The sequence below is a fragment of the Rhipicephalus sanguineus genome, chromosome 3 (genome assembly GCF_013339695.2).
Source record: "Rhipicephalus sanguineus isolate Rsan-2018 chromosome 3, BIME_Rsan_1.4, whole genome shotgun sequence".
Taxonomy (NCBI): Eukaryota; Metazoa; Arthropoda; class Arachnida; order Ixodida; family Ixodidae; genus Rhipicephalus; species Rhipicephalus sanguineus.
In genome coordinates, this window is record NC_051178.1 from 230,229,207 (window position 1) to 230,301,295 (window position 72,089).

General features: G+C 45.9%; 1 protein-coding gene and 1 pseudogene across 2 annotated transcripts in view; both read right to left on the minus strand.

The window, feature by feature from the left end:
- Window positions 1–15,828, minus strand: part of LOC119388368 (uncharacterized) — a 19,867-nt gene extending 4,039 nt beyond the window's left edge. The window contains exon 1 of one of the 2 annotated variants that reach the window (XM_037656072.2): window positions 14,991–15,828. In XM_037656072.2, coding sequence (XP_037512000.1) covers window positions 14,991–15,009 — 19 coding nt within the window. In that variant the 5' untranslated portion in view covers window positions 15,010–15,828. Of the gene's footprint in view, window positions 1–1,516; window positions 2,218–14,990 lie in introns of those variants that run through there. The other variant, XM_037656071.2, reaches the window with a different exon arrangement.
- A 10,379-nt stretch (window positions 15,829–26,207) lies between these two features.
- LOC119386366 (5'-nucleotidase-like) lies at window positions 26,208–58,696 on the minus strand (annotated as a pseudogene).
- Between the last annotated feature and the right edge of the window lie 13,393 nt (window positions 58,697–72,089).

Genomic DNA, 72,089 nt, shown 5'->3' on the forward strand with positions numbered 1-72,089 from the left:
AAACGACTGCTTGAATGTGCAAAGATAACACTGAACTAATATCGGCACACTCAAAGATACTGTCTGTGCATGTCCCACATGATTGGAAATGTTCGAGAACATGTAGCGTTTTACACAATTCGATAACGTCGGTGAAACATGCAAAACCATCCCGAGATGCGCAGTATCACTACATAAACGAGAGCCAATTTGAAGTTTAAACGAACCGCTTGTTCTTCTTGGGATAGCCTGACGTCTATTGCATTTATATAAATAGGTGTCTCAGAGTTACGCAGGATTGACAGTTCAGAATGGCCTTATATTCTAATGTCCAAAATCTGCGTTCTGTGATCGATATTAGGGTTGGATATAGCTGTACTGAATATGGAGTGGTTCTCGTAGTGGGTTATTATATAATAATTTGTGAGCAAATGAATTCATAGATTATGAAATCGACGCTGTGCGGGCATAGGTGCATTTATGGTGAATTTTCGTGCACATGCTTAGGTGGCCACATACTGTACGCGCAAAATTATATACCTGCCCAACCGCGCAGCCAGTTGAGACAATATTTGGTCCAGCGCAAAGGCAATGCATATGTATTTAAATGACAGTCAGAATGAGGTTGGCCAGGAACATTAGCAAAGAAGAAGAAAAGAAGCGCGTGCGTTTGAGAATAAAAGAAAATTAATTTAAACAAGCGCTTTTCATAAAGAGCGATTAAAATGAAGGTGGGTATAACAAATGACGAACTAGTGCTGATCACGTGCCCCCCTCCCCTCTGTCTGCAGTACGTCCGGCGTTACCGTACTCAAAGAACTGAGTGCACGGAAAAACACATATACCGATTAAGATGATTTTCGTATTTGTAAGCGCAGTACCTCAATGTAAGAGGAACTCCCGAAAGCATCCCTTGCAACGTTTTGTTGCTGTTTTGTGTAATAACGGCGAAAGTGAAGTGAAAGTCTTCCAAGTGGGCTGGGACGAGTTCAGCGTATCGCTGGCATTTATCGAGTGTGCCGTAAGACCTCAAGCCACTAGGTCACACTGTTCCGAAGAAGACTCGAAACGTCCTTGGGCTTCAGGTATACCTGTTGCCGCCGGCTCTGACGCAGAATTATGGAATAACATGCATGGTGACAAAACGCTCGTGTTTCTGCATTCGTTTCGTATTAAGAGCTAGCTTGATGCACCTAATCAGGAAGAGAAGATGAAAGGGTAAGAACGTGTTATTGTGCAGAAAATGTCAATGTAGCCCGACGTGCTACAAGTTTGGCAGCATGAATTTAACTTCATGTTTCTCCCTCTGTCTTTTTTTTTTTTTTTACTTTGGGTCCATATTTTCGAAACGCTGGGGCAGGGCAAGCCTTAAAGTTCGCCTTAAACCAAAATTGACGCCTTTGCATTTATACGTCGCTAACATTATTAGTACGCGACTCCTGCTCAATAATTCGTAGTAAACGTGATAGGATGAAATTTTGCTTTTACGAAAGGGCGGACGCGCAAAAGAAACCGTATGGACATATCGGCCACTCACCTTCCGAAATCCATTTTCTCTGCATTACTTCCTCCTAGACTGAGCATACACACACACAAACACGGAACTCTAATGGACGTACGAGCGCCGACACGGCGACAGCGATTCGGGTACCGGTGCGAGCACCACACCGACACACTGCGATATTCAAATATAACCGTCGCCTCGACACCGTGGTGCGTGCGATGACGGCTGGCAACCATGCGTCTCCTCGGAATCGTGTAGTACACGCAGCCTCACACGACGGAGCAACACCTTGTCTGGGCGCACTCGACGGCGCTCGCGCAACCGACCTGCCGCCGTATATTCACGCTATCAGCACGGGCCTCCGCTGCCACTTCACTGCTCCTCGCATGCTGTGCTTGCCTTTTTTTCGTCCGCAATGCGAGATAATGCCGCGACTTGCTCCTCTTTTTGTGGGTCTCGTTTCTTTTGTTCTTTTTCTCGCCTTCCCGAGCCTTTCGTGTTTTTTTTTTTCCACAGTGGACGTTGGTTCCCAGAGTAGGAGTACGTGCGCACTCGGTTACACACAACGCAACCTACTGCACGAGATTCAACGATGTGTATAAATCGCGCTCCAGGACGCCTCTGCTTTGACGCCGCCGCCAAGTCCAAGAAGGCGGAGTGGGATATGTTTCCGCTGTCTTGTGCAACGCCGTTATATGTCGACTCAACCTCAGCTTTCCGCTTGCATCTCGTTCCGCTATACTTTGCCGCCAGTTTCTTCTACTTTTTATTGCCTTAGTCTTCGTTTTTTTGGGCGGAACTGACGCGCCCGAGGTGTTTAGTCGGGCTTCGGAACGATCCAGGTGCGGTATGTGTACACGCGGTGGGGGCGAGGAACGCTTCTTTACCTTTCCCTTCTCGCCTCGCTTTGTCAGCGGCCCTGCCTGTAAACGCCCGTTCGTTCCCATGGCAGTGAAGGATAAGGTTCGACAGACCGAAGTTTCGCCATTTTTCCGGACGAACGCTCGCACGCCTCGCGAGGCTTGCCGTTCACACAGAAGAGAGAGCACGGACTGCCGGCGTGAATCGGAAACGCGGTCGCAGTCTCGGTTTCACAAAGAAGTACCGCTTTTGCAGTGAGTCTATATCAGAGTCGATCGCGTTAGTCGTCTCCCCATGCTCCGTTCTGGAATGCACTCTGGATTCGCGGATACGGAGTTAAATATGGGGCCAGCAATTTTGCTGCACGGTCTAGGCTGCTAGTATGAAGCACAGATATTTGAGCCGCTCTAATAAATAATTAGCTACAGTGCAAGTGATTCGATTCCGAAGGAGAACGAAGTAAAATTATATACGAATGACAACTTTTCCCACATTTTTGATGAGGTTCATTTCGAATTCTACCAGAGTCGTACAATAGTGATGTAGGCGAGTGCTGGAAAAGGCCGGATTGTAGTGATGGCTAACGCCACAGCGTATTATCTTATCATATCAGCTCGTGTCTACTTTTATTACCAACTTTACTGCTGTGAAAATGCCTTCGACATAGATAATCCACGTTTCGAAAATCTTGTCGACAAAACAGCCTAATCAGTGGCTCGTGTCATATCCCGGCTCAGCGGTGTCTTTCCAGTATATGCATGGTCATGTACTATCCGCGTCAAATGAAACCCGAACAGCGGCAAGCCTTCGCATGGTATATGCGCGCCGTCCTGTCATATCACCATTGACAGGCGCGCGCATCCGGCTTGACCGCACTGCGCATATGCGCGCCCGTCCATGGTGATAACTGGACGTCGCGCACTATACCACTGCGAAGGCTTGCCGGTGTTCGGGTTTCATTTGACGCGGACAGTACACTGCCATCTTGTTTACAGAATGACCGCTTCACTGCACCGCGAGACTGTAGACTTCAGCAACTCCTGCTTTCCTGAAGTTAAAAAGTTAGTCTTTGGAGGTTTTGTCATTACGCTTTAGGAGGAGGAGGAAAATAAAAATGAAAGGACAGGGAGGGTAGGCAGTTCTCAGTCCGGTTAGCTACCCTGGGCTGGGGAGAGGGGTAAGGGGAATAAAAGATGATAGAGAAGAGATGCTAAAAAGAAGGAGAGAGAGAGAGAGAAAAAAAAAGAACTGTAATGCGATAAACGATACTACTTAAAGTCTGTCTCTCAACATTACGCTTTAGCTGTAGCTTACGATAGCTGGCCAGATGCTGATTGGTAATGCTCACCGGCATGCGGAGTACGAGCGCCACGTAGACAATCACACAACATTAACAAAAGGCATTCAAATGAGCATTCAAATGAGGCCCCGAAAAAATCCCAAATTCAGCACGCACGTGCGCGTCCTTCAGGGAGGCAGGAGCGTGGCACTTTAATAGTAGCCCGCTAGGTCACCGCACGCGTACGCCGAGTGGCCTCGCATACTTTCGCGAGCTTAAACAAGCGTGAATTGGTAGGGATGCTCGTCAGAAATTCAAAAGACGCACCCTTATAGCGGGCTCGCAGCGCTTTCGTTTCAGAGTCAAGGGTAAGGTAAAACGACGCTTGCGAGCCCGCTATAGTGGCGTAGCCGCAGCCTAATCACCGCAGGTCTCCTACACATCTTCCTCGTGGGCGTTCAGAGGCGGCTGAACCTCGCAGAAACCTTGGAAGAGATTCACGAACCAGTGATAACTGCGTACACGTTTCCCACGCAGGTGCTTGTGAATCCGTTGAATTCGGAGTCATATATACACGGTGGGCTGTTCTAGGAAAACCCTAGTTGTTCAGCGCAGCGTGCGATGCCAGAGAAAATATAGGCGGGAAACACGCGCAGACACATTGGCTTGCCTTGCGAAACAATGTAGGTACAGCGCCTGACAAATTGTAGCGGAGCGTTACGAGCCATACTCTATATATCCAGTATGCGTGCATGGACTTTGGTGCAACGTTGTGCCTTCGAAGCTCGAGAGGAGGCTTGGATGGAGCTATCTGAAGTGCAGCGATTTGCATGGTTATTGAGAAATGTTCTCAGATTCGCGTTTTTATGAACGAGCATAAATGAACCTAGCATATAGAACCTAGTAACTGCTGTGGCAAATATAACTTTCGAAAGAAGCAGGTATGCTTTAGTAAAACTTGCTGTTGGGCTAGTTGGTGCATGTTTACAAGAAAATTCGACGACGCAAACTACCGAGAAGAAAAGGCGAAAGGAAAGAGCGTCATTCATGAAGCAGGTATGAGCCCGCCTCTGTCCTGAGAGTAAAACTGAACCGCATCGAGCGGCGGAAATTCAAAGGCTTTACTCTAACCTTATATATATTTTTATTATGCGCGGAACCAGTTACACAAGACACTGCATTCCGCTAGTTTCTGCGCGAAAACATTAGACCGACGACCATTAAAAAAATTAAAACAAAATTCTTCGTTTTACATTGGTGAGAATCAAGTGAATGAAGCCCCAAGAGCGAAGCCTCAGCGAATTCCGTTGGTTCTGCGCATGCGCGAGTGAACAAGGTACACACTCAGGACACCCGAAAGGAATACTAAGCCGAATAACCACAGAAAGGTTCCATTGGCTCGAAATTTTAGCTCCCGCGTGCCCGTGCTTAAGCTGCAAGAGTCTCGATTACCTGACAGTCCCATATTAATTGCACACCCTGTGGAAATGATGTTTATTTAGGACGAGGTGGAATGTTACCTGCTACAGGCGGATTTAGCATTATTCTCTCTTTCCTCCTTGCATTCTCTAACCTTTTTCTCCCATTACCCCTCCCACTCGTAAGGTAGCAAACCGGGTACAACATGCTTGACCTCGCTATCTTTCCTTTTCCTTTGTCTCTTTCCCTCTCTCTCTCTTTACTGTACGCGCAACGTTCGATATTGGTTCTGAGGAAGACATAGACATGTAGAGTGGTCGACTACGATCTTCAAAGGCCTATAGCTGACGCATGAAACACGACGACTATTGAAAACGACTGTAGAACAAATGAGCATACGACAGCTGTCGAACGCAAGCAGGACCTGGACAAAAGAAGGAGCGATATGCCAGCCAAGTGAGCGCTTGTAGTTTCGGCCCTGGACACGCTCCAAAGCAAGGTCTTTGGTCTTGCACAGCGATAACTTATTAAATGAAGCGAATAATAGAAGGCGGAGCGGAAGGCGAATAAATGTTGGCAGCTACAATGCAAGCTGCAAGACTCGGGGCTGAGATTGCCAATGATACGGCATACGGGAGTGACAGTTGGCACAGTAGCTGCTGCAATTACGTACTGAACTGGTCGAAAAGTAAAATCAGCGATTGACGATGGAAAAACCCCGCGGCTTTTATGCAATGGAAGCGTGACGATCTCTAAGAAGAAAGGCGCCATTTTTGCTGTGTGTGCTACAGGGACGAGGTGAAGTGGCTGAATATTGCCAACTCCTGAAAACAGATCCTCCCGCTTCTGCTTAACCAAAGTATGTTACCCTGGCGTGCTTTATAAAGAGATGCAACTTAGGATGCTTATAGCGTTCTCACATCTAGGTGAGTGTTGCGGGTGTTCTTTGGCCTGGCGATAGTGGTACGATGCCAAGGCTGCTAACGCCTTCTTCCTAGTGAAGACAAAGAAAGGATCACGCATTTATAAATGTTGCACAGCACTTATGTTTCTCACCGCTAATTCGCTTGTTATGACCTGTCACAGCATAGAAGGGGTTTAAGTTTCGTGACCTGGTGCCACAGAAGTAAAAAAACAGCTCAGGGCTGCGGGAGTTGCGGAACTAAACTTTTCCCACGTCTCACACCATGTATACGGGCAACCTTCTTTGACGAGCCAGCAACTTCGCGAATAGCGGATATTTGGCGTTGGTTGGAACGACCGCACTTATAGCAGTGTCCACGCAACTAGAGAATTACGAATAGCTTTTTTTAGCGCAAAACCGGAGAGACAAAAATCACAAACAGAAGCCCGTCATGGGCGGAAACATAGCGTTGTCATCGCAAAAGCGTATGACTGTTGTAGCCTATGTAACACTGCCATAAATTAAGCTCACTAATGTGCCGTCTAAAACGAAGACCAAGTGGAAGGATTAGAACACAGAAGCTGACAAACTTGAGCCCATAACAGCTAATACGCGACGTTATGTGAAGCTATATAGGCTAGTTTCCAGAAATATACGTGCACCGTAAAAGAACGAAGTCAGGGCCGTCGTCACATAACACCCACTACGTGTCCTGTTGCTTTGCTTTTTTTTTCGTATTTTAGAAGCTTCGCTTGGACGATAGCTTGTCCAAAGGTTAGAGTTTTACAGCTGCTCATGCCAGAGGACGACAAAACGTAAAAATGACCACATCAACCAGAAACATTTTGTTGATGTATTATTGCTAGTCCTAATGCCCATGTACAATAGCAATGACTCACTTTTCTGTGGTACTTTACGGGAGCTCATATTTGCATGCATGGCAACATGTAAAGAGTTAAAACGAATAGATAAAAGGTGGAGATGCAGAAACTGTGTTGTTTTGGTTGCGAAACAAGCTTGGCACGACTTCGGGCTCTTCTGCCTCGTTAGTAAAATGACGGCCTTGTCCCTTTCGCGCTCGCAGCTCAAGTGCCGCTTTGTCAATGTGATTTCTTGTTTTTCTTTTTTTAACTCGTTTACGAAACAGAACAATGCAAGGTCATCATAGCTTTTACTCGCGAGGAAGACGCACCCGCAGCGACGCTTTTTCACGCGTGAACAGAAATGCGAGAAAAAGCATGGAGTGACTCATCGAAGACGGACAAGCGTTTCGGAAAGCAGCAGCGAAACAAGAAAGCACAGTGCGTGAACGGAGGTATGTCTGTTCGTTTGCCGCTGGATCTCTTTTAAGGGTATTATTATAACAAATCCTCGCAGAAAGCTCACAGAAGCAGGTTACTAGGCCGTTGGGCAATTAAAAGCGTCTAGCGGGAAACGAGAAACACTATAGGTGCCATTTACCCAAATCTGTTTACTGGGAAACCGACGCACGGCGCGGTGCCATTTGAGATGAATCTAAAAAAAAAAAAAGGATTTGAAAGGAATCCAGCGCTTCAGTAAAGAAGAAAAAGAAAGAGCAGCTGCTTGTCCTGTGGCAAGCATCTGCTCACTTCAGATTGTTCACCCCCTAAAAAAAAAAAAGGAAACTATGGCCACGTGCACAACTAAACGTTCATCGAATCGGCCGCTAAACCATTTACCGTCGTTCTTGTTTTTCTTTGCCTTTTCCGAGAACAAACGTAAAGCGGACGAAACCATTGCAAAAGCTGCGCACTGTATGGCAGTGCGAGAGTGAGCGAGTGGATCGCATCCACCGAAAAAGACTTGTCTTCCGCGTCGCCGCATTGCGGAAACAAAAAGTCGTTCACCGCGCGTCACGAGTATATAAGCGGGGAAGAACAGCCCGCCCATATGCCGCCCCGTGCGCCGCGATAAAGACGTCGGCTACAGGTTGCGGCGGCCATCGCAAAAGAGCTGCGACCCCATTCCCCGCGAGCATTACGGGAGCCGCCGCCGTGAACGGACGGGCTAACGGACAGACTGAGGGCAACGGGCCACGGCGTTTCCAGCCGACGTCAATGGACCGAACGTCACTCGCTATATAGCGGCCTCGGCATGCACACTTTTCATCTTTTTTTTTTGCTTTTCGGCACGTGGTCTGACCCGTCGAGCAGAACGACTTGCGGGAATGTGACATATCCGGCTTTAGGAGGAGGTTGCGCAAAAGAGTCCCCGTTGTCCGCAACTGGGACTGCGACCAAACTCGAGCGCGCATCGGGCGCGGACGTCCATCAACTGCGGCAGCTGGTGGGAAGGAAAAGAACAGCCGTCGCCGCGGACGGCTGGCGAGGAAGGAACAATGATATTGAAGGTTGTAATCCACGGAAAGAGACCGCCTGCGGTTTCTCTCTCGTAGTTGAACTCGCATCGCAAGGACTTGCCTGGGCTGGAGAACGTCTCTGGGTGCGCAGTATAGGGCGCGGCAGATCGCAGCAGTGCGTGATCTTACAGGGATCGCTTCGTAAGACATACGCTTTGTAAAAGCTGAACATTTCCCAGCAACGTGCAAGAACGACGGCCTAATTACACAAGAGTATGGATAATAACGTAACTATAAATAAACAAAGAGAACATAAAATAGTATTGTAAGGTTATAAGCGAGGTCTAATGAACGAACATCTTATCTATCTATCTATCTATCTATCTATCTATCTATCTATCTATCTATCTATCTATCTATCTATCTATCTATCTATCTATCTATCTATCTATCTATCTATCTATCTATCTATCTATCTATCTATCTATCTATCTATCTATCTATCTATCTATCTATCTATCTATCTATCTATCTATCTATATATATATATATATATATCGCCTTAAAACATATTGTTATATTCATCTTTTCATCGAAGGCTCCCTGGGTGCCATCATAATCCCCTCAGGGCTGTGGTAAATATGCGTGATCCCCTAAAAATGCACTGCCGAGGCAGCGACGTCGTTAAAGTTTGTACTCACGTGCCACAATCTAGAAAGGAGGTGTCCCCCCCTTCTCAGTTGAAGAGGTCTTTACCCCTCCCCCCCATCAAACCCCCCTCATACACACGCGTTATGCAATGTCATTGTGAGGGTAAACGAAGCCACCTAATGAGCGTGCGGCACGTGAGGACACCGCACGGCTCAAACGCCATTGAGAAGGCGAGCTGGCGTCTTCACCTTCGAACACATTTTGCTGGCACGTGCTCCACGAGCGTGAGACGATTAAACGAACATTCGACGTCGGTAATGTTTTTAGTAGCTTTGTTTCTTTTGGCAGAGGTTGTTTTGACATGCCGTGTGAGCACTATCTCGGAGAAAAAAAAAAAGAAAAACGAATGATTCAGGGATCGCACTGTCGTTACAAAAGAGGTGCGTGTTGAGGACGCTGACAGATATGGCCCTTTGTTTGGGGACAACAAGCAAGTTAGAAAACGGGTCATGCAGTCACCTGAAACACGAAGACAGCGCGAGGCAACTTGCACTAAAGAATGGAAGCCGACTCATTAGCATGCCAGACAGAGCGGCACGGCCGCGTCTGGCACTTAACCGCGGGTGGCCGGCCCGATATCCGTAGGAACAAAAAAAAAAAAAAAGGACAGAGGGATGCAAGATTCAATTGCACCGGACGTCTCATTAAATGGGCCGTGGCAAATTGAAAATCGTCGGGCGTAAAGCAGCACAGGCAGCCAGACGTAACGCTTCGCGTTAACAGGACGACACTTCGGTTTCTGCGGATGCCCGCTGCGACACGCCGTCGCGCATTTGCGAACTACTAGAACAAAGGCACCGATCGCGGTGCCAACCGACGCCGGAAGCCCGATGAGACGACATAGGAGACGAACGACGCTTATGGAGCTCCTAGGAAACGCTCCAGACGCCCAGCCTCTCTGCAGCTGGTTTTCCTTTCGCTTCGGCGGCGCGCGTACCAAGGCCACCAAGAGCGGCGGGAGCGCGTGCGTTGAGTGAAACCTGTTGCACAACAACAGTCGACGGAGCAAGGGCTATCGAACCGTAGGAAGGACAAAGCCGAAACGACGCCGATGCAGTCGTGGGTGACTGCAGCCCCGAGAAGAACATAATCGCTCACTCGTCGTTCGTGCACGGGTTGTCGGCGAACGGGCGACACGCAAGCGCGGCGGCTCGGGCATTAGCATCGTAACGATTACGTCGTAATGCATAAGTCTACCGGAACGAGGTTGTTTCGGCGAGAAGCGCGGGGCGGGAGCGTGAGACTGAAGGGGTTCGCATGATGTGCAAACATCTTCGCAGGGCATCTCGAAACACGCCCCTGTGTGGCTTGACGCAACAGGCGTTGCCGGGGCGACCGAATATCGGGGCCTTTACCAGGACTCACGAACCGTCGTAGCGCTTTTTGTATACAGACGTCGGTAGTACAAACAACTGCGTAAAAAAAAGATGCAAGAAAGTGCGAGAAGCAAGAAAGTGGTCCATCGCATCGTTGGCATTATGCAGGTAAAAAGCTTCAAGGCCTGGAACTATAGCTTTTAAAAGTATAATATTCTACCACACGTTTCTTAGCATTCCCAGTAACCGTTTGTGAAGCGAGCAGTAACACGTGTGCCCTCGCGAAATGTATGCCTACGCTCCGTGTTATACAAATACATGAAGCTTATTACACGGACACACATGCACTTTGGAGAAAATCGATTTGCATGTTTGTAGGGACAGGAAAAAGGGAAGTAGGCAAGATATAGTCTTAGTCGTATAGGACACGTCACAGCTATTCGTATTCTCATATGTCGTGCTATTGGAAGCAGACTCTTTCGATCAAGTCGCAACAAGAGATTGCGCGCATAAAGCAGTAGTTTTGCTGATAGACATGGAAGCCCTGCGTAACGTGCCGCCTTATGGTATTCGTATACGTATAATGGGCACAAATGCTAGAAATTAAATATTTTTCATTTCTAATGCAGATTTTCCATCAACTGCAAACGATTCACGAAAAAAAAACACATACAAAAAAAACGAAGGGAAGAAACTCTTCGAAACATTTGCATTAATGTACGGAATAAGTTGTATTCCTATCAAAAAATAATGCATCATGGTTTATGTTTCTGAAGCTCACGACCATGTAGTTGAGTCAGCAAATAACCAACGTTAAAGGACGCGAATCAGACACTTCGCTGATGATGACACTTCGCTCAGCACGGATGTATTTTTTTTCCCTGCTGTTATGCCCGAAGGCACATAATATCGTGATAAACGCTCGACTTGCGTTGAATATTCTATCTGCGGACGCCCAACAATACAGTATTGTAAAAGCGGTTCTTTAATGAAGTAAAGGACTTGGACACACTTCTTTTCACAGCCGGCTGACACAAGCGTTCTGGCACGAGATGAACAACTGCAGTTTGAGTTGCTCGACCATCGGAAGCACGTATGACAGCTTTCTTTAGATGTCAATGGCTTTCTTTTGAGCCATATGTTGCTCATAGAATGAACCTAATTATATTTAGGCCATCCGAAGAGAGAAAGCAACACATGAGCGCACTACTGGAGGCGCTCACTGGGAAATCGCCGGCAGAGTTTTCGTTGCATACTATGACATTTGTTGGCACTTAACGGCCTTTAACTTTCACAGTGATGCATTCCTTCTCTCGTTTGTCCTCTGAGCGTAATTTGGCGCTCAAGCGGAGCTCATCCGCAGTCGAAGCGGCACTCATGTAATGTCAGCGCCCGCAGCATCGAGCGGCCGCTGCTGCGGGTTTGTCAAGCGGCTGATCGCAAGACAAAGCTTGCTGAACCATGACACCGGGCTGCGCATTTGTTGGTGTGGAGCTGCTGATTTGTGATTATGTCACGTACAAGTATTTTTAGCAAATTATATCCGAGTTTCAGCCGATAACGAACGACGCGGCCGCTAGGCTGGCATGGTCACATTTGACGCACTATAACTTGTTAGTAACCAAAATAATGCATCGTTTTTTTCTGCACAATGGTAGATGACGTCCTTGACTTCAATCAGAGGGATTTCAAAAAAAAAAAAAAATAAAAATGGCCTTTTTGAGAAAATCATTTTCAAAGTTCGGCGTTTTTGGTAAATCACTTACGTTTCAGCCCAATTATCAAGTAAACTGGAGCGCGATAAAACCATGCAAATTATTTTAAAAGAGAGCGAAAGTATCAAACTTAATATGTACCGATTTTTATTATCCTCACTTTAACTTGCTTGCAGCAATAAATTCCTGAAATAGAGGTATTTTGTGCGATTTGCCAAGTTTGTGATTTTTTTCTTCAAACGTGCTTCGACAAGCAAGGGAAATAATAGACTCATAAGATTCTATTTCACTTGTTCTTTAAGGGGAATAAATATTGTGACGAAGAAGTGCACTGTTTTTTCCCTAGGTGCGCTCAAAATTCAGAAATCGCGAAATTGGCGGAAAAGCGTTTTTTTTTTGCGGCCAAAATTTATATATTTTTTTTTCAGGCGAACAAATTTTTTTTTCGCAAAACTAACTGCGAAACCGTTGTTCTGGGTGTAATGCCTAGACCTACAGTAAATTTCATCACAATCGGGAATGGTGACCGGGACCTCGTGTTCGATCTTATCTGGACACACCCACCTTCAGTTATACAATACTCCTAACGGCACCATGCACTGCCAATGCCAACTGTGTATTTTTCACGACGTGCTTTTGACAACAGCTCAACCTTTCATGTGACCGAAAATCTTTGCCGCAAAACTGAGCGCGCCTTTATTCTCGATTTTAAGCTGCAGCGGTTCGGTTATAAAAATGGTCCTAAGACACTCTTATGGAAATAAAGAGAACACCTGCCATTAAATTAAAGAAAGAAAGAAAGAAAGAAGGAAAGAAAGAAAGAAAGAAAGAAAGAAAGAAAGAAAGAAAGAAAGAAAGAAAGAAAGAAAGAAAGAAAGAAAGAAGGCGTTTCGGTACGACGGCTTCATGACACATCAAGTTAAGACGAGTTGCCGACAACTATTTTTTGCCAGCTTTGAAATAAAGGAAGCGGTTTTTCCTTGTCTGTAGATAGAGAGAGAGAGAGAAAGAGCGAGACTCGCAGATTTCGTACCTTACTCTGTACGTGTGCGACGTTGTTAAGTACACACGTAATTGATGGACACCTACCGTATGCAAATTGAGGGCCCTAACTTCCAGTTTGCGCAAGTTGAACAGTCTACAGTTTCGTGCTTTATGCCTCTTCATTGCTCTTTCTCTTAACTGGAGCAGGTTTTTAGAGCTAAAAAAAGAAATTATTTATACGTTGTCAACTCCCTTCGAAAGCGTCGCTTGCATGCAAATCAGCTGAGAATGAACAGAATAACAACGAACTTTCACGAAGGTCGCCATTGTTACTTTTATACCCGTTAGCCTCTTTGCAGTAAGGAGGCTTTGACTGCACATCGTGTGTACGACTGGGGCGATGCTACATTGTCTTGATCATGTGGCACATGTGTCTAATATAAACGAGTGGATTATTTAAAACGGCTGACTGATCTCAACAGATATCAGTACCGGATAAGCTTACAGCAAATATATTTGGAATTAATCTTGATATTTGTGATTAGCTACGACTTTTGAGTACAGGCTACATAAAAGAAGAAAAAAAAAAGAAAGCATAAACGCTAGCGTTTCTTTCGTTTTAGTATGTTGATGTCATGGAATTTTTTTGTAGGTACACAAGAGGGGTTCTGTTGTATCAACTGAATTTTCATTAACGATAGATGCATAAGTATGTGGAATTCATTTTTCGATTTTATGATCTCTTTATCTCCTGCCCGTGCGATCACCGTCAAATCTGTTTGAGTCAACGACTCATCGCGTGTCCTCGGGTCGCAAGGCGAGGCCACTTGAGACGATGGGCGTTTGCACATAATTGACAGTGATGAAGATTCATGATCCGCTAGCCCGGTGGAAGGAGACTCCATCTAGCAATGTGCCGTTGTTTTTCTAGGAAATCGCTCCCGCAAGAAAATAAAAAGATGGAAAAATAAAAGGAAAAGAAGAATATATATTTTTAGAAACTACAAAGTCACTGTTAAACAAGTGATATCCAATTACGCACTTCTCCCACGCAATAAGCAGTGTGCGTGCCCAAGTACATCTACAGCCACAGATACGCGAAAAAATTCAACATATATTGTCCGTTCGTATCTGTTTTTTTTTTTTTTTAATTGATGTCATTTAGGAGATGTTGACGCATTTACATAGCGCCGGCTACTTGTTTTCACAGATAATAATGCGATAAAATACTTGAGTATGTTGGTGTTCGCCTAATACTCCGCAAGACAAAAGACTGGCCGATATAGTACTGCGCGTAAAGATTTGATGCATTCTTGTGTCGCGTTCGCTATGACGTATACATTTAGTAAACACTATGACCTTTTTTTTTCTCAAATTGAATTCACTGAAAAAATACAGCTTTTTCCAAGAACACGGAGAAAGATGAATGAACTATTATCTAATAAACGGAAGCTGGCTGCAGGTCTTCAAGAAATGCCAAAAAAATTACTCTGTCGCATTTTCATAGGTTTACAGCCTCTACAGACAAGCGTAAATGTTTCAAGTGGACGTCTTAAAGGTTCTACGAGGATACCAGCTTCACAGGGTTTTAGAAACGTTCGGCAAAGAGCAAAATGCATAAAATTATCCCGTTAAACGACAGAACGCTTAGCAGGTTAGTAGGGATTCATCACGGAGGAAGCTAAGACGTGCAAACACTGATACAAGAGAAGGGCTACAAAAAATAGAAGCGCCGCTGTATGTGTTTTCTGGTACTCCTGAAACATGGTGTCCGTGTTTTCACGCCTTACTTTCTTTCGTGATTTGTCACCACGAAAGGCATATATGCGCGATCTATGCTGACGGCTAGCGCCCGAAGCTCAAGCTTCGTGTTCTTTTTCCAGACACGACCACGTGACTTCTCGAGAACCTGGAATCGTTTCGCGCGTTACTGTGAGTAAACTTACAGCGAGAATCGCGCGGCATTCATTCACTGTAACGATGATCGACAACACTCACCCGTCGCCGTGAGGATCATATCCGAGCCGCGCAGGATACTCTTCGCAACATGCGCGAGCCGTCGTCTTGAGGTCTCGCAGCACCGACACACTATTCGCGTTACCAGAGGCCCGACTGCGGCGGCCGTTATGCCAGAGTCGTCATTGTGCGGTCCTCCTGTCTCACGACTTCAACGAGCGCTTTCGCCGTTGCCAGCCAGCCAACGGAGCCTCTAGGTCCGCTGTGGCTAGGCGCGGGACGACGTCGACGTGCGCTGCGAGGGTAGAATGGCGCCGCCGCTCTACGGGAGGAGGTCAGTCCTGATAGCCGGAAACACAGCTGCCGCCGCCGCTCGGAGCCGCACCACCAAGAATCGTGACGACCGTTTCTTTCTGTACACGGCGCAGTGTGTGTAGTACGGCTCGCAGCCACGGCCACTCCTCTCTCCGCCGTGCGTCCCCTTTGTGAAGAACGGGCTGCGCGCCTCTATTTCGTCAGTGCGTGCTGCGCGGCAGACCGCGAGCGAGAGAGCCAAGAAAAATTAAAACGCGCGGCGAGGAGGTATACGATGCAGGTGCGCTGTGTGGCGCGTGCGTGCGTGCATCGGCGGTGACGACGACGAGATGTATAACGGAGAACGAAGGAAACGACGCCGCGTCACGTGTCTGGAAGGACAAAAAGAGTAGGCGGAAACGAAGAAAGAAAGAAAAAAAAGCGTCGTCCTCGGATGATTCGTAACCCTTAGTGACTCGTGACGGGATGAAACAACACAACGTGGCGTGCCGTGGACAATACGGAGACTGTACACACACAAGATGCTCGGGGAGGCGAAAGCAATAATAATAATATTATCCAGGGTTTTACGTGCCAAGACCACGATATGATTATGAGGCGCGCCGCAGTGGAGGGCTCCGGCAATTTCGACCATCTGGTGTTCTTTAACGTGCACTGACATCGCGCAGTACACGGGCATCTTAACATTTCGCCTCTATCGAAATGCGACCTCCGCGGCCGGGATCGAACCCTCGTGTTTCGGGTCAGCAGCGGAGCAGCGTAAAGGCTCACCGAGGCGGGCAGATAAAAGATGGTGCAAGTTGATGGGCTGTAGTTGGTTCGCGACTGGGAAACAGAGCTGAAAAGAAGGCAGATGAAAAAAAAATAGAACAGGACAAATTGTTGTTTTTGTCCTGACGCATTTTGTGTCTCTGCAGTTTCTTGCGCGGCTCGATCCTATGCCTACAGTGTTCCAGAAGCCTATATATCCGATTGGATAACGGAACAGTCCAGAGTTTACGGGCTCGCGCGGCCTTACATATTTCTGCAAGGTCGCTATGTAGGCTGGGTGTGTCGAACTCGTGGTGGAAGTCGGCATTTTATCTGGATATTCAGTGGAACTACACTACGTTCATTGAAAGTGCCATTTACTGCGGCACGTGCACGCTTCGCACTTGTCTGCAGCGCCTCAGCCGCCTTTTCTCGCAAAAAAAAAAAAAAATAAAAAAAATGCGCAGACTTACGCCGTGATCACGCCAAATAGTCGCAGCGCATGCTAGGTCCTTGTGAAAATTCAAGCGTGGACGGTAGCTTGTAGCTAACGCAAGGTAGCAGCTGTGGACGGCGCCAGCGTCCACGGCCACGCGCTAGACTGCTCTGGACAAATGTCATTCAGACTGTACACCTGTGACTATACATTCGACCGTGACGAGCACCCCGCTCCGACGAATGTTACGCCCCTTTCGTTTGCAAACATGTCAACTTCATTTGCTTGGCCAGAAGCCGTGCTACGCATGAAGGCAAATGAAGGCTTGGCAGTTTTATCAGTAGTACTCTACAGACAAAAAAAAAAAAAAAGAAACAAAAAAGATGATAGTTTGCCTGCCTACTCGACATAAGATGTTCATTAAAAACTATGCCAACTTTTATGGTAGTAATAAAGCAAGGTAGAGATACTTTTAGATGAACAGACAGGTTTACTTCATGATCACTTGACTGGAGTTCAACGCGCCGGCGCGAAACGCGATAGTGAAAACAAGCGCGCTTGCGCTAACGAGAGCACGATGAAACGAGAAAATACTTTCGTGTTTTTCTTATGGCTTGCTATAACCATCTTGTTATGCGCAAGGAAAAAAGAAAGAAAAGATCGCTGCAACCCACGAAGTTTACTCATGCTTTACCGTTTGGTTGTAAAGGATGTTATCATGTGATGTGGTTGTCAGTAGGTTGTAAAGCGAGCATAGTTGAACCGCAGCTGTCGACGTTTGTGAGTGATAGTAATACTAGTCGAGTTTACGCTCAGACATGCTTACAGAACAAATGAACATACCAGATTCAATAGCCTTATGGAACACTAATGAATAATGAAGTTGAGCTCTATTAGCAATTACTTCTTTCACGAAACCATTCTTTCAGCATGGAGGTTCTATAAGCCACAAAACGCGCCAGAATGAAGGATATATATATATATATATATATATATATATATATATATATATATATATATATATATATATATATATATATTATATATATATATATATATATATATATTATATATATATATATATATATATATATATATATATATATATATATTGTGGCGCCGCCACCTTGAATTCCTCGCACTATAATCATGCCGCGACGCGCTCGTCCTAAATCGTTCCACATCTGTGAAGATGACCTGAAATGATCGCCTAGTGAAACAAAGATGGAACTTTGCAAAGTGTGAGACCGCGGGTTGGTAAGCTGGTAACCCAGCGCTTGTCTTCGTTCACCTGGTTTTAATTTGTCCGCCGGCGTCTGCTGCGCAGTTTTTTTTCAAAATTATCTTTGCGGGTTTCGTTAAAGTTCGCTGCGTCACAGCGACCAATGTACAAGAAAATTACTTGAAATGTGTGACAGGCTGGCGTACAGGCGCTGCCGTTTTGGCTCAAAGAGAGCGAAAGAAACCAAATAAAAATTCGGCTTTCATTTTTATTCCCGGTAAGCCACTTTGTACCGAGAATTAGTGAAAATGCACCTACACTACCGTTACTGTCAGAATGGGAATGCCTTTATTAATAACAATAATGCTCACAGACCCCATTTATTCCTCTGTTCTTTAACTTTGTGTTTGAGAAAGAGACTTCGTAGTAACATTTATATAGGCGGCAACACTACAGCACCAGTGAACATGGAGCGTGGGCTTAGACACGGGCTGTTCATTGTCTCAGCGAAATGCTGGAAGCTAAAGCACAGAACTTTAAAAACCCAGTAATACTTAAGTATGCTAGTGTTATTGATACTTGGAAAATGCGTGCGCTTCATGTTGTTTTTGACGAAAGACGAATTTTGAGGGCGTGCGCAGAGATATGCACCTATGTACTCTTTTTATCTTACAGTTCTTCAATAAATTTCAGCTGTGAGTTCGCGCCTGCCCCGTCTACTGCTATTCGATCGTCTTTCGTCAAAAACATCATGAAGCGCGCACATTTCCAAGCACGAATACCTACCAACTCGCTGAAGTTTCTATTCTAACGCTACGTTAAGGAGAACTAACAGACAATCAATGCAAGCAAAGTATAGGGGATGGAAAATATAGGGGAGTATAGGCATCACCAAAGTGATTGCGTGTCATGTTTCGGCCGCGCTGGTACTACATTTGTTAAAAGGATATATGACACTGCAGGTGCTCGAAAAATTTTTCGTGCTGATCGGGCGTGAGTAAACGCACCAGGCGACGTTGCTCGGGTTTTTCGAGAGTAAGCATAGAAATAAAATCCTATACCACTGAATTAATGAGAACTAACAGACAATAACGCCAAGGAAAGTACAGGGGGTGTTATCTGTAGTATTTAGAATATAAATGTGAAGAATGTAAAGTGGACGAAAAGATGACTTGCCGCCGGCAGGGACCGAGCCTGCGACCTTCGAATAACGCGTCCGATGCTCTACCACTGAGCTACGGCGGCGGTCATCCTCCCGTCCACTTTCTGGGGTATATATGTTGATTTAAACCTAGGAGTGTTAGTCAGCGCCAACCGCAGCCATGGCTGCGGTTGGCGCTGACTAACACTCCTAGGTTTAAATGGCTGCGGTTGGCGCTGACTAACACTCCTAGGTTTAAATCAACATATATACCCCAGAAAGTGGACGGGAGGATGACCGCCGCCGTAGCTCAGTGGTAGAGCATCGGACGCGTTATTCGAAGGTCGCAGGCTCGGTCCCTGCCGGCGGCAAGTCATCTTTTCGTCCACTTTACATTCTTCACATTTATATTCTAAATACTACAGATAACACCCCCTGTACTTTCTTTGGCGTTATTGTCTGTTAGTTCTCATTAATATTGTGTCTAACAAAGATAAACGAGCCCTTGAAAAATCATCTACTTTCCTTTATACCACTGAATATCTTTTTAGTTTTTCCTGTTTTTCGGTTGTTGCGTTTCCCGGCTGTTACGTTTATTTCTTACGGTTCCTTAAAAAACGTATCAGCGGAGTTCTACAGTACCACATTCAATTTATTAAGTGTCCCTATTTAGCGCCCTTCAATATGCTGGGGCTTCTCACTACGCGCCCGCGCAGTACGCGGAACCGTCTATGTGTTGTGTGTATACACTTCCGCGGCTTACTCACCGGATCTCATGAGGCCCTCGCGGCGGCGTCGGACTCCTGCGGGCTCGTGATGACGGATCTCGCGCGCGAGCGGTACGCAGCGTCGGTGCTCTTGCGAAGCCGGACGCGCCTCGCAGATCATGAATCAAGGAGGAGCCGCGCGCCGGTTCACACAGGTTGAGGGAAACACGCACTGTGCCCTCGTCGAGGCGTGATTGTGTGCCCTCGTTCGGGACGATATACGCAACGGGATGCGGGCTCGTCACCCGAGAGTTATAGGGGGAAGGAAATCAGATTTAGCCAGTCTGGTACGTCGCATGTATGTCGCCACGGACATTGCGTCAGCTGGCGAAGGCTTGTTCGATTGCTCGAATGACTCGCTTCGTGGAACAAACGAGATAGATAGATATAGATGGACCCATACATTGCACCAAGGAGGCGAGAGGAAGGCAGTGAAGAAGCAGAGAATGTGCATGTGTCCTTTTTTTATTTCGAAAGCCTGCCCTTATGCATAGTACTACGCGGCGTCATAAATACACATACAAATTTGCTTTATGTAGGAAGTCTAACAGTGAGCGGTGGAACGGTCCGTGATTCCATGCGATCAAGGTCGGGTGCTCCGCCAGGCCTGAGGCCTGTTGCACGGAGGTGACGAAGACAGCTTAAATGCATCATATAACATATGCAGCGAAGCAGTAACGATGCACATCATGTCCGTCTTCTCAACAGTCAATGCGGGGTCAATAAGTGCTAGCTCCGTAGCTGCTGTAATTGTACGTCAGAGTTATAACGTGTCTTGTTGACGCTAACTGTGGCGTCCGCGATCGTTAGTTGGCGCTAACCTAGAAGTGGTACCTTATATTTGAATACACACAAAGAAAAAGAGGTGGAGTAATACAGAAAGAGCGCACAATTAGTTCGGATACTTACATATTTGGTGCAGCGTTGTGGACTTCGTCAGTAAATATTGTACTGCGGCAGTCATTATATGCAGATTTCCACTGCCTAAATTTAGTAGTTTTATGCTAGAGGTGATCTTTGCTTGCATTAACTAAGAAATTGAAAGCTAAAGATAACGTTATTGAACGCAGTTGTATGTTACTACGTATATTACAAATCAGAAAGGAAATAAGAAATCTTAGAGCAAGTGGAGAAAAAGCTTGCTTGATGGGACACGGCTGCGTTTTTTGAGCCAACCTTAGCCACATCAGCCTTTGCCTGTTAACCAGATTACGTAAATAACATTTAATAATAAGTGTTAGGGTTTAACGTCCCAAAAACCGCGATATGATCATGAGAGACGCCGTAGGGGACGGCTCCGGAAATTGCGACCACCTGGTGTTCTTTAACGTGCACCTAATCTAAGTACTCGGGCCTCAAGCATTTTCGCCTCCATCGAAAATGCGGCCGCCGCGGTCGATAAATAATTGTTGATTATTAGATAGGACTGCGACAAGATGAATATTTCTTTCATAAATTTGAAAATGCAAGCTTTTTATGATTATACAGAAACTGATGTCATCCTAAGTGTTCATTCTAAGTGCGAAATCACCGGTTATACTTATGTGCGCCGCACAGGCCATATGAACAGATTTTATTCAATCAGTGTGGTTTTGCTAGGTCACGTATTATTGCTATCTTGTGCAAATAATGTCAGCCTCCTTGAGTAAACCATTTCAACGTTTACAGTTGTGCCATCGACCACAGCGAATTTTTAATATAATGATCTCTGGGGTTGTATGTGCCAGGAGAAGTTATGATTGTGAGGTGCACCGCATACAGTGGGGGACTGGGGTATAATTTTGACCATCGGAATTCTTTACCGTGGCCTGAAAGCCATGTACACGGGTGTTCTTGCTTAACCCCCCCCCCCCTCCACACACACACACACCTCCCTCCATCGAAATGCAGTCTCCATGGCCTGGAATTGCACCCGCGCCATCGAGCTGAGTATCTTTACCAATCCTTTAATAGTCTTTAGTAATTTTGCATCAAATAAAAACAGCAAAATAACACTGTATATAAGAACATGAGCGTGTTCGTATTTCTACTTTACGGAAATGCAGCCGAAGCAACTGGTGATCGAACGCACGACTTTTTAATCTGCTGCGCTGCGTCATTGCTAGTACGCAAACAGCACGAACTAACCAGCACCTTAACATGGCCTGACCAGCCTTTTCCTTGCTTTGATCGTGACTTACACAAACACTTGTGCGTCTCCGGGTAGTCACGATACAATGCGGCATTACAGAAAGAAGTTACGCAAGAATTTCTCACAAGAAACTCTCGCTATAACTGGCACAAGTCCCGCATACGTGGATATGAGAAAAAAAAACAAATACAAGCACTACGCACCTTGTCGAGGTCTCGAAGCCGAGACATTGGCCTTGGCTCACTTAGAGAAGCATGAAAGCTCGCGCCTTCCGTTTGCACGCACTTTCCGGCATCAGTGTACACGAGAACCTCACGCACTGACTTTTTTTTTTGTTTTGCTGTTTGAGGATTCGCTACGTAACCTTGCGCCACGCGTGACGTTGATCTTGCCCAAAAATGTTCTCTGATTGCTTACCTTACCTACTGTACAAGCCTGTGTTGTTGGTTTAGCGTGTTCAGCCTGTTTATCGCTTTGCACAGCATTCGTGCGTTGGCGCCATCGACTTTTACCTCGTCGTGACACCGACTGTTCGTGTTAAGGTGGTGTTATGCATGAACGACAAAGCTGTGAATGATACATTCAGATTAACAGGCAAGCAGGATGCGTCTTATGGCTATGTATAGTCTCCACAGAGCTGCGATGTTGTCTAATATCCCTTAGAACAAACCGAAATAGAGAACATTAAATGAATCACCAGCGCGATCTTCAACAGATTAAGGTTTCCTGACAGATAAAAAAAAAGGAGGAGGAGTTCCCAGGTCACTCTTGCGCCTGTGTTTGGGAAGAACCTGTCTTAAATGATTTAACGATTTGACTAATGGAGGCGCAATATGTGCGTTACGGCGCACGCAGTCTAGAGGACCATTTGAATTCATTAGTGTCACGAATTATGGCGGTCGACTGGATGAGATTAATGGAATGGAGTAGGCCTAGCTACTTGCTTGATACCATGGCGGAGGTGTTTGATACATCAGTATACCGTCGCGTAGTGTAGTGCAGTCAAATAAAATTAAGGCCTTACTTACATTTAACGATATGGATCAGAGCTTAATTCATTCTTCAGCCCAGTCGACACCGTTCTAATGAATGTGAGCGTGAGTGCTGCGAGAAGTGGGCGCGGTGGCGGGGGGGGGGGGGGCGCAGAAGTGAATGCGATAAGTACACGCCGTAGCATTACATGAACGAGAGCTAGCAGCTAACTCTTTTTGCTCCGATCTCACTTAACTCTACAAAACGCTGGTGTATGGCAGTACGGCCACTCCCGGGAGAGAAGCGGTTTTCGGTCAGTTTGTCGTATCAATGGTCCGAGCGCGAAGCAGTGAAATCACAGCGCTCACTGCACGTAGAAGTATACGAGCCGTTCGCTAGGGGATGTCTGCCGAAATAGCACGCGTGCCAGCGCTCTCGACGGCGCCCTTATAATCAAAGTTCACAGATGCTGCTCCAGTTACGCAGTCCCTCTCCCCAGACACCCCTTCCTGCTCCTTCGCCCAGCAAATGACGGGCGGGGCGTTTCCTTCTGCTTGAGGAGCAATCGACGGCAGGCCTCGCACGCGGGTTGATGTTATTCCGTGACGGAGATGGCCAGCTTGTTTCATCTCTGGTTTAGACATGTTCCATGCCAACGCTCGCGAGCTTTTACTCGCGGGTAGAACATACAATGCGCGGATCGATGTTATCGATTTAGAGTTTATACGGAACATGACGGCGACGGTGAAAACCGGTCCTGATTGTCTATGCAATTGCTAACGCAATAAAAAAAATATACAAAAAACCGCCGAAGCGGGCTTTCCTTTTTCTTGGAAAGCTGCATCGTCTCCGCTGTAAAGAGCGCGTCCGTTGGAAGAATCATCCGGCGCCTTTTCCATTGGTTTCGTTCTCGCCTTCAATACCCTTCAATTATTTCTTCATAAAGCACGCGTACAATGTCAGCACTAAGTGTTGAACCTATCATGATTTCGCGCTTGTCGGCTGCAGTCTGTCGGCTGCATTCTCTGCATGCGCGGTCGCAAGCGCACAAAATGGAGAGAAGTCAGTTAATCGCGCACGATAGTCGTGCGAGAAAAGCAAGAGCGGGTGGGCGGCTACATAGCAAAGCAGTATGGGAGACAATTCACAACTGTTATTTCTCGTATATGGACCAGTCGAGAGTATGTACCCTGATGATGTCACGTGAATCAGTGTTCTGGCATCACGAAGTGCACCAAAAACAAGAAACGCCACGAGAGAATAACGCGCTCGTTGTTTTAATTTTTGTTGTATTTTCAGAGGCTGTTAGGGGCCCTTTATAAAAACAGGGCGTGCAAACACGGACACAGGAGAGTAGTCAAGAGACCAGAAACGCCGCTAACAACTGAAAAATCACACAGCGGCGGAACCGAAGGTAGACACAAATATTTTCCCACGTAAGAGGCCATACCTATCAATCAAGTGCGAGTAGTGGTCTACGTGAGAGATAGCTGCTCACTATCTCGACTTTTCTCTTATGTCCATATTTCCACGTCATGTCTTTTTAACACGAATACCTATACCAACCAGCTCAGCTAATTATAAGTTTGCCATTCTCTTTACTTCTGTATTTATTTACCAATTTACTCGAGTAAGAATGAAAGGAAAAAGTGTACCAACGCACTGAGATTTATATATATTACTTATCTATTTTATTTATTTGCGCACAGTGTACTAGGTCCAAGACTCCAAGAATATGCTATCCAGCGAGTTGGGTCGTCGCCCTTTAAGGCTGGAGGACGCGGCAGCGTTAAAGTCGTCTGAACATCCTGGTTCCTTGCAGGCTTCGACTGGTAGACACAAGTTCGCGGTGGTTTAAGGTCAGGCAATACTCGTGATATTGCTGGAAAAGACAAAAGATACTACAACTTCTGTCGAGCTATTCTTCATTAGTTCATCCAAAGGAGATGTCCACAGTCCATTTCGGCAGAGCGCATTCAGTGATTCGAAAAAGCGGTGAGCCGTGATGTCAGCTCGCTCTTGACCACGTCGTCGCACCGAACCCGCAAACGCATTCCTATCGTAAGAAGAGAGTGGACGAACTGCACAGAAACAGAAACTTTTAAAGTCTGAATTTGCATATGAATGTGTCCCAGATGATTGAGAACGATGCAGGGAATGCGTACCGACCTTACAGCTGCGTTAGATGAGCGGCCGCATTAAACCTAAATCGATGGCTAACACGATCAAAAGACATGTGCACCGAAAATCGGATCTCTGAGGGCTGCGTTCGTTGCATTGAAATGCATTCCGTCCCTATCATTTGTGTCGAGAGTGTTTGAAAGCTTCGCGATGTCGTGATTGGGCTGCACAAGAAGAAGCGGAAACAGGGGGCACGCTTCTCACCGAGCTCCCGCTATTCAGCGGCCGCTTAAATGGACAGTTCATTACATGGACAGATCGATACGAGCTCCTTCGGCGAAGTGCTGTATTTTATTTCCAGATTCCCTATGCGAATTAAAAGAAAAGACTAACGGCGGCGCGCCGCAATTATTGCGCGGCGGCGGCGGCGCCGTGACCTCTCTTGGGACTTCGGCGGCGGCGCGAGCGGCGTGACCAAAAACAGGCGGCGGCGGCGGCGGCGCGGCGCGGCGGCGCACACCTCTACCTCGAAGACATGATGAGGAAGAGAAACTTCCGGTATACTGAATGCCGGCGTAGCGCCGCCTGGAGAACCATTACGATCGAGACCGCGTAAAGAAATTTAGAAACTTTTTTAATTTCTCGAAAGCGCTTACAAACTGAATGATAAAGAGCGATCGCCGTGCATGCAGTCGACGACGTGGTACCGAGCGCCCAAAATTGCCAAGTGCCTTTTATACGCAAAAATATTAACACACACACACACACACACACACACACACACACACACACACACACACACACACACACACACACACACACACACACACACACACACACACACACACACACACACACACACACACACACACACACACACACACACACACACACACACACACACACACACACACACACACACACACACACACACACACACACACACACACACACACACACACACACACACACACACACACACACACACACACACACACACACACACACACACACACACACACACACACACACACAGGACTAATATTTCCTATTTTGTCTAGACAGAAGACAGCGAACGTCGAACACAGTTTCGATCACAATGTTACACTTTTGCTTCAAGCCACTGAATGTAGCACTAAGAATCCTTAATGTAATCGATTATTTCGGCTTATTTAGCAACTTTGAAAGTTATATTACACTACAGCTGGGCACTTAATTGTTTCCTATAGAGGGCACTTCTCACCTCAGGCAGACGTAACCGAACCAGCGTTCATTTGCATGGCAGCGGGAGAAAGCAACCAAAGAGAGGACGCTGCAAAAATTTCGAAGGTTGCTTTCAATGTCGTTTTATTTAACCATGTCTCTACAACATCTTTTAGCGTCAGAGTGACAGTACGATAAAAGGCTGCTTCATTTTCGAGAACGCAGTTTATTAGGTCATAGTGCAAACACCTTTAATGCACGTTTGGTTGTCGCGGATCATTCTGGTATAGTTTTCTACAGCTTCTCTGTCCGTCTCGTTCCATGTGATCTTAATTCGCCCTTCGTTTGGTGTCCACATGGGCGACATTTTGACTATGTACTTTTCCAGCGCTTCGTATTCTATAGGACCTGTATCAGCAGAACAAATAGTAATGAGATACACTGGCGGTACTGACTTCCTAGCGTTGCTAATATATCGAGTGTCCTAATGTATAACTCACCGACGTCGCTGACGATCACAGAATTTGCAAACTTGTAGCCGTCACCACCTTTTGCAATAAAGTCAGCAGTAACAATTTTGTAGGTCTTATCACAACCAACGTGTTCGTATATCGGCACGCTGCAGTTTGCACAAAGCACTTCTATAGACTTGACTTGGTTGTTCAGGGTCGTCAAGTCGTACTCAACGCGAAAACCTGCAAAGAGAAAAGTACTTCCTGATTATACTTGCAAGTGTCGAAGATTTGGACCGCAAGAAGAAATGCAAACGAGCCAGGTAAATAAAAATAATAATTCACGGCCGGAATATACAGGTAAGGAGAGTTCACGATAGCAAATAACGTTTTTTTTTTTAAATAATACGTTGTGAAAAACATGGCAATGTTCGAAAAGACTTCACGCCTTTAGATAGCCAAAGAATGTTGGGGGAGAAATATAGTCACGGATAGTCAAGGAAAAAAAAAACGCCTTTTGTTCATATTCAATTGGTGTCCTTTGCCCAAAGTTTTACACGTTCAATAATCAATGAAATTGCACATGGCCTTTTTTAAAAGAACTGAGATGCTTCGGGCCGATAGTTGGCGTCAGAGCCGTATATCCCTTCGGAGGGATATGTGGCCCTCGTTGGCGCCATCATGTGGGTTGTCCTGGAACGCTATAGCTCAGGCCGACCTCTCTGCTTTTCCGTAAATAAATTATCTCTCTCTTGTTTTAAAACAATGATTCATGTGCGGTTAATTACATTGAAAAATATATTGCAAAAGAATAGACATTTTACTAAAAACTGCTGCTTGAGCGAGTTGGTTCATGATTAAGATAGATTTACCAGCGCAAATTTAAAAGACGAAACACTTAAGAAGGAACACACACACAGAGCGCTGTGTGTGTGTCAGCGCTGTGTGTGTGTGTGTGTTCCTTAAGTCTTTCGTCTTTTTGCGCTGGTAAATCTGTCTTAACAGACATTTTGTTTGATTTGAACTGGTTCATAACCTGATAACTTCAGCAAAAAAATTCACCAATGATTACGATACTGCCTAATGTAAATTCCGAGCGCAGCTTCGTGTTGGGGCAAAGCCAAACTGTGTTTGAAGTTTTGGCTATCCGCAGTTGTAGCAATGTAACATTCGTTGCATATTGCTACAGAAACTTCCCGCGCTCGAGTGCTACGCACACCTCTCTGTGCATTGCAGGCGTCGCGAACCAAGCGAAACGCCGGAGGCCCCGTTACGACAAGCGAAGCCAGCCGCAGTTCACTTGCCAGCCCTGCGTGCGCACGAGCTTCGACCGAGGGGCCAGCGCGCATAACAGAGGAAGAAAGCGAGGTAAGACGCCAGTGGCTCGTGATATCGACAGACGCCGCGTTCGCTCTCTTTCGTCCTCGTTCGCTCTATCGGTTACGCCGACGTCAACGGCGACGCTGCTCAACGCAGGAACGGGCGCTTAAGAGCTGCGCTCTAAAAATAACGATACGGAAGATGGCATAGGGAAGCGTTCCGGGTTTATTTTGGTGATTTTCGTTAGTTAACTAAGGCATGGGCGCTTTTGCATACTGTCCCCATGGGAACTCGCCTGCTGCTAACAGAATTGTGAACCCAGACTTTATTTATATGTGGCAAGACGAAGCCATAGCCTCTAAACCACTGTGGCTGCTGCAAGACAAATCGGGTGGCTGTGTTTTAGTTTCGTATTCTCAACAATGCTTACCCGATACTTGAAGAAAGCGTCCTTTTGACTTGTCTTTGGTTGTGTTGTACTTTGTAACAGAATTCTCAAACATCCTCCATATGTCAGTTCCGGTAAGTGTAAGAGTTACTAGAGAATTTCCGTATGGCAATGTAGTTACCACATCACCCCAAGTGACATTATCTGGTCAAGAAAGAGCGAGAAGATAAAATAAAAACATTGTTTACAGCTATTCGATACTTACGCATTGAGTGCATGCAAGTGTTGCTATAGTCGCAAATCATGAATACTTGATATGATCAGTTATGGATAGAAAAGAAGAAGGGTGTCAATTTGACATTAATGACTACCTCATCTTTTACTATTAATTCTTGTTATAAATTTCGTAAAAATGATATCTGTCGCATACTTACAGAAGCTAGGGAGCGCCGTTCTGATGCTTCCTGCATTAACGACAGCGCCGTTTATGTCCGACCACGCGGGGGGTTCTGTCACGTTTAGGTTAAGGTAATACTCAAAATACGCATCCGCTATCAGATTGCCGAGATTACATTCCTGCATGCGGCATATGTCGTCCTTGTGCTCCATGAGGACCCTGGTGCTGCCTACCACTTCCTTCATTCGCAATGTGAGGTTTTCCTTGAAAGGCTTCAAGACTTCAGTTATGTTTTCGTCTGTAAGAAAGTGAACAAATAATTTATATAGCAATTTGCATATCAAAGTCCTGCGCGTGCACGGTGTCCACAAGCACGAGTGAAATTAATTTTTGTTACTCTTGTGAAATTTAAGATACCTTGCTACAAGCGTAACATCAACGTACAAATCAATACCTGTAAAAAAAGTGGTTACCTTACTTTTAGGTCTGGCGGTCCCATGCCCTACATTTTGAAAAAGGTGGGTGTCGTGTAAATCGCCTTAATCCCCCTTTTTTCATTTTGCTCTGCTGTTTTGGTGGGAAGTGATTCGAGACAACCGGGCTCGCCAGAACAAAAGCCTCCGAGGTCGAAAGGAGTGCGGAGACCGTATACCACAGCGTTTCGCGAAATTCCCACCAAGGGAAGAGCGCATGCTCCGTGGCACCGTGAGAAAGGCGGATTCTCCCTGCCGAACACCAGGACGGGCGCGCGCTTATTCCCATTTTGCCTTTAGGCACTTGGCAGAAGGGCTAATATACGTCCCACAACAGTGCCTGAGGCTCAAATATTTCCCTACTGCTTTGGTAGAATATGCGGCACCAAGTGGTCTTTTTATCTTTATATATGCGTTCTTTTCGCGATGGGAACCCCTTGTTTAGTTCCGAGTGCCGGGCGGGGAACCTATATATTAAAGCAAACTGTAGGTTTCCTGCGGCACCATAAGTTGAGTCCGGTAGATCAACCATTTCACCAGCACAGTGGTCAGTGTCAGAAATTCCCATTTTTCTCACTAACTGTTCATTGTTTGGCTACTTCGATGCAGTCGAGTCAGCATCCGTGAATGCTTCTTCGGGAATATCTCAGGGGTTGATACTGGGTTCACTAATGTTTCACAGCGTAAGCTGTTTATGAGCTCACAACAGCCGGTTTTAGTGGCGATATTGTCGCCGCCGGTGTCCTTCGCAGCTGTCGCTCACAATGAGAAAACTCAATTCGAGTTTTTCATTCGAGTTTCTCAAAGCCCCGCAATCTGCATGGCAGCTGAGTATTCTACCACAGAGCCTTGCCAGTTTTTTTTCTTTTTTTAATGCATGTAAATATTACCAGTAAGTTCTGTCAACTGTGCGCGACATAACTCATCACAATAGAATTACCCTAACATTCAAAGTACACACATTACTTCAAACAGAAGAAGGCATTTCAAAAGTCGGGCAAACAAACACAGGCGTCCAGAAGTGCAAGCCACTCCGGAACGGGGTCAACCTCAACCACGCACTTTTTCTACGTCGCCTCTGAGATCCGCTTCGGTATGGTGAGATGAAACGCGAAGATAACTAGGGCACACGAATACACCAGAGCACACGAACGCCGAGGTGCGAGTGCCACTACCAGGCACTTAAGTCAAGGATTAGGGTCGCCTTCAATTTTATTTCTTTCTTTTTCCGAGCGCAGCTGCTGCCGGTACGCGCGCTGCATGCGTGCTCAGAGGAGGACGCCGTTTTGAAATCCCGGTTGACAGAATCAAGTTGTTTGTGGCCAAAATGCATGCTTTGAGCGATGCTGTCCGACCTGAATGGTTACCTAAGGATGGGAAACGTAGCCGAAGACGGCAGCGAGATAGATGGAGTGGTGAAGTTGAAAAGTTCGCCCAAATAAAATGGAATCATCTTGCACAAAATATGTGGTAAATTGGAGATTATTGGGAGTGACTAACAACTTTATCTATCGAAGGGATAAGGCATAAGGGAGGCTAGGCTTCGTAGGCTGCCAGGCTGTGCTTCTAGATGACGTCTTCAGCTCGTTCCAGGTCATAGGGAGAGGCCTTGGTACTGTAGCGGACATAAACAAAAATCTTAGGGTGTCCTTAGCTGAGCTTAAAGGAGTGGTGACAGAAAATTTGTGAACCTCTGTTTTTTGCTCTTAATCAATGGCTACTGACTCGTTAATCGCGGCTATGAAACTCATTTGCCCCAGCTCGAGACGAAAGTTTAATTATATGCTGGTATGTTACGACCGGAGGCAGTTTCGATTTCGAAGAGCACTCGGTGGCTCCCGTGTCGTAGTCGGCCTATATTTTTTCTGTGGTTTTTTAAAAAAATTATAGTCTATTTCACTCAGTGGTGAATCTAGGGTACTACGGAAGGAATGAAGGAAGGAAGGAAGGACAGACGGACGGACGGACGGACGGACGGACGGACGGACGGACGGACGGACGGACGGAAGGAAGGAAGGAAGGAAGGAAGGAAGGAAGGAAGGAAGGAAGGAAGGAAGGAAGGAAGGAAGGAAGGAAGGAAGGTAGGAAATACGAAAGGGAGAAGGCAGGGAGGGTTAACCAGACAGCAGTCCGGTTGGCTACCCTACGCCGGGGGAAAGCGAAGGGGAGTGGAAGGATGGGAGAGGAAGAGAGAGAGGGGGGAGCGAAAAAAAAGGAAATGATCAATAAATGCACTGACACGTATGTGGCGGTGGCACTGTAAAAATAGTCACAATCGCTCACAAGCGTTCACATAGGCCCATAGTCCTTAAAAAGCACAAAAGTGCTTTAACTGCCTTGTGGGCCGACGAGCGATGGGGACGGTGCTCCAGAAGCATCTAGGAACTTAATGTCGCTAGGGGCTAGCGCCATTATAGGCTGATAATGATAATGACCACAGGCAACGGTAATCTCGTAATTATTGCATACATGTTTAAAAGAGAGAAGCTAAAAGATCTCTGTAGACATTGGCTTGAATGCACGTTAATTTATGTTGCATAACATTCTCATTACTACTGTTAGCGTGTTAACCGCTCCGGTACTGCTCATAATGAAAATGAGCATTCCATGCTTAATCTTACAGAAATTCACATGCTTCGGTAGGCGTAAGAGCTTGCTCGTTTTGTTGCCACCGACTTGCTCTTCTCAACGTGCATTTGCAACGTACTTCGATGCTAGCATGTTCTGCAGTGGCAAATATGTGTTTGCGTGTACGTCAGTCTCACCTTCCGGAATTGAAGCATTCAGAAATATAGGGTTTCCTCCCCACCCAATGATGTGGCCGGTGCTGTTGAATGTCGCATCCAATCTGCCGAGGAATTTTCCGAAGCAGAAGTCCTGCACCACGAGGGCTCTGCTTCCGTCTGTTCTATTCACGACGTACGGGTAAGGGCCTTCGCGGTCGCGCTTATTCTCCTTCGGATAGTCGTCTCCTGTGTACATAAAAAGTAGAATTATTCACTATTGCCATACACATTGCTGCGTGGTTCTTTAGTTTACTTACCTGTATAAAGAAATGTATTGGTGTGTCCGCCAACCAGTATATCAATTTCTTTAACGCTTTCGACAATTTTTTTTTTCGCGGTCGAAGCCGCTGTGCGTAATTGCGACAATTATGTTCACACTATCGTTGACGAGTTTAGGAATTTCCTTATTAAAACTCGTTATTTCATCTTCAAATACCACATTTGGTCCTGCAAATAGGGAAAAATTGAAATTTGCTGAAACCATTGATGAAATTGAAGGTGGGTGCCCCAACAATAACATACATACATACATACATACATACGTACATACATACATACATGCATACATACATACATACATACATACATACATACATACATGCATGCATGCATGCATGCATGCATACATACATACATACATACATACATACATACATACATACATACATACATACATACATACATACATGCATACATACATACATACATACATACATACATACATACATACATACATACATACATACATACATACATACATACATACATACTGCTCGATTTCTGTTAATGAAGATCCTCATGAAGCTAACAGACAATGAGAACCAAGGAGCGCATAGGATAAATTACATAGCTTTTTTTCTCTTGCTCAAATTTACATTAAGTGAGCAAATGATAAACGAAGAACATGAAACAAAAGAAAAAGAATTGGCCGCCAGTGGAACACAAACCCACATTATCGCATTTCGCTTGCCGAGTTCTTCGCATTGAGCTGCCGTGGCGCCGAGTTGTTAATAAACAAATAAATAAATAAATAAATAAATAAATAAATAAATAAATAAATAAATAAATATAGATGGTCCCAGGACATGCTGTTTTCTTTCCCCGTAGGTAACGTACCGCGTCTAAGGAGAAGCGTATGATTGAAAATAAGGATATTTGCACTAAGAATTCACCAGATTTCAAATATGTTCAAACACTTAAGTATTTAATTAAATTCTGTATGTTTACCTTTCAAAATCTAAGTGTTATTATGAGAGAAATCATAGGGGTGAACTCCGGCTCTTCGTGAATGTCTTTACATGTTCAATGTACAAGCGCTTACATGTATGCAAGCAAAGAGCCTTGATAGTGTGCCTAGGCTTACCATAATATACACCGACTGCAGGAACCATGGCAGAAAGCAATTTTCTTTATGTTACACCACTTATTCACAATCAGTTTGTTTGTTTTCATGTGTGCTTTGTTGCGAGAGTGCAGGATTACGTGCTTCTCGCACCGCTCCTAAGGTGCGCTTCTTGCTCCAGCCGAATTATCAAAAGCATTCTTTTTCTATTGTAACAATCACCGTAATAAAGTTGAAGTCCTTTTTTTGAAGTATTAAATTGTTTTTTACTCATTATTTTCATTCATTAATTAATTTCCTTTAGAGCGTGTGGTCCACATCTTATTGACCTCTCCGGGGAGACCTCCTCCCCCTCTTCCCCCGTCTTCACCATACTAAGTGCTTGTGCATTTGAATACGCTGTCGACGATTATTTTAGTATAGTTTTAGCCGGTAAAATAGTTAAATTGATGTATTATTTTGCTTTCAAGTAGCATTCACTTTTGCAACGACCTCGGGCATGGAATGTCTTGAAATAAATCTTTACGGACTGTATATATACCTATACCTTAGCACTTGATGTTTTGAATATGTTACCAACCTGGACTTGAGCCATACTGTGTGCTAGGAATAACAGCGCCGAGGATTCCAATCTTCGTGCCCTTAATTTCTTTTATTGCTGACTTGACGAGGCTGCAATTTGCGAGCAGTGGCTCTTTGGAAAAATCTGTATTTGTTCCAATAAATGTTACGTTAGACTGGTTCATTTTCTCCAGGAAAGGAGCCAGATTAGCTGGACCGTCGTCGAATTCATGGTTTCCGAGACACTGAAATGAAATGAGGGTGAGTTGGTGTAGATTTTTCAGTCTTTTGGGAGTTTCTAAAGACACGCATAATGTTACGAGTACGCGTTTGCTTTCTTTCATCCTTCCCTGCTCCAACAGATCGTTCTCTCGGTTACGTCTACGACGCGAAATGCTCTCAAAGGCAGAAACCGAATTACGTATAGAATAAATGAAGTCCATGTATTTCTTGATCATCCTGTAAAGGAACGTTCCTAGAGTATGAGGTATTCACGCAGTTTATGAAGCAGCAACATTTTTTGAGCAGGCCGCGGCTCAAACAGCAACTTCTCGACGACGCCACAACACACACTTTTGTTCACATCTAATGTTCCCTTTTCAGACTAATATTAACAGAAAGAGTTGCTGAAAGTGCAAAAAAAAAAAAGAGTAGAATTCAGATAACCTAGGGACATCGCTAATGAACTTTTGATAATGGCTGCTGAAGTAATGTGCGAGATAAAATTATAGAGGGAACATTACTCCTTTCAGTTATCGAAAAAAAAAAATCGATGGAAACTTCAAACACAAATGAATATTTCTTCTGCGTAAAACGTTTCAAGAGATTTCCTAGTTCTTGATTCTTTCTTTGCGTAAAAAATTCAAGTACGCTTATGTTGTATACATTCTCGCGTTTTAGCGACGTTGAGTTTCTTATAGCGTAACACAAGAACTACGGAGAAAAAGTTTGCACTTTTTACACTAGAACGAAAATAAACGTGCACGCAAGCTCAATAGGCTAGCTAGCTTGGCAGTTATTATCTACTGATGATAATTGATTTGATTGACAATAGCCAAATATTTTAAGCTTTCGACGGCGGCTTCTCCGCAACTTTAGATTATCTAATGAATCGAAAGAAAAGACACAAAGTGAATAAATAAAAACATACATGGCACTTCGGCGGTTTCTTGTTTTCTTGATTCTTATTTTGTTTTTGCTCCGTCTCCTGCATCTATAGTGTGAATACACTCCAGGCTTAAGAAATGTTTTAATTTTTCCCTATCTCAACTTTCCATCTTCTATGTCTTGTGTGCTCTTTTAGCTATGTATTATCTTGCCTATTCTTAAAGAATTGAACGGTGAAACCTAAGAACGTCAGAAAAATAAAGCGTCAAAACGAATACTACATGGTTCATATCAACTCACCGCATAGTCGTAACCCATCACTGACATGACTGCGCTTATGACGCTTTGCTTGAAGAGGGTGTAGTAAGGCGTGCCTTGAAAGAAGTCCCCAGCGTTCACAAAAAGCGCATCAGGAGTTTCATTCCGAATTTCTTTCACCTGTGAGGCGGATAAGATATGTTGTCTGAACAGTAGTCTTTCATAGGGAACCCAAGTTCAAGTTTACGGCGCGACGACAGCGCCGCGCTGCGGCTCTGGAGAGAAGCTCTGGCGCAACTGCAGGGGCAGGCGCAGCCGACTCAGCATGTTTGTCGGCAGCGGGAACACGCGCGCGCGAGTGTTGCTCAGTCGGTGCGGCGAACTGGGGCGCCATGCCGACAGCTTGGCACGCTGAACCGGGAGGCTTGCTGTGTGAAGCTGCATTTCCACGTTGGCAAAAGCGACCCCGCGGAAGCGCAAGCGAGGTTCGAAGTATTGCTGTGTCGTGGCCTGCCACAACAGTGCAGACAACACCAAGGCACGCGATTCACGTGTGAAACTGCATGTATCGGTTCCCGGGCATGTCGCACGAGAAATAAAGGCGGCAAGCGTGGATAGCTGACAGTGCTGTCTCGCCTTCTATTTTGGCTGTCTGAGTTCGTCGCTGTCGTTCGTTTAGACTACCTGAATCAGTACGTAACTCGGCGCATGCACGCGGCGACTACAGAAATGATTACTCGTTGTCTTCTCGCATTGTGAAAGTCCAGTTACGGTTGTAGGTGAAACAACTTTGTGTTTTGATTCCCCGTGTTCGTGAGACCTACCCGTCGTTGTTGAACGCTCACACTCGCGTTACACCGTTAGCGTTGCGCGGTTGGTTGAATTCAACTGAACTCGGCACATTGCAAGAAGTTCGGCGCCTGCAATTCAAGCGTCGGGAAGGCTGCTTTATCACGCCGGAACGGACGTCTGTGCATTTTCAGCAAGCTTTGACATCGTTCTGCAGGTTTGCTTTGTTTTTGTCACTTTATTAGGATGATATATATTTAAGCCCCTAAATATAACTGGCACTGCCACTTAATACATGCTTTGCAATTGCAACCTTGAAGTAACCACCTTCTGACTTTGTGCGATTTTCTAGCCGCGTTCGCGCAGCAGGTTTTATACGCCTGTCAAGTCGATATCATAAAAAGAGACTGCAAGCATGACACGAGAGCCGAAAAAACGAGGCGAACAGTTCATCTTGCTTCACAGTGGTTAAAGCTCAGCTAGCTGCCTCGCGTCTTAATCGGCGGGTGATTCTCCAGCGGCACGAAGGACTTGACTCTAACCTTCTCAGGAAACAGTGCCATGGCCGTATAATTTCTTTTTTTTTCGCACGCCGCAAACGTTTGTTCACGAAAGTACACGGCTGCTCTTGCAAGCATGCCATATAAAAACAACAATCATATGATTCGCAGTCCACAACGCAGAACATCGATAGCGTGCACGGCTTCATTTCGGAGTGCATGTGGACCATTACGCATTTTTAACATGACAGAATGACACTTACCTCGAGGTATAGGGAACCCAAGCTCAAGTTTGCGGCGCGACGACAGCGCCGCGCCAGCCGCGCTGCGGCCAAGGCTGCGGCTCTGTCGGAAAACTCTGAACCTTCGCGCGGCCGACTCAGCCCCTTTCACGGTAGCGGTAGCGCACGTGCGCTCGCGTTCTTCACTCGGTGCGGGTAACTGTGGGGCCGTCAGCTGGGTACGTTGAATCGAGAGGCTTGCTGTGCGAAGCTGCGCATTTCCGTGATGGCAGAAGCCACCCTGCGGAAGCGCAAGCGTGGTCCGAAGTATTGCGGTTTAGCGGCCAGCCACAACAGTGCAGACAACACCAAGGCACGCGATTTACGTGTGAAACTGTATTGTTTCGTGTCGCACGAGAAATACAGGCGGCAAGCGTGGATAGCTGACAGCGCTGTCTCGCCTTCTATTTTGGTTGTCTGAGTTCATCGCTTTCGTTCGTTTCGACTACCTGAATCGGTAAGTAACGCGGAGCATGCACGCAGCGACTACAGTAATGATTACACGCTGTCTTCTCGCATTGTGAAAGTCGAGTTACGGTTGTAGGTGAAACAACTTTGTGTTTTGATTCCCCGTGTTCGTGAGACCTACCCGTCGTTGTTGAACGTTCACACTCGCGTTATACCGTTAGCGTTGCGCGGTTGGTTGAATTCAACTGAACTCGGCACATTGTCAGAAGTTCGGCGCCTGCAATTCACGCGTCGAGAAGGCTGCTTTATCACGCCGGAACGGACGTCCGTGCATTTTCAGCAAGCTTTGACATCGTTCTGCAGGTTTGCTTTGTTTTTGTCACTTTATTAGTGTGATATATATTTAAGCCGCTAAATACAACTTGCACTTAATACATGCTTTGCAATTGCAACCTTGAAGTGACCTTCTGTCACCTTCTGACTTCGTGCGATTTTGTAGCTGCGTTCGCGCAGCAGGTTTTATACGCCTGCCAAGTCGATATCATAAAAAGAGACTGCAAGCATGACACGAGAGCCGAAAAAACGAGGCGAGCAGTTCATCTTGCTTCACAGTGGTTAAAGCTCAGCTAGCTGCCTCGCGTCTTAATCGGCGGGTGATTCTCCAGCGGCACGGAGGACTTGACTCTAACCTTCTCAGGAAACAGGGCCATGGCCGTGTAATTTCTTTTTTTCGCACGCCGCAAACGTTTGTTCACAAAAGTACACGGCTGCTACTGTAAAGCATGCCATATCAAAACAACAATCATATGATTCGTAGTTCACACCGCAGAACATCGATAGCGTGTACGGCTTCATTTCGGGGTGCATGTGAACCATTATTCATCTTTAACATGACAGAATGAGACTTACCTCGAGGTATACGTCCTACACGGTGTAATCGCGACTTGGGAAATGCATTTCGCTTTGAGTCGGGCGTCGTTGTCGTCGATCGTCTGCTCTTCAAAGTTAACGTGATTGACGAGCCTTTCTCATTTTATCAAGTTAGCTTCGGAAGTGCCAGTCAAGCTTGAAGATGCTTTTGAAGCCGCACTGCACGCGGTACATTGTGAGACGCCGCAAGTGCACCGCGAGAGCTCTGCACGTGCACGGAAGCGAGCGGCAACGCGGTGGAGAGAAGGGAAAACGCTCGCTACTGACACCCCAGTTTCTCTTTTTATGCCAGAGATGGCGCTGCCTGTCAAGAGCAGCAGCGCCGCTAAGCGTTGCTTGGGAAGCCTATACGTCCTACACGGTGTAATCACGACTTGGGGCGTCGTTGTCGTCGATCGTCTGCTCTTCACCGCAAACGTGATTGACGAGCCTTTCTCATTTTATCAAGTTCGCTTTTCGGAAGTGCCAATCAAGCTTGAAGATCTTTCTAAAGCCGCACTGCAGGCTTTACATTGTGAGGCGCTGCAAGTGCACCGCAAGAGCTCTGCACGTGCACGGAAGCGAGCGGCAGCGCGTTGGAGAGAAAGGAAAGCGTGCGTTGTTTTCCCCCAGTTTCTATTTTTATGCTAGAGATGGCGCTGCGTGTCAAGAGCAGCAGCGCCACTAAGTGATGCTTGGGGAGCCTATACTTCCTATTTACCAGTAAACATCTATCTGATAACGTATAAAACATATATATGTAAACATATGTCGACAAACGTATATCAGACTATTATATAGAGGAATGAAGCTCCAAGACACAAGATGTGTAAAATTGGACAGGATATTACGCCCACGGGACCCAACCTACCTGTGGGCGGTACTTGAAACTGTGCTTGAAGTAGGTATACATTTCTGTGCTCCATTTTCTACGTACAAATAAGAATAGGAAATATTATTTTGTGGAACGTTCACTTTATGACATTTAAATTTGACTTTCTTGTCACCAGTGTGTCTGTTTTTTGCACGTTGGGAAGTTTGGCTTGTATTTGGTCATTTAAATTCAGTTTCGATTTCAGGTAATTCATCTGAAGCATAAAATAATTATGAAAATAATGTGAGAGACCAAACCAAGAGATCTTTGCCGTAGCCAAAACACCATCGCACCAAGCGCTAATTAAACACTCTTGCTGAATATCTCCGGAAGTGTATGTACGCGTAATTAATGTGCATGCTGTAAAATAAATTTTTACGCGAGCCACGTTAATCCTTATCGCATTTTATTTAGCGCCGATGGGTAGACGCCCCCTATGCAATACTAAGTAATCCCTAATAATTGGCATCCTGCTATGTCAGATTATTTTGTCTATTTAGCAACTTGGCCAATATCTTGCCGTATGCAACGTCCAAACGTCTGGCGGGGTGCGTATTGTGTTTATTATAAGAAATGATTCGGGGCTTCTTGGGAGAAATGTGGATATATTGAGTTTAGGTATATTATATGCTATATTCAAAAGAACAACAGAAGCACAGGGTGACAAGAACATTCTAATTGTTAGTACTCATAGATCCGTCAGAAGCTAACACGAGGCAGAAAAGTAACAAAAATATTTGCATGAATTAAATTACCGTAACTCTTTCTGCAAAAGACTTTAATTTCATGAGTTCTCAGTATAATAATATGGTGACGAGGTAAATGTTCGGCAATTTAGTTACCTGCCATGTAAAATTCGCCGTTCAAAGAGATCTTGTTTTATGTTGATTTTTCAAATATGGTCCACACAAAATTTCAGGCTTACTTTAACATCTGCTTCCTGGTAGCTACGAGGATTATAGAATTGCTTATAATGTGTTAAAATGCACATCACATCATCCGAAATTTGTAACTCCATATTAAAAAAAACGCTTATATGCATGCCGCTTATTGCTATGCGGATGTATGATGAGTATAATTATAATGATTGCCTCGCGAATATATCTCACTGATTATGAAGAAAGCAAGGTTAAATGAGAAACGCGACCGGCCCTCAATTTGTAACACAAGTGTCATCCACATGAAGTTTAACTATGTATCCATTTCGTCTAACACATAATATCATGATGTACTGCAAGCCACGAAATGTTATTCCTAGTAAGTGCACTCACTTTGTAAACAATCCTCGCCACTCCTCCGACGCACTTGGACTGATTCTTGTCTTCTTCAAAACATGTGCCGCCAAATTTGTTGCTTTCTTCCAAGTGAGAATGAATGTCGTTGGTATGAAGAATTGTCAAATTGAAATCTCCGTTTTCGCAAGAAATTATGGACATTAATGTGGCTAAGATGAGGCAGTTCGCCTCATATTTTAGGTGGTGCGTCATAGTTGCTCACGTTAGTTCAGAAGACTCGCTGCTGGTATGTTTCTGGAAATTTTGAGTCACGGATAAGATATACTTTGAACACAGCACTGCCATGAGAAATGCAGGGCATGGCGGTACGTTTAGTAATGTTTACAGATGCATTACACCACTAAATATTAGCAGGCATATTTCTAAACGACGCTCTTTAGAACTTCATCAGCTCTCCTGCACTACAGGCACACGCTGATTACTGCGTAGTGTATTACCGAACTGAAGTAATTTGTTTTATATTTGCGGCATATACTGATTTACTGCGTGGTATATTTCTGAAGTAATTTGTTTTATAATAATTGCTGCTGTATGTTTCGCACTGCAAAATATATAGAAATGGGGTAGCCGAGGTGATATAAACATCAACCCCTCCAAAACAAGCAAGTTAGAACAGAACAGAATTCTTGTCTTTTTATTTGAATGATAAACATGAAATTCGGTGGCAGTGCTCTAGCGGTGCATGTACTTATTTGACTAGTTGCATCTCCCAGGATGCAATCTAATTATGCTATTTATTTAGTGAATTATCTTTGCCCATGTGGCTGCTTGCTGCCTCGCGACAAAGCCGTCGTTGGAACTTAATAACTGAAGCACGTAATGTTGGCGATAAAAAACTGGCATCCCGCCAATGTCGATTTGTAGATGGAGATCTATGTCACCTTCTTCTGGACTGCCCACATCATGATACACCAAGGCGTCGTCTTAAATCGGAATTAATGCCATTAGGCCGCAGACCTTTCAGTATGAAAAACACTTCTGGGCCTGTGGACAACCGGAGCTTTACAGACGTACGCTTTAAAAGTGTTAAAACGCTTTTAGGGGCGAGGCACCTTTGGGTCTCGGCGTGTCGGTGTGCATCGTCATGTCTTGTCGTGACGCTCCATTTGCTTGAGCGCAAGAGAGGGCGCCACCGCCTCATCCCTCGCCGTGTGGTGAGAGAGAGCGAATGGCGCTCGTTGACTATAAAAACGCTCTTTCTGCGATGAACGCTGAACCATGCTGAACTACCAGCTCGCAAGGAACGAGAACGCATCCTCGCCTGCGAGAGGCAACGCCGACGAAGGCAGCGTCTGCTAGCGAGTTTCTTGACTAAAAAAAAAATCACAGCATATCCACGGAGTGAATGATGATGAGTGGGCGAAGCTGCGGAGGTTCATCGGTAAACCGTGAATCTTCCGTGAATTCTGCCCAGTACATCATCACCGACGTGAGATCGGGCGCGTTTATACTTAAAGTTCGATGAGTTATGACGACTTGCAGCTCACTTTAATTTTACATGTACACTGTGAATTTTCATTGTTTAGAAAACCATTGCTTTAGAATACATCTGGCGTCTTTCGTTAAGCAGCTGGCGTCTTTTTGTTTTGCTTTAGAAACATCTGGCGTTCTTCCGTTTTGCTTTTACAAAACATCTGGTGTCTTTCGTTGGTTTATTTCATCAATCAACGGCGTTTTGAACAAAATTTTTATTGTTTAATCACGCACAGGAGAAATCTCACCAGGCACTACCTTGGAGGTAAAGAATAGCTGCTAATGGGAATGAGAGACAGAAGAAGTCGGCTTTTAGCTACCGCTGCAAATTTTTTATTGTTCAACAACGCGCAGGAAAAATCTCCCACTGGCACCACCTTGGAGGTCAAAGCGTAAGACTGGTTACGCACTACGACTACGACTACGAGGGACGAACGGGTGCCGCCTTAAGGAGCTTCGCCCCTAAAAAAAAAGAACCGACTGCTTGCGCCGCACAACCGTTCACCGGCCACCGCGTATATGTATATAGACACTGGATCTTGACCTGCAATGTTTTGCCGGTGGGAGATTTCTCTTGTGCGTAGTTAAACAATAAAGATTCGCAGCGTGCACGTTAACTAAAAGCGGACTGCGGGTCTGTGTGTCTAATCTCTCTTCTGTTTCTCATTGCCCATTAGCAGTGATTGTGCTGTGGGAAGCACCGGCGCACACTGCATGCTTCGCCCCTCCACAGGTTTCACGTCAGTGGAGCTGAAACACCCTTCCCTACATGCTTCGCACCTACCGATATATTTTTAGAATACAGCGGTATTGTTGACAATTATTAATAAACTTATGTTCATATCACATTAAGTCACTTATTATATGTATCTCGTACTTACATGCGTCATTATATGATACATATTATATGTGTGTGCTGAAGTCTATTATGTGTCGACTGTTATGTTGCCCCCATATACGGATTCATCCCCACGAGCAGACGTCTTCATTGCTCTGTTGCCCGTATGTGCCGATTCGATTCAATGACGACCAGAGACATTATCAGTGACATTTTTAATTGCCTTTCGGACATGTTGTTTTACGTTACGATGGTGTTGTTCGATATGTGTGTGTGAGAGTGTGTTTGTTTTACATGTACTACTGTTTATATGCTATTGTGTTATATGCTCGATTTCCACTGAAGGGCTAAGGAGTAGCCGGCGCCTTATTTGTGCGCCAACATATCCTTTTAAGTTACATCAATAAAAAAAAAGACACTTCTACTCTGATGTCTTGTCCCAAGCGAAGTTCACATAATAATGCAATAATCTGGCTCGTTGCATCTCGAAGGTAAGCACTTTTTTAGCACTACTAGTTTTAAGGTCGGAGCACTTTAGGGCCCTGGACTGTCATGTCACCTCCTGTCGTCACTTGGTGTCACGCAGGCAAAACCATATATAGCATAGCCATGCATGGCATGCCATGTGTAGTATCACTTTTGCTGTATTCGGTTTTCGCCCACAAAGGCTGTCAGCAACACTCAGCGCAAACCGCGCCTCATTGTTCGAGAAGCTTCGCGATTATTGTAGATCATTTTGTTAAGATTGCGCGCAAGACGCGAACACTTGAGCTTATTCTAGAGATTGCGCGACAACCAGCGATAACTCTGGAATATTCTACGGCACATGCATAAATGCCGACGCACTTCACCGCTTGTCAGTTGATCGACCGTCGACGCTCTGTTCGCCGCTATCAGTGTATTGCTGTAGTTCGACTTCCAGTTTCTCGGCCACAACTTCGGCCAAATAAGCAGTTTCATCTCGGACGTGCGGACTGCTGCCTTTGTCGACGTCACGACCACGTGACAGTATAGTATAGCAAGGGGCGGGAAAGGGAAGTGAGGTGAGGAGGAGTAATGAGGGTGAGGAGAAGGGAAAGGAGGAGGGTATAGCAAGGGAGGAGTGAAGTGAAGGTAAGGATGAGGGAAAAGAGGAGAGGGACGGTAAAGCATAGCATATATGCTATGCTTTACCGTCCCCCTCCTCTTTTCCCTCATCCTTACCTTGACTTCCCTCCTACCTTGCTATACCCTTCTCCCGTGAGGGCGAGGCGGAGAGAAAAGAGTGGGTAAAGCTTAGCCGTGTGTAGTATAGTATAGCGAGGAGGAAGGTAAGGGAAGTGAGAGTGAGGAGGAGGGAAAGGAGGAGAGGAACAGGTCGCCACTACATCATGAATGAAAGTTTCCTTTCGCGCCATGGACACCGAGCAGGCTGCACATTTGAAACGCCAGCGCTTGCTTGCCCGTCAATGCCAGCGTCGACTAAGTGCAGTCTAATCACTGCTCCGCGATTTTTACGATATTTACGAATGACGATTTTTAATTGGCTAGAATGGCTCTACTGTTTGATATTGTTACGGTTGCTGAAACTTGGTGCACAAATATCAAAACGGTACTGATTCACATTTGTAATTATTATTCACATCGAGATGCTTCTGGTCACATATTTCGCGTTGCCTCTTGTGATTCAAGACAGCTGTGTCTAAAGTGCGGGCAAGGGCCCAGTGACTGTTGTGTGATCGCATTATACAAAGGACTGTGAGATGAACTCTTCGGCAAAATGCGAACGTTTCTTGTGTGTCTTGTGTGTGAACATTGTTGTGGACACGTGGACAATATGCATGTCGTGAGAACATTCCTTTTAAAAGGACATTACCGTGAGTGAGTTTTACAATACTCTACTTTTATTTATAAGTTCGTGAAGTAAGGGAAGAGGAGTAACCGGAGCCATTCATAGGCACCAACCTCTCCTTAAACACATTTAATAAAAAAAGACATATCGTGCTAATACAGGTTATAAGGAACTTATTTAAGGTGTTTATCTTAAGGAAGAAGGAGTGGAGAAAAAAAAAATGCCGTCAGCATAAACTTAAGTACTAAAATCTTGAACGAGGACTGTACTCAGCAAGGTAATGACATGATATAGGTGCATGTACTGACCTCTAAGGCGCGCTCGTGCTTGCTAGTGTGTGCAAAGAAAAAAAGCTTTCATTTCGTAACAACAGAATTCCCTTTCTTTTAAGAATTTGTTCTCCCATACTTCTACAATATGCCCTGTAAGCATTCGCCCTTGAAGCACTCTATTAATATTAGATGTTCAACGCTATCACATATTCCTTACATATGCCTGAGAGAGAGAGAGGGTAGGTTAACCGGAATTGGAACGTTGGTTTGCTACCCTACATTAGGGGAAGGGACGGCAAAACACTCCGAGAAGAGCGGTGACAAAAAGCAGGCGTGCTAAAATAAATTTAAAAAATTACAGCATATCCACGGGGGAATGATGAAGAGCTTGGGCGAAGCTCCTGAAGCAATCATGCTTACACCGTGAAATGTTCAGTGGTTTCGCCCAGCAGTAATCAAAGCGATACGCCGCTTTGATTACTGCACGCCATCTAGCGTGCAGGGTGCCGCTACTTTTTTTTTGCACACATATTGCACACATCTCTATGGGACAGCGCTATCTAGTATATCGTCACCCAACTGCAGTTTGCATACATCTTTATTGGACAGCGCCATCTATAGAATGATACGGGAGACGCGACGGCGGGGGCACGCCTCATGGAGCGACGACCGACCAGGTGATGCTATAAGGAGCTTCGCCCCTAAAAAACGAAATTAATAACGGGGAAATTATGATCTTTCTAGTACGCAACTGCCAAGTAAAGAAAAAAGAAACATCAGTATAGTCTTCATCGACTTTCAGTGCGAGGAACGTCTAGGTCAGCCTTCTAAGAGTGCCTGTTCTGAAAGCGGCCTGTCGTGTAGGCGGGCCAACACGCCCGCTAGCGACGGCCCGTGCGCGCAGATGAGCTAAAGCCGCTGCACAGTGCTTTGTGTAGCGCGTGAGGTGAATGCGACTTTCAGGGAGTGCCTGCGCGTGCTATAATGAATAACTGCATTGGAATCCAATGGCTTGAAAAAGAGGCTTGAAAACGCCGTTGCGTTGTTCAAACCTTTTATATGCCACTTATGAACCTTTCCTTATGCTTCCCTACATTTGATACTGAAGCAGTCGATCATGCGTTGTCCTGCTGCTCGCTTCTCAAATAACGGAATAATCTTTGTAACAGGCCCGTAGGCAGAAAGCCTTGTCTATTTGAGAAAAATACCTATTTTCATTATTTATTTTTGGTAAAAACACCCTACGGAGCGCGCGCCTACGCCCCCCCTCCCCCACGGTGTAAGATATATACTGTTTAGGTGTGGACACTTCTCGGCTTGCATGCAGAGCGCGTTCGACCAGATAAAGTAACAACGGCGCGCGTCTGTTGGTCCTGTGACCGCAGCGGGTATCTAGCGGCGGGAAGACGCAACTTAAAGAGAGAAAATGCTTTCTGCACCGTTGCTATAGCAACCGACGCAGCCGGCGGCAACGCCGGCGTCCGCTGCATGTCTTGTTTTTCGCTCGTGAAAAACGCGGTATGCGTCCAGCAAGCCGTAGCCGCGTTCGCTGACTAGGAAATTCAGATTTCCCGCGAAGCGCCAGTTGCTACGGGAACGCGTTTTTGTGTTGAAGTTGCATCATCCCGCCGGTAGGTATCCGCTGCCGTCAGCGGTCCGGCGGGCTCTCGGCGTTGTTACTTTATCTGGTCGATCGCGTCTCGCGAGTGTCCTCACCTAAAGAGTATATATCTTACACCGTGCCCTCCCCCTGGCTACGGGCCTGCTTTGTGATGAATCATTTGTGTAGGCTCCGCGATTTCTTAATATAGTATAGTTTAACAGATTCGAAATACCATTTGCGGAGTTTTGTGACAATATCTGTAACATTTCATTTGTAATGCCATCGCAGGCAGGTGCTGCATTTGGCAATTTTGAGATCACCTGAGCTGATCCCAAAAAACAATTCTTGATGGTCCAGTAATGCTGGCTTCAAACAGAAGCATTAATTCGCGTTGCGAGCCGGTTTTCTACTCCTTTAGCCAATAGTTCTAAGGAATACCGCATCTCATGTGAGGTATACTAATTATCGAATCTGCATTTCTTGTCCTTCGAAATGCTTCTCTAACATAAACAGTACGTTGTAGCGCTGGTTTGTTTTTTGGATTTAAAAATAGAATTGAAGTATATTTCATGGTACTGTTCACACTCTACACTTTACGTTCGAATGTTGCCGCAATAAATTAAGAGTACTTATAGTTTTGTGGACTCTGATTATGGCATAAGCTTTTTGCAGGGAGCTTTTCTTCGACAATATCATGGGCAATCAGTAAATCGTCATCTTCTATATGAGCCACATTTTGCCGACTTTATTTCGAATTCAGACTTGCTTCTAGGTGTCTGTAAAGCTGTGAAAAAATTTCTTCAACCATTAAGGCAGAAACTTGAATCAGTGTGGGAACGCGAACAGTATGTAAATATTTTTTAGATCACAAATGTGCCGTTTTTTCTTTGAAATGATCTTAATGGACATGTAATTTCAAAGAACGCTGCAATATTATCACTGTTTCTTAAAAAAAAAAACAGAACAAAACAAACTGTGGTCTTTGATATGACAACTTTTGTGCTCGGATATGTCAAAGCTAACACCAAGAAACATTGTCCGCCAATAAAAATAACATTTCATATTTAGGCTTGAGAGACCTTTGCCTCGGGCCCAGTATCACTGGAGCGTACTGTAAGAGTCTGTTTTGAATCCCTATTACAATGAACTTACACGTTCATCTTCGTTAAGTGACGGTGTGGTACTTAAAAAGCAGGGGAAATATACTGCCGAGTACTGTCGAGCTGCAAAACGCCCTGAATAAATTAAACTATAACAGCTTTTCTACAACCGGTTTTGGCCTCGTTTCCGGAAGTTAGACTATCCTGACGCCATTACACAGAAGGTGATCACGCGGGAGCAGCACCTTGCGTCGTTTAGGAGCTCACTCTTATACGTCATTTCTTAAACGTTTTTTTTGTATCTTCTCCAAAACTACATGCTCCGCCCCGCCTCTCTCCTTTTTCAAAAAAAGAAGAAACATGCAGCGAGATGCTGCATAATTATTTTGCACATCTTTATAAAAATATATTGCAAATAGAGAATGAATGAGTGAGAAGTTTCTTTTTTTTTCAATATGACAAATGAGTAAGATCGAAGAGTTGGGCTAAACTGGACGGCAACTTGAAGCATATCTAGGTTTCTTTTAATTTAAAAACATTTCTAAGCAAAACTGACAAATTAACGGCGATTGAAGCAACCCTAAAAAGTTAGTTTCGAATAAAAAACTTAGTCCAATCCTGAACCGGTTCAAATCAAAGTGAGTCATATCCGTTCAACGAATATGCATGCTCCCTGAACACCTCGTGACAAAAATATTCAGCGCAGCCGCCTAAAGTCCGTTTACCGGTTGGCCAGTTATCTCATTATTGTAGCTTTGTTCCAATGGGGTACATTTAAAATGGACGACGACATAGATGAACAAGTTGAGGACATAAGTTCATACTAAGGACACAAACCCAATAATTCGAAGGCTGCAGGTTCGGTCCCTGCCGGGGGCAAGTTATCTTTTCATCCGCTTTACTTTTTTCACATTTATATCCCAATTACTACAAATAACATCCCCTATACTTTCCTTGGTATTATTGGCTGTTAGTTCTCATTAATAAATCCAAAAGGAACGTACGACCTCTGAAGTGCACGCACGAGATGGAATAATCTGAAGTGCGCTATTGTGGTTGAAAAATGAACTGTATGAAAGAGTAAATAGAATCGCTTCCAAAATTCACGTTGATGTGCCGGACCGCGTCAGGAGAAAAAGGCGTGCAAAAAACTGATGCTCCCGCCGTGGTCTATGGGTGCAATCAAGGGTTATCAGGACTATCGACGGCTCTTCTCGTCCAGCGAAGGATGGTGCCGTAAAAAGAACATTTTTGTGGTCAATTCTGTAGCACAGAATCGCGAAATCCAGGATGCGCTACCAGTGACGCTCTTTGTGTAACCAACGTAGACTTGAATACAGCGTTGAAACGAGTCGATTGATACGAATTACTTTTACATATCTATAAGTGTGGAATCCACCAATTACCCCTGAATGCTGGCTGTAACAGACTAGCCACACAGTAAGTGCCATGTAGGTTTGTGCTTTAATGACACGAGGACCTCGAAAACATATTCTTGTAGCCCGTTCAACCATATTATGAGTAGCAAGCAATTGCGTTGTTCTCAATTCCACTTAAACTTGACTTGACTCTTTTCGAAAAAAGAAAGAAAGATATGGTTCTCGAATGCTATATCACAACAGATTGTTTTATGTGTAAAATTTTACTGGCTTTCTTTACTGTCCATGAGAACAGTGTCAGCGTTTATATATATTTTTTTGAGAGATGAAAGCGGGAAAAACGAAAGTAGCTACTACAAACGCAAACTTTGTCACACATCAATGAATCAACATACTCGTTTAAGTAAGTGACAAAACCTACGGGCTTCAGCAGTAGCCGAGAGGCAGACATGGAAAATAACGAGCGAGAGGACTCACATTTTTAGCAGGTGTGTCCGTGAAGCAAGCGCCGTGATGGGCTAGACTATAGTCTTTCACTTTATTCACATTAAGCTATTCCTAGTATTTCCATGGTGCAGTGAATGATGACGTCTGGCTAGCCTAGCTCTTCACTTTACTCACACTAAGCTATTTCTAGCATTTCCGTGGTGCAGAAAATGATGTCGTCATCAGGACAACGCTGTGTCCAGAAAGAAAGGCCACTCGATGCGTTTCCTGCAAGACGTGTTTGATGAGGCGATTGGAACATCCATACATTATCCTGAGCTGCCCTTTTCGATGATTTAAATGCGAGCTGTGAAGAAATGTCGAAAGAGGATGATGAAGCGGCAGAGGAGGTGACAAGCGTAGTACCTAGCAGCAGAAATTCATTGATCTTTCAGTTCTATCGGCGTGAACGCAGGTTATACCCTTTACCACATCCCAAACTCACAACAGACGAGGCACCGACTACAGGCGACTTCAGAGCCATGCGTCCACTCGCAGCATCCTATTGCACCATGTGCAGCCAAGGTTATACGGCTACATTTGCACAAACGGCAATGTGGCAGACACTCGGCACACCTTCTGCTGCAATCGAAAGGAAGCATCCTAGCGCTGCAAACAGGAGCAACACATGCAGACCCCAACCTCTTCAACGAAGTGTGGGAGGCTGCGATCTCAAAGACGGACCTCGTCGACGAGCGCCAACTTGTCGACCGGGCCCAACAAGCGCCCCCCCTCCCCCCTCCCCCCTTTACCTGCCTTCCTTGTTTCACTCAACGGAGAATTGCAAAGCAAGCCTGCCAGGGACAGCTGACGGTCAGGTCAGCAAAACGGATGACAGAAAAAAAAAAACAGAACATCACTAAATAACCACTTATTGTCATGTTGTAACGTTTCAGCGTGAAATGAGGAAGAGTAATTTCCTCAGTTCGATCCAAAAAATCCGCTGCACTGCAGTAGTACTTCTTCTCAATGCCGCTGAATTAATCGTAAAGAAGTATTTTAACATTGATCACAAATTAAGCTCAGTCCGTCATATTTAACACAGCCTCTGAAAATATGAGTGAGTTTTGTACGTTCATAAATATTGTACTAAATGAATCTTACTCTCAAAAGAACAAAATATGGAACACCCACGTAGTCGTGTCGGTGATGGTGGCGATTGTATTGACGATGACCATGGTTAATGAGGATTTTTGTTAGTATTTTCTTCGAAACTATCGGTACTTGACAGGTTTCTCGTGAATTAACCTCTATGGACATTAAACGAAGCTACAAGACATTAATCATTCTGTCCTATCGTGCCACCGCTTCCCTTCCAACAAAAGTATGTTTCTGGCAATGCCGACAGGAAATCTGGGCTTAACTCTAACATCAAACCTTTTTTCTTTTTGGGTCTGTCAGTTAGATTCAAACAAAGGCCGCATCCAAGCTGCGCTGCATAAGTTCATTGAAGCGCCCGGAAGATGACGTTGTTAGCGTTATCAACAATAGGGTATAGTTTAGTAATCTTTATTCATTTCTTTCTGAATAAGTTCGATCATAAATCGCTAGACCCCGAGCAAAGGTTTCAATTTTTGTTGTTTAGTTTGGCTTCCTGCCGTGATTCGTCTGTGTATAATCTGAATCTGGTTGACTTCCCTTCCTTTCATTCCTCCTCATTTGTTACACCATGACCAGTCATTCGCACGGGTATGAGCCAGCTTTTAAGACAGTAACAACTCTATCACAGCGAAGGCTTTGCATTAGGAACAACACGTGTGGCTTCTTAGAACATTCAACACATACTCGGAAACTCCGTAATAGCGGAACACCATTCAAGTGTAGTTTTTACTTCGAAGATCTGTGTGTGCATAAGTGAGAACTAGAAGTGGTATAAGCCCTACAGGCACATGATAATCATGCGTGTCTTTTTGGCACACTTTTATTAACGCGGCAGCGTTAACGAGTTCGTTTCGCAAAAATTCCGGTGTCGGCGTCGTTGGTTGTGAGCGAAAAATCATCATCTTGCCGGTGGCCGAAAAATCGAGAAAGATGCAAATAAAATAATAAAAAGCTTATTAAAATCAAACCCAGGGCGTCTGCGTGGCAAGCAGGCGTTCTACCACAGAGCCACACTATTGCTTGAAACTGGCTCAAAAAAAAAGAAAAAAAAACACTACATGAATGTCATGTAGTGAAATTAGTCTCCCTAACGCATGTAATATTGCGTAGCAGAAGCGTAGGCTCGCGCCAGGCGTCAAAACATGTGAATTGCGCATTGAGTGGGGGTTCTAAGGGTCCACCCTTTACAAAGCGCTCAGACGTATTTAATCATCATTAACTGCAAAAACATCAACAAAGTGAGCAGCTGCGTAGGTTCGCCTGTTGCCTTACGGATGTGTGGTGGGCCCTTCACTGATTCGCAAAAGGAAGAATTATGGTGTAGTGGGCATTTAACAACTGTACTTGCAGTAGGCATTCTGGGATAGTTTGAAACAGCCAATGTTACGCGCACAGTCGTTCGTTTCCTTACGGCATGGTTGAGGCATGCACCGAGAACCGAAGCCATGCTAGCACTTGAGAAGGCGATGCGCGCGGGGCCCGGTTACGCTATCGCGTTCTACTCTGGAAGGCGAAGCTCAAGCGTCCTCTAAGTTTTTGCGAACACTTTTGAAGATCAAGGTTCACTGCACTACACGAAAGAGCGCCCTTCCCTCACTTGTCCGTTCTTTTAAAGACGATAGTCTTTCTTGGGGAACTTAAACGCAGAAATTTTGGTCTGTCTTTCTGTCTTTCTGTTTGTCGGCACGTCACCCGATTCAGCCAACCGGCCAAAGTTGAACCACTTGCTTACCGTCCACCCATCTTGAACTGGTATGGCTGTTCATACTTGTGAATGTTGTCGATCAAAAAGTAAATATTACGCATATCTGAGGCGTAACATCATTAGGTAAGTATTAGGTCATGTGTTCCTTTAATAGAAAATACATAGATACGCAATTTTAAAGGCCTTGATGGTATGCGTTTAACGTTGAGACAGTAACGCGTTTATTAAAAGATTGCCACAGCTGAAGCGATCAGCGGTCCAAGCCGAGCAAGCGCGAGCGCCAACAGCAACCGTCTTCGTCTTCTTCTTTCGCAGGCGTTCTTGTCTGCGCCCAACCATGTTACAAATCACTCCCCCGCGGAAAAGGAGCCATCCTGGCGACCTAAGGAACAGGTACAACTGGTGGGTCATAATGCGGCTTCAGTCGATCGACGTGAACAGTCTCGCGGCCGCGACAACGGCGGTCCGTAGATGATTGAACAGGCTCAATCATATAGTTAACTGGGGATGCTTGACGTAGGACGTGGTAGGGGCCTTCGTACTTAGGCAGTAGCTTTGTGGAGAGGCCAGGAGCGGAGGAGGGAACGCGAAGCCACACCAACGTTCCAGGTGAATACGACTGAGGAGGCAGGTTTTCGTCGTGACGGTCCTTCTGGCCCTACTCGCCCTACAATGTTACAACCCTAGTTTCTTAAGGTGCGATGAAAATGCGACTGCGCTGAAACTGGTCCTCCTCCGTGCCCTCTGCACAAGCTCATGTTGTGTTTCGGTTTCGGTTCAGTATTGCATTTTACGAATGACAGGGGGCGCCGCTCTGGCATTCCTGTTTTACCCAGGCGACGTGTAAGAGAGTTTGCGGAGAGTACTCGTTGAGTGCGGACGTTTCTTCTCCTTCGGCGCATCGCGCCAAACAGCGTGTTCGGGCTGGCCGGCGTCCCCACCGGTCGCGTTGGTCACCGCCGGTCTTCGCCTGCCGCTGCGCCGTGACTACCAGCCCGCACAGCACTCATGTTTCCCGACGTATTGCCAGATGGCGTCCATATTTCACGCAGCGCCTCTTCTATCGTCTTTAGATGACATTTGCAGCGAAGCACGCAGATACGCGGCCAATTTTTCTTATACGCATTCCAAGTCTTAGAAGAGGCAATATCCACTACCTTCGTGTGAATGAACTAGAACGTGCGTCAGTGTAGCGCGTCAATTTTTTTTTAGAGCGAGGGTCAAATCGAGGAAGCGTCCATTTAAACATAAATTTTGAAAACAAACGACATTCAGATGCCAATACAGAGACTGTGGGGTTTTCCACAGAAACTTTTTAGGGCTGCACATTTTGATAGCGGGGAAGGGGGGGGGATATCAAGTTCAAGCATTTCAAGTTTTCAAACTTCCCGTTTTCGACACACATCCGCATTTCATTTCTCTTCGCGCATTTCTGGGATCTGTGACGCACATAGAAAACGGAAGCAAGGGGGCTTGTGTTCTTGCACTTACACATGGAGTTAGCGATCTTTGAAACCCCGAGGTACCTGCTATTTACTTAACCAGGTGGCAGGAACCTCCCTGCCTTTCTTTCATCCTTATTCTCTCTCCCTCTCTGTCTCTCAGGTGGCAGGAGGCACGGCTCGCTGGTGTTGCGCGCGCACAGTTGACTTATTGGCTCCTCAGGCGCGCATTTCAAAGGGGCCACTCGGAGCGGTGGGCGGTGAAGCACAGCTGTGGGCGGCATTTCCACCACCATCCAATGAGGGGGGGGGGCCTGATTCAAAACTCGGGAGTGGCTCTGATATCCTCTGTGCTCCCAATTGCTCACCGCGATCAATTAACCAACGCTGACGTTGCCAACTTGAGGTTGTGGACTCAATACCGACCCTGGTGGTCATATTCTGATGGAGCTGGGGCCCACACACGTTCGTTTGCCATCCATTGAATGCATGTTCAGATACTGGGTCCTTCACCTCAACGTGCCTCCTGATCACATATCTTACTTTTTGGAACGTTAAGCCCGAGATTTCAATTCATTCACGTTTGTAATCAGTTGACGCCTTCCAGGCGCCCTGCCCTCCCCTTCAAGAAAGGGCAAAAATATACTTGACCTGCAGAGCAAACCGCCGGAGAGAGAGTTAGTTCATTTACTGCAAAATTTGGTTGATGCAAAGGCGTCTGAGTGACATTAAATTTGCCAGCAGCGGTTTCTGATTATAACCATTGTATTTCTGCGTATTGTGATTAACATGTTATTTATTTTGTTCTCTTTTCTTTTTAAATGTCTGATACCTATTGAAAGTAAATGTGGGAAAATAGAGCATCGTATCTGGCAGAACAGTTTGATTTCATTAGCTATGTCACTGTAAAGAAAAAGAAGAAACAGAAAATTATCCGGCATTTAAAAACAGGTCGTATAGCTATATACACACGAAGGAAAGTGGCAGTGTAATATCCGCATTGTTATTTTTCAGCTATATATAAAATCACACCTCTTAACCCACATATTCCCAGTGTCGTACATATAGGACGCTTCTTTGATGCACTCTAACATCGCTATTTCTTTAGCTGATGACTAGCGCCACCTGCAGCACATCAAGCAGGCCTCACTCTCAACGTGTGCAAGCCTAGACATTACTTGCTTTTCATGCTGCCACGTGCCGACCGCTTTCTCCGGGCAAACGCGTGCTTTGTGTGAAAGACGTCATGGAGAGGAATTGCACGTGAAATGCCGACCGCTTTCGCCGGGCAAACGCGTGCTTTGTATGAAATACGTCATGGAGAGCAAGAAGTGCAACGTCGGTGTGCACGTGAAATGTTTCAAGGCTTACCACTCCGGCACATAGCGCCCCTAGTGCCCAGTGTCCTATATGAATAGGACGGCTTGAAAAGCAGTGTTGTGTTTACCTGGCAGTAAATAAAGAACTTGTGCTTTCTTTTGATTGTAGCAGTACACTTTTTTGTGAAAAACAAATTTGTTTTGTCATTTTTTCTGAGTTTGTGCATATATGGGTTAAGGGAGAGTCAGGAAGAACGAACATTGAGTATAATGTTTACTGCTTGTAAAGACGTTCCTTAAAGCACTGCAGAAATATTTGACTAAAAAAATCATGAACGCTATAGTTACAAGGTTAATGCCAATTAACAGACAATCAAGCCAAGGAAAATAGTAGACTTTATGTGTAGTAATTGCGATATAAGCGTGAAGAAATTAAAGTGGACTAAGACAACTTGCCGCCGGCAGGGACCAAACCTGCAACCTTCGAATAACGCGCCCGATGCTGTACCAATTGAGCTACGACGGCGGTCGTCCTCCCGTACACTATATCGAGTATAACTGAGCATTTAAACCTCGGAATGTTAATCAACGTCGCTCGTAGTCATGACGGCGAGTGTGGAACTCTCTTCTTTTGCCTGCTGGCGTAACGTAGCACGTGACGCCAGCAGGGAAAACGCTGTAGTAGATGATATTTTAAGAAACTGCATAACAAATCGAAGTATTTGAAAAGTATTAATTTGTTGACTAATATAACCCCAATTGATTAAACATAAAGTAGTTATTACTGTCCTTCGTCAACAGGCACACGCATGCGTTGGCCGATCATTAAAGGGGTCATGAACCACTTTTCCAAGTAATGATCTAATGGCCTCAGTATCGGAGTGTACTGCCTCCCGAATCGATTGCCGCAAAAATTTCTCGAATCCGTCAAGAATCAGCGGAGTTACGGGGGTTTGGCGCACGCTCCCAGCGCTTTCTCTCTTTTCTCGTGCCGGCGAGCGCACTGGAAGCTAGACAGGGAGGGATGGCATGGGGGAAAGAAGTTACGCCAGCGCGCGTCATGAAACGCGATCGCTCTCCCGCTGTGATTCGCTTGCGCGAGTGCGGCTACCGTGTACTGAGGAGTGCGGCGCCGGCAAGTGGTGGCACCCCGCGGCAAGAAGCGCATCTGATCCGAACGCCGCTCTCAATTTACGTCGGCTATCGGCCAATAAGCATGTTATGTCTCTTGCGACGTACAGCGGACAGACGCCCCGCGCACCGACGAGAGTGAGAACCGGCCTCTGTTTGAAAAGAGGGTGCCTGGGGAAACGGCAACTTCGCGCTCCGCTTGTGGCCATTACGCGACGCGCACGACTGTAATATTTGGCAGAGCAGTTCATAGCCGTGTCAGCTTTCCGCAGGATGTGTTTTTTCAATCAGCCCAAGGGGTGCTTCATGACCCCTTTAATATGACATATATAGGGTAACGGAAATGCTGGGCGTCGTTGTCGCTGCACACCTGTGTCTCAATTTATCACGAAAGCTGGTTCGCTGCTGAGGCGATAAAGTCGTCGAACGCTCCGGTTCATCGATGAAGTTCATGCGAAACCTATGCTGCTGTTTGCTTGAGAAACCACCTTCGTATAGCGCTTTCGAAATGTCATTGTCGAAACAATCCACGGGAGCTTGTGGTATGGAAAGAAGAGCGTCTTTTTGACGAACTCTATGAGACGTATATATCATGCGTTTTTTTTAGTGAATGAAAGTGGTTCTGACTGGAAGTGCGTAGAAAATGTTGAAAGGGAACGTTCGCTATTGCGTATTCGTGAAGTAGTAGAGCTCACGCTGCTGTAGAGAGCAGCGCTGACAATGATGTCGCATGCTGTAACTGCATTTCTGTTCTTCACTGCTGCGGCGTGAAACAGGAGCAGGGTTGGCGCCGACGAAGTATCGATGGCGTTTCCCTTCTTTTGAGGCATTTTTGTCCGCATGAACTACGAGTACGAAAACTTCACAGCGTTGAAAACCCGAGAGATGGGTAGATAAAGCTTAATGTGGTCGGCGGTCAGAGAGAGATAAACAGACAGGGAAAAAGCAGGGATACGTTAAACAAAGCTATCCTTGATCAAGGAACGCAATAAGGCGATGACACACGAAGGAACAAGAATACCAGAAGATTTGTCCTTGTTCCTTCTCGCGTGGTTGTCTTAATGTACTACTTGTTCAAGTATGAACACTTACGAACTCTCACAAATTTCAGTTCATGTAAAGGTGTCCTGGTTGGCTTCCCTGCACCGGGGAAGGAGGAAGGGAAAGGTAGTTGAGGCGAGAAGTTCACTTCATAAAGAGCCCATACGCGGCTCAGCGTTCATCACGTGCATGTATTGTAGCGAAGCCTTGGAACTCTACAGTGGGTCGTCCTCTCCAGCACCTTCTAGTGGGTCGCCCTCTTCGTCTCCTTTCGGAGAGAACGCAGCTCATGCTGAGAGTCGGCCCCACCTTGACTGTCTCTGTCGTGCATCGTGGCCGAGCGCCCGCCAATAAACGTCTTTACAATTTGGTGGAGAGTGCTGTGCCCTTAAAACAACTTCAGTCCGCATTCGGTGCTTTTGGAGCTCTGATCCCGTGCCGTGCCATCTACCATGCCTCAAGACGCCGCCCAGCAAACGCCTCCATAGACGGCATGCCACGGTGTCCCCCGCATCCGCGACCCTTCTGTCTTCACCGGCGTTGATGGCACCGACGTCGAGGACTGGCTCGCGATTTACGAGCCTGTGAGCATACCGAATAAATGGGACGAGGCAGGAAAACTGAGCAGCCTGGTTTTCTACATCGCGGGTGAGGCAAGCCTATGGTACAACAACCACGCATCCGATTTTCCTACGTGGTCCGCTTTCAAGACCGCCATCATCGATGTCTTCGGCCGCCCTGCTGTTCGTAAGCTGCAAGCCGAACAATGTTTACGCGAACGAGCTCAACAGTCCGGCGAGTCTTTCACGAGTTACATCGAAGACGTCCTCGACTTGTGCAAGAAAAGCCCACGCGACGATGTCTGAGTCTGACAAGATCCGGAGCGAATGAAGGGCATCGACGACGGTGCCTTCACCATGCTGCTCGCCAAAAATCCTCGCACTGTGGCAGAGGTCATCACACTGTGCCAAAGCTACGAGGAGCTGCGCCGGCAGCGGCTGATAACCCGTCACCTCCATCACGCGACGCCGATCTCGCTGGCTTGTCGGCCATTTCGGACCACTCCGTCTTGCTCGCCGAAATCAAGTCATTCGTCATTTCGGAGAGAACGCGGCTCGTGCTGAGAGTCGGCCCCTGCCTTGACTGTAGCTGTCGTGCATCGTGGCCGAGTGCCCGCCAATAAACGTCTTTGCAGTATGTACGACTAGTAAAACATAAGACTGACGACTTTCTTCCGCATTAAGCGAAGTCACATGATGTGTTTTCCTCGGTGTCCAAGTCCCCGCTTGTACCCTCGCCCCCAAAAGTTTGCGGAACGCGAAATTTCCGAGAAAGCTATAGCACCGCTTTGCCTGAAAACATAGCCTCCAAATATATGTTACAGCCTATAGTAGTGCCTGCGACCTATGCCGCTAGCCCGTAGGTCAGAAGCGCCGTGAACTAACAGAGCAGAAATTCGCATTTCCAGTGGAGCCCACGATCCGTATACGTTTGTGGGCGGGTGTACATGCATGAGAAATGAGCGTAGCATTTCCTCAAGAAAGAGAGGCCGTTATAGTGGTATACATGTAGCTGCCACAGCATTCACTACTTTGGTATAACTGCTGCAAGTAATGGTTGAATCGGTAAACTTACCGACTTAAAGGAGTAGGCGCTGTTGCTAAGAGGTCTCAACTGTCGGTTAGAAACACAGTTGGCACCGTCAGGTACAACTGTTCGCAGCCTAGAGTACATTCATTGGGGCGGCTATATGGAATACGGTTCGCTCAAGAGGACTGAGAAACCAGACTGCCTGCGCTGTCTTCGTGTTCACATTCGTTTGAGTTCCGTATGGTCTATAGTGAGGATCTATTGGCATTTAATCCCACACCTGCACGGCTGCTATCGAGGGGTATTTTGTAAAGTGCAACTCTTGTTGATATGACTAAACTTTGTTTCGATTACAATTCACGTCAAGGTATACGATATTTGAAGCTTTACAAAGCACTCGAAGTATTATTGCCATTTTAGATAAAGGTAACCGGTATTTCTTTTTTTTTCAAGAGCCTCACGGCTCAGCGGCAGAAACCTTGGGTTACTAACACTAAATAAGCATGTTCTGTTGCAGGTCGAAACTATCATTATTTGTTTGGAGCCAAGTGCTAAAACATTTTGGATAATGTAGTAGTGCACACCAAAACGAAGGAGCTAATTTCCATTAATTTTGCGCATTTTGTTGATAACATGTATTTGTTGTGAGGTTTGCATTTCAGTTTCCGAAAAGTAACGCCGCGATTACACACCAGCTCGAATATCTCTTTCACGAAATCCCACAATTGCTGTCCCAGCGGCCTCACGCTGGCCAACACAAGAGCTAGTGATAGGAACATTACGAAGAGTGTTTAGCGCTCCTGTTCACTTAGCAGAATTCATCTTATACGACTGATTTCGCTAATCAGAAGGTTGAGCAGTCTTAAAGGGTCACTAAACCCCCCATATGTCGAAATTTAGTTGTGGTGCTGCAGTTGTGTACGAATATTCAACAGACACGTAGCAGGAAGAAGTTTTTGAAATCATGCCGTAACAGCGGAGCTACACGCGTTTGATGATGCAAAAGGGGCGCTCGCTTGGTTCGCTCTTTCCTTCGCTGCGCTCCGTTCATCAGCTTGTCTCTCCTCTTGGCCGAGTGCTCCTGCTCACTGTGCGAAGAGGCGTGGTGAGCGCACCTACCTGTTAGCAGACAAACATGTTCATTTTGTGAATGACATGACCAGACGCGAATGATGACGTCATGACTAACGCTGGGGTTCCCGAAAGGCCCGGAAAGGACAAAGGATTGTTTCTTGGAACTTGTGGCGCGCCCACGGCTCGTAGCGCTGCCGCGTTTGGCTTGTTGATCGTGACGGCATTCTGAACTCGATGCGCGCGTTTACTTTAAAGGTTTAAAAAATTTTGGAGGTGATTTACGGGCCCTTTATGTCTAGTCGTCACACCAGAAACCGGTGAAGGCATTTCTGAAGATTTTATCTGGCAGTTGCCCACTACAGAGAGACTATATTTCTTCCGTTCCTTGCTTCTATCTTGATTTTTTAGAGCCGTAAGCTGTTATATGAGCTCACAACAACAGCCAATGTTGGTTGAGATAGTGTCCGCCGCCGTCGCCACCACTGCTGATGGCGCGCAAGCCATTCGTGAGCTGGCAGTACCGTGCACGCGGAGGTAACGCAGAGAAAAGCATGCGAGATAGATAACGATTACTGTTATGGGATAGAAAGACGCAGAAAGGATTCGCATAAGTCTTAGTTAACTGAAGACGCATACAGCTTTTGGTACAGGAAGATGCGAACGCGACTTTCAAGGTCTATATCTTAAAGCAAATAGGCGCACTATGGGAACAAGGACAAAAGGAAGGAACCGACGACACAAAGCGCACACTCGCAACTGAAGGTTTATTGAAAGAGTACACATAAATACGTTACAAAAAAAGGGGCACGTGGTGCAATTTTCCTCGCCGAAACAAAACAAAACGAGATGAGTATCCCCTTAACAGATCATGAAGGCGCATGCGTCTATACACAAGATATGAACCGTTACCAACTAGCCCAAATGGCTGTTTTGCTACATTTCAAGGTCTACATGCGCGTGCTATATTGAATAACGAGATCAACATCCGATTTTACAGGGACTCAACATCTATTATGGAGTGCCACTCCCATAAGCGCCATTCAATACGTTTCGCGTCATCGTCGTTGGAGGCTGTGGGATGATGTCAGTGTATCGTATTCAATGCCACGGAACGCTGCCGGCGCGTGTGCGAGACCTTACAGCAGTACCACCGCGCCTCAGCACAAAAGAGCGAACTTTCCGAAATTGCTTGTCCTCTAACAAGCGAGTGCCAACATTCGCGCTGGCACCCGCTTGAATCAGAACTGAGCTGTGAGAAACTGCAGTTTGCACTCGTCGCGTCGCAGATCGCTTTCAAGATAGGGCCCGCAAGGCCGTGCTAAGTCGCGCCTTAGGCCCTTGGCGCCATCCCGCGGGTAGTCAGTGAAAGAGCCTATGCGACGCCGAAGCAGCCGAAGTAGCTCAGAGACGTGTGCGTCGGCAAAAATAAATGAATTTTAGAAATAACTCACCGTTTGCACTGAAGAGCATGTATGCGCTCGTGGCAGAGTTGTTTAAGGCGTCTCGTTGCAGAGCAAAAGTTCGGTGGTTCGAATCCGTGGTCATTCGCCGTGCACAAATTTTCTGAAGGACTAAGGAGGACTATTTTAAAGACGATAGTCTTTCTTGGGATACTTGAAATTTTGGTCTGTCTGACTGTCTGTCACACGATTCAGCCACCCGGCCAAAGTTTAAGCACTTGCTGAACGCTCAGCCATCTTGAACTGGTAGCTGCGTTCATACTTGTGAACATTGTCGATCAAAGAGCAAATATTACACATATCTGAGGCGCAACATCAACACGTAAGTATTAAGTGGTGTGTTCCTTTACTAAAAAATACATAGATACGCAATTCTAAAGACCCTGGCGTTTCTTAGGCTGCGCTGAAAATGCGACGCTATGCACGAAAAAGCCCTCTGCCGACGATATGGTGCTGCCACCTGGCAGTGGCCCTGGGTTCTGCACAAGGTCATGATTGCCGATGCCACTGCCAGATGGCAGTGGCTAGGCTCTCCCCAAATGGTACGAGACCAGCATCACGGGTGGCCGCGGATGAGACCAGGACTCATGTAATACGGCCGGCAGAAGACTATCCTCTTTCGACGACATTTGCAGCGAAGCACGCAGATACGAGGCGAATTTTTAGTTATACACACACACAAATATATATATATATATATTTGTGTGTGTGTATGTGTGTGTGTGTGTGTGTGTGTGTGTGTGTGTGTGTGTGTGTGTGTGTGTGTGTGTGTGTGTGTGTACGCGGCGGTGGCAAAGGTGCTCCTGGAGTGTCCATTGTATTGCTCACGGAAAAGACGGAAGTAGTGCTGCGAATGTATATCCTGCTATCCCCATTACCAAATATGAGAAGAAAGTCACAGATTTCACTCTACCTATGAAACAGTGAAGTGACTAATGGGCTTACGTGTCAGCATGCAATATCATTCCGGTGAGCACTTGATGTAGCAGATGAGTTCAATCTCATCTTGCTGCGACCTTTAAAGTCACTCTAATGGCACGTCAACTGGTAGGGTCGATGCTTCAGGGAGTTGGCGCGACCTTGAAATTTATGTATTAGCGCGAAAGGTGGAACACAATAGTGTTCCAAGGACGCTCGCCTTCGGATAGAGGGTACGCGGGTTCGAATCCCCCCTCGTGAACAATTTTTTTTCAGCAAGAATTTTTCTCTTTATTTAGATCTTTCTTTTCGTCTGTCTCTTTTTGTCTTTCTCTCTCTTTGTACTCGTTTTCAGGTAGCCGCACAGTGGCACATATTCGTCAAGATGATGATAGTTTTTCGCGATCGACTCACAAGGAATGATTTGCTAAACAGCTTCGCTCTTAAAATCACAGTTCGAGCCAGAATCGATCGAACCCAGGCATTCTGCGTGGCAGTCTACTACAGAGCCGCGCCAGTACTTCAAACTGCTTCGCGAAAAGACAGGCGTCATGTCATGGTGACGTCAACTATGGTTGCGGTGTTGGCTATGCGCTTATAGAGCAATGTAAGCAACTTTACACGTGTAGTCTTATAACTGAGCAGGCTATAGTCAAGCAAGTAAAGCTGCTATGGTGGCTAGTTGGTGCCCCATAGCAGTTTTGTCCAGTTCCTGGCAGCGCGAACAAGCCATCTATAGTCAAGCGTTGCTCGTACCCTGAGAAATACGCCAACTACCGCTAGATCTGACGCCCGTCATCATAATACAACGCGTTGGCGGGCTAGTCGGTGTGAATCCTTTTTTTAGCCCGAAACGACATCCCAAGAAAGAAGACAAGACAAAGCGCTCATCGGCGTCATCGTAACGTAGCGTGCACTTCGTTTTCTCAAAACTGACGCCTGTGCTCTAACGCAAGTGCTGACGTTACATCGGACCGTCAGCTAACCTTTAGGTGCTAGTGTAGCCGACATGCCTGGTAAGCCCATATTCTGCACACAACTGCTCAATTTACACAAAGACGTCGATCCACCTCGTAATGCTTGGCTTCAAAAAGGCAGTATAAGCAGATACACGCCCGATCGCTTCGCATGAAATGATTGTTTCGCATTGGGGGGACCAAAATCGAGTCCCACAATGCGTGAGATTTGCTGGATTTTTTTCGGCAGATTTTACGTTTTATTTATTACCATATTTAGGAAAGTTGAGATTGTGCATACGTTAGCTATTACTTCGCAATGTGTGCTTGTTATTGGCTATTAATTTTTCAAAACGATACCTTACCATCTCTTGAAAGCACCTTCTTGGTTTTAGGCCACTCGAAATTATGCAGCAATGATCTCGCCGTAAAATCTAATATTCCGATAATGATTAGCCGATGTGTAGAAACTGTCATTGGTAGGATTCGGCTAGGCACGGCCTATACAAAGAATGCCGTATAGGATAAGAAAAGCCCACAGTGCTACCTGCTCATGTGAAGAAGCTTAAAAACACGTAGAACACCTTCTTCTACACCGTGAAAATTATGCTGGTTCTCGTAAGAAACTTTTGCAAGAACTGCGTGGTTTGGATAGCCGTCCACTATCGATAGCAAGAATTTTGGGCCCACGGCCAACCGAATATTTTCGAAAGATTCCTGCGCGCATTAGCGCATTTTTAGGAGCTTGCTCGCCAAGCTTCTTAAGCTCGCACCTTGTCCTCACACTGCGTGACCGTCGGCGGCACACACCACGCACGGCGCAGCTGCGTTCTCTCCGGTGATTTCAAGAATGCTCACTAGATGACGCCGCCGCTCAAGGCGGCACACACCACGCTCGGCGCAAGCGCTAGTTAGGTGACTGCTCGAGGGCCGCGCCTCTCGTTTGGCTCGCTTCCTTTCTCTTCGCCGGGAGCTCACTAAGTGAACACTCTTCGTTGCCGCTCCGCAGCATGAACGGCAGCAGCGCGATGGGCTCGCAACGCAGCAGCAGCTCGGTAAGATCTCGCCTTGCCAATAACCAGCCAACACATGATGTCACGTTACGCTCTCCGATGCGTATTGTACGACTGCAAACGTCCCATCACCATCAGGGATACCTGTATCGATGTTGCCTTCTCGAACTTTCCATTGCGTCCCATCATCGATGATCCCTTGGCAACATACTTTACTGATCATAAAGCAATCATCTTTAAAGGGAAACGAGTCCCCAAGCTCATCGAGGGACGCCCTTCTTGCACTTTGTAAAAGAACATCTCTTGTGTATATGTAATGCATACAGTTCATCCATCATAAAGCAATCATCTTTAAAGGGAAACCAGTCCCCGAACTCATCGAGGGACGCCCTTCTTGAACTTGGTAAAACAACATCTCTTGTGTATATATAATGTTTATAGTTCATCGAAATGTATATATACTTCATCAAAATGTATACAGAGCATCCAGCCTTACATTATTAAACATTGTGTATGTAATGCATAAATAACAACGTTGTCACGTTTATATACGATGGTAGAGGAATGGGTTTGAACTTGGTAAAACAACATCTTTTGTGTATATATAATGTTTATAGTTCATCCAAATGTATATATACTTCATCAAAATGTATATAGTGAATCCAACCGTAAATTAATAAGCATTGTGGATGTAATGTATGTATAACAACGTTTTCACGTCTATATATGATGGTAGAGGAATGTGCACGGAGCATTCGCGGGTTACCCGATCATCTCCGAGCAAGCTCCTCTAACATCATTCACTTCGTGGATATTTGGAAGAATAAGAAATATGACAAAGTTACTAAATTCGATGAAAATATTGTTCGCATTGTTACTATCGACCTTTATTCTTAACTACATGCTTCTTGTATTTTCGTGTTTGTGCAGCATTTGTTTGTGCCACACAAACATAAGAGTTGCAGTTAGAGTGCGGCACTTAATAGATAATTTGCAAGTGCCTAATGATCGACTGTGCGCAACATCCTGGCTAACTTTTATTTTATGCTCGCACATTTCGTTTGTGTGAATATTTGTGTGTTATGAACTTTGCTGTTGAGTGGACACTTTTGTGTATTGGAGAACTGGGTCTAAGTACGCGAGTGTTTCGTCCATGTTCCTATTTGTGTAGTTCCGTGCTTGTTCACAACTTTGCGACGGCAACAATTATTAGGAGGAGCAGACGGCGCTACCCAGTGGCACCAACCTCTTCTTATGCACACTTAATTAAAAAAATCACGTGGTCGTTGATGCATTTGCCTAAGACGACTAGAAGGCGAAAGCCATCTTGTTCTTTGTATACATCCTTCACCTAAAAACAGCGCAAAAAGACAGGGGACCCGTATATGATGTACTCGTCAGCAACGTGTTTTGATGCGTGTCCATAAAATAGCGTGAAGCCCTGCACAGTGAAGGAGAGTGAGAAATGTTTTAATGAAAAGCTAGAGATGTTAGCCTAACAATGAACGAAGGCAGCCGTGTATCAATCAGTGATCGCTTGGAAGCGATTGAGTAGCGGCGCGCGAGCGCGAACCTATTTTCATATTTGGCGTGTTTCGCGCTCTTTTCTGTTTTCTCGTAAAAAACAACCAGGCAGATTTCAGCAAAAGTTAAGTGCTTGATTCTGGGGTTATTTGAGGCAAGGTACAAGATAAAGTTAATATTTTACCGATTGGAGCTAGAATAAAAAAGTTTGGTAATTACAATAATGAATTAATTAGCGCTTAGTCATGAAAAAAATACAGCTTGTATGTACACACGACTACCACTAATATACAACAAGTAGAATTTTTTTAGATCGCATGGTTTTTAAAAAAATCTTGGTCCAAGTTAGCTGGTATGGCCGGTATATATCTACAGTGAAACCTCGGTGATACGAATCTCACGGGTCCACCAAAAATATTCGTGCCATCCAAAATTCGTATCACCAGAAAGCATGAAAAATTATCATGCGACATTTTCATTCATTGTTTTTCAGGGCCGTGGCAACGTCAGGAAGAACTCTGAATGATTGTCAGTTAAGTTTTCAGGTGTCGGCAATCATACCAGCACTCGTAAATATACGGCCCGTAAGCGCGTCTTTGATTAATGAACCAGGCGCGGTGTGACCCGCGACAGTAGTAGCCGCCTCCGAATTCCAGCATGCTTTTTCGCATGACACAGGAGTACTGCGGCGAGAGTGACGGAAGAAGTGCTTTGACTGGATAGATCAAGGCCGCAAAATTTCAGAACCATGATCCTATGTCATGCTTTTGTGATCGCGGAGGTGTTGGGGATGTTTTTGGGAGATTTACGGCCGTGCCTACACAAGTGCGACCTCAACAGTCGCGCATGTTGACGTTGTGAGGCTTGTCTCCTTCACCAAGACCGTCCTCGCCTCCTTTTCGCCCTGGTCCTCCTTTCATAGGATTTCTGGTGCACGAGGCAGGCACATGTTCACGCAATACGACAGGAGCCCACGTCGATGCGTTAAAAAAAAGCAGGGCGCCAATGCCCTCTGTAATGTAAACGCGAACGCGCACGGAGACACATTAGAGCCTCAAAGATTGGCGCACACAATCTCGGAGGCCGTGACGCGTCTCTGAAGCTTTATTCTGACCGCAAGAGAAGTATTTTTCTTATACGCCTTGTGGGCACCGCCTATAGAGGCGCCACTGATAGCCACCTAGCGGGCGCCGCCGACAGTACGTGCGGGAAGCCGAGCAGACGACAGCGCTTTGCACAGCTTTGCTGTGAGGAGATGAATGAAGTTCGCGGCTGCTATTTCCCCTTCCTGCGGGTGCCAGACAACTAATTCTGCACTGGCAGCTGCAGGAAAGGCGCGGGCCTCTACGAAAGTGTACTTGTGAACGATGTTTGTCACGAACGAGCGCTTAACTAAGCGCACGTCGCCGATTTCGAACGACGGCATGAAAGCCTGGCGCCGACTGTTCGTGCGCGACAGAGCGCGCGCATCGAAAAAACAAGTATATAAAGGCGCCGGGAGCGCGCCCGCGCGCCTCTTACCCTCTCCGCAGAAGACGCCACCGACACAGCCAACGAACGCGAAAGATCGGGATATTTGAGAAAGCAAAGCCGAGCCAGCGGCGCCGTCTGATTCCTCAGACGAATCGGTGAGAGGATCTGTCCCTTTCCCTAGCTTTCGCTGTGCTACGCACAGACAAATCATACGCACCTTCCCGAACCCAGGCGCGAGCCGATACAGGCAATGCAAGCGCTGCAAGCGCGCGGGGGCATAAAGTCAGTGAGGAGTCAGTCGGCGAAGAAGTTATAACAAATATAGAACTTAGCTTGTAATAGCGCGGTACATGTACCGCGCTAGTACAAGCTAAGTTCATGGATGACCAACTCGCCCGAACTTCAACACTTCTGAAATATAGAACGTTTGAGCGAAGTGCCCTGCACGGCGGTCGAACCGAACCAACGCATGCTCAGGCTGATAACTTTGGTCGTCTACCAGTGTCAACATGAACGAGTGCCTTCAGCAAGCACCGATATGACAGAACGAAAGCATTAGAACAAGAAGCGACGTGTTAACCCGCACAATGACGAAGCGGATCGTCTTTGCCAACGAACAGCGGCGATCCATTGCTTCCGTCGCTCTTGCTCGGGAGGCCTTGCGGTGAGTGAGTAAAACCGTGTTCCGGGCGCGTTTTCGTAGGTGTTAGAGCACTCCACTCCACAGCAATTGTTATTCGACATCCCTTGAAGTTTCGGCCACCACACATACGACGAATGTTGCTCATTTCACTACGGAAAAGTGAACAACGCGGAAACACACGTACAACGACGTAGGAAACCACGGCGGCCGTCTGCTTGCTTTCCCGAGAGCAATGATTGAGTTCGCCGCCTATGGCGCTTCCGTCGGCGCGCACTAGGCGTATAACGTGATTCTGACGATTTGGCGATGCCCTCGCTTGCGTTCCCGCGCTCGCACGTGCTTGGTACGTCTTCCGCGACAGCGCGGACACAGCCCCTGTTCGTACTCGGGCGGTAGAGTACATTCGTATCAAACGTCGCGGGGTAAAAATTGTTTCGCAACAACCATACTCCGTTACATTGCTGGCCAATGTGCCTTGGCCGGGACAAAGAAAAATACATATCACCCCGAAATTCGTATGAACTGTGATCGTATCACCGATGTTTCACTGTATATATCTTTCTCGCCATCTCAACTACGTGTTTGCTTACTTTTGAATATGTCAGGCGCTCCTGATTTAGTTGAAAAATCAGTTGTCATAAGTGTAAAATTAAATTTTTATGACCGTTATGCGGAAATGCTTAAAAAGGTCACTTTTATTTGCCTCTGCGAGTGGAATAACAGAGAAGTGTTTCCAAAGAATATCGAGTTTAGCGCTGATGCCATTAAGCCGTTTTAGTCGAAATGAGTTTCAGACGTTGCTGAAAAAAAAGTGCCCTCGAGAAATGACGGCCGATGCGTCATGCTCCAGTCCGACGTCAGATTTGAATTTCTTGGACGTCATTCGTATAGCTTGTTTTCAAGAACTCGGAGAATAACTCTCGCGATAGGAGACTGACGTTTTTCCCAACAGATTTATCTCGAAAATGATTTATTTGTCCATCGAATTCGGAGAAGCCTATAAGCAAGTGGTCTGTGCACGAATCCGCTGTGTTACCGTAGCTATGGTCGTTTTCTTTTTACCGCGGTTGAGTAAACGAATCGTAGAAGACACATCCGGTCGTAAAGGTTTCAGAAGGGCATACAATGCATGGTCAATTACATTGTTAATAGAAAAGCGCGAGTAAAGGCCAACTGTAGATACTATAATTATAATTTTATTACCTCGTTGAACGACGTATCTACAGACTTCATTCTGTTTACGCAAAATATTCTTGGTGTCAAGTGTGACGAAGTTAAGATTAATCATCACATTCATGATGTGAGCGTTAGGTACCCCTCCTTCCCCCCTCCACTACAATGAATAATATTTCGCTGAAAGTAACCTACGTGACCCGAACGTGATGCGGTGGTCAATTTTTTTTTCACTATTACACAGGATTTCGAGCAAAAATCGACATAACAGAAATATTGAGCTAATGGCTGCACTGCTGACTTAGAGTTAAAATATTACCCAATCGTTATTTGCTTCGCTATCAGATATGTATATATTTGCTAGGAGTATCCGAATAGTTATTGTGCGATTACTAGAAAATTAAGCTTTTACAGTTATTTGGGACGCAAAAAGACACATGTCGATTTGCTCATGTGCATCAGCATCAGAAATTTACCTTCAAGTAGAAGGGATGTTTAATTTTTTTTTACTAATTCCTAATATTTGAGGTAATCTCAAATGTCTAGGTAAAAAACTAAAATCCGAGCTAAGTAGCTGACTTTGCTGGGAAATAATGGACGGACTATGAGAGTAACGCTTCGCATGTTTATCCAGATCTTTGAAGGACAACGGCCTGCAGTGCGCGATCATCGTGTTGTGTTGTTGACCTGATGAAATATCGACGAAATCCCTGAATGAACGCAACTTAGTTGCTCAGAATTGTGATTAAGCTTTCGCTATGCAAACCTGGCATGGGTTTGAGTACCGTTCGTTGTTGTATGGTGTGATCGAGAGATGCTCCTCATGTGTAATGTACAGGAAAAATAAATGAGTAAATGATATGGCTTCATGGAATCGAAGTTATTTATTTGATGGCTTATTCGCATATGCTATATATATGTAATGTATGCTTGGGGAAGAAGAAATCAATGAATAAACAAATATTGCGACAGAACTGATCTTTCGACGAATACTGACATTCAGGGGGATTAGCAGTGACACATCGTATTGCCACTGCCAGAACACGTCATGCATGTGGCGTCTTCAGTATGTGAGGGTGACAGATATGTCGCCGTGGCGCTTCTGAACAACGCTTAAATTCTTGTGCTACACATTTTTTTTACAGGCTGATTTTTGACTGACCTACTACCAAGGTGAAACGCTGAGTCGCCAAAAATGTATGCGGGACTACATCACCCAGACAACACAATCACGCGGTCACGACTCTGACATTCTGAAACCTTTATAAATGTCACGTAGAACGTAAGGGAAAATACGTTTGACGTGATCTTTGTGTGCGATCTGCAGTGTTCGACAAGGATGGAGAATCAGTGCAATAGTGCAGTTTTTATGAGAAAGACGGTAGAGAGGGCCACAGTGGGATGGGTAAAGGCAAAGGCGGCAACCAGATGCGAGTGTTTGGTTTGATACACTGCACCTGAGAATGAAAGGAGGCGGGGGGGGGGGTGCAGATAGCGGCTGGAAAGCGGCTTGTTGTATACATTTCTTCTTATCTCTTTATCGTCTGCGCAAGCGTCGTTATAGCAAGGTGACGACGAGGAAGCCGGATGAGACTCGCATCGTGTGCCCGTAATCTATTTCACGTTTGTACAAGAATGAACCACGTGACATTTGGCGGAGGTACGTGTATTCCATGTACGAACCTGGAACTTCGCTCGCGTAAGCTCCCCCTCCCCCCCCCCCCCCCCCCGCTTTTCCTGACACGAACATGGCCTACGAGACCCCTCTGCAGGCTGGACCTTCGGCCGTCCACGTTACCTGCGGCGCCGTGAGATCCATCCATCTTCTCCGGCTCAAGTGAATCGGGCGTGGAAGATTGGTTGTTGAGGTACGAAAGAGTTGGCGCCAGTAACAAATGGTACGACCAAATGAAGCTTGGCTAAGTCACGTTTTATTTCGCGGACATCGCGCAGCTGTGGTGTCGCTACCACGAGGCTGAAATTCCAACTTGGTCTGTTTTCAAGACTTCTACTACAGACTTCCTTGGGCGGCCTACGGCTCGCAAGCTTCACGCCGAGCAGCGCTTGCGGCAACGTGCGCAGCAACCAGGCGAGAACTACACGGGCTACATCGAGGATGTCCTGAATCTGTGTGACCGCGTCAACTCCGCCATGACTGAGGAGGAAAAAATCAGGCACATCTTGAAGGTCATCGAGGACGGCGCCTTTCAGATGCTGCTTCAGATGCTACCACGATCGCGACTCTCGTCTCACTCTGTCAGAGCTTCGACGAGTTGCATAGGCAGCGCGCGATCAGCCATCAAGCCTTCACGACGCCTGACACGTTCTCAAGCTTGCAGCTTGCTGCCCGTCCTGCCGATCAGCAGCCGCTTCTGTCCACGATGAAGGACTTCATCCGCGAAGAGGTAGCGCGCCAGCTGTCATTACAGCCGCTCACGAACGAGCCTGCGCAGGCTTTGGCTTCGAACATTCACCACGCCATTCGGACTCAAGTTGCTGAGGCCCTCCCACCGACGCTCCGACAAGCACCCGTAACTGCGCCGCTTACCTAAGCTGCCGTCGCTGTTCGCCCGCAGTAGCCTATGCCATATTCTTGTCCTATCATGCAGCCCCATGCCTTGCCGACTACCGTGAACGCTGCGTCGCATACCTTTGCGTGACTATCGGCTCCATTTTACTACCGCCCAGACGCGTGGAGAACGCCGGACAATAGGCCCATCTGCTGCGCCTGTAAATAACTTCTTAAGTTCGCGAATTTTTTGGCTACATTCTCGTGAGTTCCCTCGGCTGTCAAAAGAAAAAAAAGCTTGGAGGACGCTTGATCTTCGCCTTGAAGAGTAGAACGCGATAGCGTATTCGGGCCCCGTTTGCATCGCCTTCTCAATCGCTAGCCTAGCTTTGCTTTCCGGTGGACACCTCAACCGTGCCGCGAGGACAACAAGATCCGTGCGGCACGGTTGTAAACGCCTGTAAATTGGCCGTTTCAAGCTATCCTAGAATGCCTACAGCGAGTAAAGTTGCGAAGGGCCCACCACGACATAATTCTTCCTTTTGCGAATTGGCCAAGTACCCACCACGCCTCCGTAAGGGCCTGCGCAGCTATGCACCTTGTTGTTGCTGTTGCTGATTATTAATTATGCCTGAGTGCTTTGTAATTTGAAGGGTTTTAAACCAACCCCTCGGTGTGGAAGTTACATATCGTGACGCCTCGTGCTATTCTACGCTTCTGCTACGATATATTACATGCTTTAAGGACACTCCTCGCACTAAATAGCATTTATATAATGTTTTTCTTTCCGTGACAATTTCAAGCACTGGCGGGCCTCTGTAGTAGAACACCAGCTTGCCACGCAGAAGTCCTGGGTTCGATTACCGCTCGAACCAAAGTTTTTATTTAT